This window comes from Eptesicus fuscus, chromosome 16 (assembly GCF_027574615.1).
Source record: "Eptesicus fuscus isolate TK198812 chromosome 16, DD_ASM_mEF_20220401, whole genome shotgun sequence".
Taxonomy (NCBI): Eukaryota; Metazoa; Chordata; class Mammalia; order Chiroptera; family Vespertilionidae; genus Eptesicus; species Eptesicus fuscus.
In genome coordinates this window covers 20145872-20211549 of record NC_072488.1, presented here as the reverse complement: position 1 = coordinate 20211549, position 65678 = coordinate 20145872, and the positions used below count along the sequence as shown (strand labels likewise).

The window sequence follows — 65678 nt, the reverse complement described above, 5'->3', positions numbered from 1 at the left end:
GCCGTGTTAGAGAGCTCATCTGCATATGCGTCTATCCGGAGGTGCAGGCCTGGTGGCCTTTACTATCTGTTCTGTTATGTTCTTCTTTGACTTCTGCGTGTTCATTAGTTTTCTTTAATTAGATGCCATGGAACGCTTTTTCTCATTTAAGTGTCAACACTCATTCACATCTACACTAATTTCACTTCAGAGATACGCCCAGGAGCCTTGGAAACATAGGTGGGGTGTAAGAGAGGACACTTTGGGACATCAACAGCGAAGAAACACCTGGGGGAATTTGTCTGGAGTTAGATCTTTTGTGCCTTTGGGAGGCACAAGGTCTTAGATTACATTCCTAAATTGGCCTTCAACCACATGTACATTAGATCATCAGGAAAATCTCTAGCACTTAACTGTAAATGAAAACACCATGTAATTTTAGAAGCTCTTTCTGCAGTTCTGGGTCCTCTTTCAAATAAAGAAAAAAGTAAGTAAGTAAGTAAGTAAATAAATAAATAAATAAATAATAAATAAATAAATAAATATTGATTTTTAGAGAGAGAGGAAGGGAGAGAGATAGAGATAGAAACATCGATGAGAGAAAAACATCATCTATTGGCTGCCTTCTAGGGATTGAGTCCCCAACCTGGGCACGTGCCCTGACTGGGAATTGAACTGGTAACCTCTTGGTTCATGGATTGACACTCAACCACTAAGCCATGCTGGCCTGGTTGGGTCCATTTCTTTAGCCTAAATGGAATTCTTTAAGAAAGAGCAATTTCTCTGAACTTATTTTCTCAGTATTCTTTCATATCCTTCCTTTTCTTCTTTTCCACCCTCTTCTTATACAGAAACCATAAATATATTTTCCTTGAACCTACTTGCTTAGGTACTTGACAGCTTGACTCAGTTCCCAGGAAGAAGTGCTTTCGATTCATGTGTGCCTAAATCACTTGCTTTAAAATATCACATTTTTCAAGAATATGCCACTTGGGTTCAAGTGAAAACAGGAATATTTCATGCAGTTTGATAAAACTAAAATTCTCTTTGGGAGAAAGGAAAAAATCTTGCCACTGTAGAACATTGTTCTACAATATAAGGAACTGAACAGTCTCAGAGTCAGAACATGTCAGAAGGTGAAGTTCTAAACACAGGCCACAAACGTATCGAGATGTATGTGATCGGACCAGGTTCACGGTTCATCCCGTTCACTGAAGGTGACCTAAAATAAGGAGAGGAAACGAAAACCTTAAAGGCAGAGACATATTTCCTTGTTGTATACCCCAAGAGTTTCAAGGACAGATTATGAACTTAAATCTTGACAAGGTGGTTAGTGCACAAAGGGGACATAAATGACTCATTCTCAATGATTCAGTCTCATTCTCTTTTTAAAAAATTTAAACAGCATGTAATTTCCAAGGTTCAAATTATGTGACCAGTTTTTCCATGACATGTATTCAGAAATTCCTCAGCAGTTAAAAGTGTCCTGGAGGAAGACTATGATAGTAATCTGCTGGTATTTTTATATTGAGATACCTTTTTCTAAAATAGCTAGAATTTCTTTATGAATAATTATTCTCAAGGTTTTCTAACAGGGGATCTTTAGCCCCCTTCTCCGGTCTAGATGAAAAGAGGCCCATAAATGCACTTAGAGTGAGTATGACGTCTGAATCACCAGGACAAGACGCACAATTCAGTGGAAAGAACTAAATTTAGGCGGGGCGGGGGAGAGAAAGAGGCAGGCATATGACACATAGTGAGACAAGAACATTTTTGCCAAAAACAGAAAGATTGAAAAGATGCCAAGAGGCCTGAGGCCCATTGGACATCATAGTAGATAAATCTGTCATGATGTAGTTTTTATCTTCACCCTTTCAGGCCTAGGTACTAGAGACTCAGAAATGAGTACATCCTGACTGATAGGTACACAATAATTAAATTCACTTGAGACTTGTATATAAACCAAAAGGCCAGTTTATGAAATTTCCATCATGAGTGTGATAGCCACGGAGGTTCAAGAGAGAACCTGCCCAAACACCTTTGGGATCTGCCACAGCATTTGAGCCAAGGCTATGCTCTTAACCTAGCAGTCCCCGCCAATTACTGAGCACAGCACTGAGCAGGGATCCTGTGGCCTGGCAATTTCTACCCAACGCAGACTCTTCTATGGGCAAATGTACTAGAACTCCCTTGAGTTTGGCAAATTGCACCACAGTCTAAGGCTCTTTCCTACCCAGTGTTCCTTCTTTTTCCCTCTCCTGTCACAAGTGTGAGACCTACATTGCAGACTGAAGTCCCTCCCCACTGTCTCCTGTTCTCGTTCTCCTCTATCTCATATAGATTTATTGTGGGTGATGTCTATATTACTTCTAACTCTTTCTTGGCATCTGCTGCCCAGAGGACTTGAGTGTCTCAAGGAGCCATCCCCTTTCTGTAATGAAAATGTTATAGCTGTATGGCATTGTACTTATCTTGCTATCAAGGTATTAGAAGAGCTCAATCAATAATTGGAAATCTGTTGAGTGTAGCAATAAAATGTGGTTGGTTGTTTCTTTGAACTCTATCCTGCAATAGTTCTGATGTTTTCAGTTCTTTCGAATTTACCGTGCACTTTCTTCACTCTTCCCCAACCTTGACCTGGCTTGGTTCTATTCACACTTCAGGATCAGGAACAGATCAGTATCTGTCTTTCTAAGAAGCGTTCTCTGGCCTGATCTCACCTATGATGGGTTGTTTCAGAAGGGTTGTACATTTATCCTTTTTGTACCAATTACACTATATTATCTGAAAATTACATGGCTACTTATCTCACTAGACTACTATCTTGTGAGCAGGAACTGTATCTTATATGTCTATGTATCCCCAGTACTATGCTCTGTATCTCGTATTAATTAATGTTTAATAAATGAATGATGTGGGAGGCTTATGATTTTGGAATGACAGCAGAATAAGATAACTTGAAAACCCTCCCATGACAAACACCTACAAGTGCTATCTGAAACATAAGAAACATTCTTTAAGATCCATAGCTAAGCTTACAAGGAAGGAGGGGAATTCCCAAACATCTGAAATGAAGACAGCACTGAAAACCAGACAACTGTGTTCTGCTAATGTTACAGCAGGCCTAGGAGGTTAGTGAGAGGTGGAGGGTAGCAATCCTGGTAAGCTAGGGTTGGGCTCCAATGTCCATGCAGAAACCGGAGATGAGGGCTTGCCAATGTGGAATGAAGAAGTGGGATTGAGTTGGGACTTTTGGAGGGCTATTCTATTTTAGTGAAAATTCTGCTGAAAAAAATAAATTCCCAGCAGCACTGAGAGATGAGAATAAAATTTATCTTTCTCTGTCAGGCTCCAGATAGAAACAAACAAAAATTTTCTATAAGTTTAAAACCCAGGACTGTACTTCCTTGGTTTAGTCTCAAATTTGTATTGCCCCAGAATTTCCAGATCTACAAACTAACAGAAACTAATTTCATACTCAATATAGCCCTAGGGCCATGGTCGGCAAACTGCGGCTTGCGAGCCACATGCGGCTTTTTGGCCCCTTGAGTGTGGCTCTTCCACAAAATACCATGGCCTGGGCGAGTCTATTTTGAAGAAGTGGCATTAGAGGAAGTTTAAAAAATTTGGCTCTCAAAAGAAATTTCAATCGTTGTACTGTTGATATTTGGCTCTGTTGACTAATGAGTTTGCCGACCACTGCCCTAGGGTATTTGTCAAGAATGCATGCAAAAACTGCCCTGGAAGGTCTCAGCCTCAACCTGAGTTACAGCTTTCCATGTATAAATCCACACTGTGATGTAAAATAACAAAATACACAAGAAAACAATATGCTGTGTGCTAGAGGCAGCGTAAGTATTCCCAAAATTTTGGCTGATAATATGAAAAGCTGAAAGAAAACACTTTTTTAAAAGTATTAAATACAGTAATGGAAGAATCAAATTCCTAAGGAAAGAATAAGACCCCATAAAAAATAATGGATAATAAAATCCTTGAATATGGCTACAATAAAATTTGGTAGTAGAACTTTAGCTAACGTTATGCATCATTAAAGAAAATATCAATGTTATAAAGAAATAAAAAGTCAGAAGCCTAAGAAAAAAATGAGACACTATGTAAAAAAATAAAAGGAAAGTTAAACAAATCACCAATATAATGCCTCAAAATAAAAAATATATAGGCATTGAAATTAAAAAACTAGAAGACAGATTAGTATCAAATTAAACACTGTAAGAGAGACTTAATAACTGGAAGACAGATCTGAGGAAATACAAAACGAGACGGAGAAATAAAGCACTGGAAAGTATTATAAAATGTTAAGAGGCATGGAAGAGAAATGAATAGTCCTAATTTACATCTAGAAGATGAGAGGTCATTTCAAGGAAGTAAAAGTTGGCCATGGGCTAGAATGGAAAAAGGTCACTTCGAATCATAGTGAGTCTCAAGACGAATATGATGAACCCACACCTAGACACTGTATAGTGAAACTGCAGAAAACAGATGCAAAGAGAAAATCTTAAGAGTAACCAAAAAAAGGGGGGGGAGGGTAAAATGCCTTAAAAAGCAGCAACAATTAGATTATTAGCCGACTTGTGTTTAAGAATAGAAACCAGAATAAAATCTTGATCGAATGAATTTTTAAAATAAGAGATTTATTTAGGCCAAAAATAACAAAGGGTTTATTTTGTATGCCCTTTACCATCACCTAGTTATGTCTTCCTGGAACAATTTTTATGTCCATTCAGTCTCAGTGGAGGAAAAAAAATTTATCCATTATTACTCTGTCATTGGCAGGAGGGCAAGTAAAGCTCCAGTACGTACATGTGATCCACCCAAGATCCAGGCCATAGTGAGGCCCAGTGAAATATTACTGCCCCATAGACAAGGGGGCAACGCCAGGCTATTTCTATAAAATTTTTATTCTCATGAAAACAGCCTATGAATTAAACTCTAATTCAAGTCCTAATGCTTGAGATTTATTGAGTGTCTAAATGAATCAGGTGAGGTCCTGTATTAAACACTTTACGTATATTATGTTGTTCTCTTTCTCCATTTGATAGCGATGGAGACTGAGGCTTAGTCTAGGGTCGGCTGGACTGGTCCAGGGCTGAAGAGCTAGCAAGTGCTGGAGACAGGATCTGACAGGACAAAGATGAAGTCTGGCTCCAGCTGCACGTTGGCTCTATACAGTTTCCTGTCCAATCCTATTAAGCTGTCAGGAGGAGTGATTACACACAGGAATGGCAAAGAGGTTATAACGGATGCCAACTCTGATCTATTTGTGGCTGTTTTGATAAAGATTCCAGTGCTCCATCCGGGCTCTGTGAAAACGAACGCTGTGATCATTTAGCAATGTCTGTCATTGGTGGGAAAGGGGCAGGGTGACGATATTCGCTACGCATTTGCCATGCCCAGAATAGTGAATTCTCAGGAGAGTTTCTATCTTTAATACTCGAGTTAGAATTATAAGAAGAAAAATAACATTGACAAACGCTGCCACTCCTGATTTACTTTTTAATGGAAAGACACCCATCTGTGATATAGAACTTAAAAATGGAATACAAGCTGCTAAATTGTTCTGAAGTCTGCAATGGTGCAGGTTAACCTCAAATAACATTTCTTCCATCATTCCATGGTTTTTAAATGATAAAGAAGCAATAACTCAGCAGCAGCCGAGACAAAATGAAGTGATATGCTTTAAATATATATATATGCCTCATAACTGTCAACCCACTGCCAGGAGTTTCATGAGTCAAGCACCCACATGAATCAATCCTGGTCTCCCACTGACCCAGGGAAATACAGGAAAATCACATCTAAATATATCCAATCTCTTCTCATAACTAGACCAGCAATCGCCGCGGTCCCAGCCATCTTCTCTCTCACCAAGTCTCTCATCTGGGTGACTAATATTCCCTACCTGTTCTCATGGCTTCTACCTTTATCCCTGCAGATTTTAGCACAGATGTTAGAATGACTCTTCACAACATAACTCAGATGCTGTCACTCTCACTCCTCTGCTAAATATCATCCCATGACATCCCTATTACTCCAAGTAAAAGCCCAAAGCCCATACAGTGGCCTGTGAGGCTGCCTCTGAGACGCCCTCCTTCCTCCTATGGCGTCTCTCCACTGCCCCCGCCCCTCCACGTCAATCACACTGGCCGTTTGCTATTCTGTAAACATGCGAGGCTGGCTCTGGCTCAGAGCTTTTGTGCTTGGGGTTCCCCCTGTGTCTGGGATGTTCTCCCCCAGGTCATTCCTTCACCCCCTATCTCATCTTTGCTCCGATGTCCTTTACTCAATGAGGATTTTCTATTTAAAACTGCAACTCCTCACCTTCTATCTTATCTTCCCTTCCCTGCCCCCCCTTTTTTTTTAGGTTTTTCTCTGAATCACTTATAATCATCCTACTTTTTGTCTGACTTGCCCCTTCTGTCTGCTCCACTAAACTGTAAACTTCCTGAGGACAGGGACGTTTCCATCTTGTTCTCCGCTTTATACCCAGTGTCTAGAATTGTGGCTGCCACATAGAAGGCACTTCATAAGTGAAGGAATGAGTTAAGCACCCACACTCATACTAGTAAGTTCCGTTTTCTGAAAAACAGAAAAAGAAAGCAAAAGCAAATGTTCCAAACATGTTTTTATAGTGGATCCAGGACTCAGAAAGATGACTAAATGCAACCTATTACTCTATTTCTTGATAAAGATGCCAGTTTCTAAAAGCCTTAGTCCCTAAGACTCCACACTAAAGCTCTCAGGCCGCAATGACCACGAGCGCACATTCTGTCCCATTACTCTACGCGGAGTCTAGGGACATGCGGCATCAGCTGGAACTTGTCGGAAATCAGATCTTGGTTCTCACGTCAGAACTGATGGATCATACTGTGCATTTGAACACCACCACCCTAGGTGGTGTGAAGAATATCCTGTACCAAGAGTTTCCAGCAAAGGGCTCTGAGGTCTTATCAGTGGAAGCATAGCCAGTCTTTGGAAACCCAGATGTTGCTTTTTCCTAGAAAACAGAGGAAAGGAAGAAAGAAAGGGAGGGAGGGAAGGAGGGAGGGAAAGTTGACACCTAGACAACTAAGTCCACATCAGTAACATGTGAAATCGCCTAAGTCAAAAAAATTATTTTTCCTCACTATCCCACGCTGCTGTTAGTTAGCACCCTGCCAGCATGCACCACAATTAGCATGGGCCGTGCACAGGAAAGGTGGGCCTGGGCTCAAGTTGCAGGCCCTTAAATACACCCCGTTTTCTGCTTTGGAGCCCAGATGACTCATGTATTTAGACGGGTAGGAATACAAGCCTTGACTCCCTCAGGGATGTTTTGAGTTTCAGATGGGATCACATTTGTGAAAGTCCTCTGGAAAGATAACAGCGCTGCATAAAATGAGGTATTATTTAAGCATTCGTATTTACTTGCCATTTCCTAACACATGCCTGGTTCATGTTTAGGGAGATGGAGTCACGCCATTTCCCGATTCACATTTGAGAACCAACTGTTGTTTGTTCTTCCGCTAGAAGTTGCAGCAGCTAAGGTAGGACGCCTTCCAGTTACATGGTTTTGCTTCTCATTATTTTGCACAGCACCCACTCAGCAGGTTTTCCCTTGCCACTCACAGAATTGTAAGAAATAACTATCCTTCCTTCCTGAATCCCTAAAACTGTTAGGTCCAAGCTCTCCCCAGAGTTCTCACCCGCTTCCTGTGCTTCCGCCACCAGATCTCTAGTGAATCTTACATCACTTTGAGGAGCAAAATAGCCCTATCATCACCAAGAAGGAAACAGCTGTCACCCATGGATGAACAAGCAAGCTACACCCTGAGGTTGCATATGTCTGTCTATACCTAGGAGCATGTTTCCCTGATCTGAGCACTGTCCACCACCTGTTTCCTGGTAACTGAACTCCTGCCTGTGAGGGTTTACCCACAGTCAGTTCCACGGCCCCCCAGACCCCCGAGGTGTGATCTTTGCCTATAGGTTGCATCATCAGTCAGAGCCAAGGTGCCTGGGCCTAGTCTCTTCTGGGTCACTAGCTCCCAAGACCTAGTACTGAGACCAGCACGCTGGTTGTTCTCATGAAACAGTGCACTCTGCTCTTGCTACGTCCAGGTGCTATTGTTACCTACAGCCCACTGCTGTTCTATAGGCAGATTAACAGTTCCCAAGCTGGGCTCATTTTTTAAAAATACACATATACTTAAGAATAATAAATATACAGAAAATTACATGAGTCATAAGTAGCTCAATCAGTATTCAGAATGAACACATCTGTGTAACGCCCATTCAGATGAAATTAAACATTTCCAGCATCTCATAAGTCCCTCTTCCAGTTATCAAAACCCCTAAGGTAAACACTTGCTCCTCCCAGGCATTATCTACCTCCCCAAAGCAATGATTTCCATAACAGTTGACACTGTAGATTAGTATTGCCTGCTTTTGAACTATGTATATGGAATCATACAATAGGTAGTCTTTTCTGCCTACCTTCTTTACTCAACATGGTGTTTATAAGATTCATCCATGTTGTTGTGTGCCATTTCTTTTTTATTATTACAAAGTATTCCACTGTTGATGGACATTTGATTTCCAGTTTTGCTCTATTACAAAGAGTATTCCAATAAACATCCTTGTGCATATCTTTGGTGAACATGACATAGACATTTCCTATTGAGTATCTAACTAGAACTAAAATAACTGATTGGGGTGTGCATACCTTCATCTTTAGCAGATGTGCAGTTTTCCAGAGGCATTGTGCCAATTTAAGCTTCTATCAACAGTGTGTGAGAATTCCAATTATCCTACATCTTCACAAGCATCTTGTATTATCTATCTTTTTCATTTTAGCCATCCTGCTTACCCTGATTTATGTAACTCCACCTCACCCCCACTGGTGAATGATCATTTCCAGCGCTTTTTCATATGTTTATTGGCATCTTGGGTATTTGTTTCTGTGAGTGCCTGTTCAAGTCTTTTGCCTATTTTTCTATTTATGAATCATTTTCTTATCAACATGTGGGAGTTTTCTGTGTGTTCCAAATATTTGTATTTGTAGTTAATTAAAAAATCTCCCCCTACTCTGTATTTGCCTTTTCACTCTCTAAATAGTGTCTATTGATAAAGAGAAGTTCCTAAATTTAATAGGGTACAGAAATCAAATTCTTCTCTTACGATTAGTGCTTTTTTTGTGTTCTATAAGAAGCCTAGAAATTGACAGTCTCTCTTTGATGGGTGTAAAATTGCTCCCACATTGGCATTTGTTGATATGAAAGTCTCTCAAAATAGTCAATCTTTTTGTCGCTTGAATTACTAATTTCTCAGGTTTTCCTTGAAATTTTTTACTATTCTCAAAGCTTAGCCTAGAGCTGGCCTAGACCTTCAAGTTATTCACATACAGAAAATATACTGTGTTCACATACTACTGATATATACTAGTCATCTTTATGTTTTCCCATAAATGTAGGAGATTTATTGACATTGGCTTGAGAAACTCAATCCCAGAAGATCCCCCAGTGAATGAAACAAAGAATTCATTATCCCTAACCAAAGACATTTAAGAGTAAATGGTTTACACTTCTTCTCCTGAATCAGATATAAATAGCTTAAATCACCCTACTCAGGGAGATAGACAACAAAAATCCAATTAATGCCATTTGTGCCAACCACACCCAAGAACAGATGAAGTCAAGAGAATAAATCTCATTTGGCACATCAGCATTAAGCTGATGAATATTCTAATGAGATCCTCCCCTAAGACCTTCCCTAAACTCCCAGACTTTAAAACCCTCGAGATGAAGGACCCAGCCTGTGCTCTCCCCTCCCTCCTGGGAGCACACCCTTGCCTTTGCCTTCCCCCGCTTCCTCCCCACAGGTGCATTACCTTTGCCTTTCTCTCTCCTAAGTTCCAAGGGCCCATCTTTTGCTTCTACAACTTGTTTCCTGGGCCTACGCAGCACAGCTGGCTCACTTCTTCTACCTCTGTAACTTTCTAAATCAACTTCCTCTCATAATTTGAAGAAAAAAAAATTCTTTAAAATATATCTACCTTATTTAGAAATCAATTTGGTAAATAAAAACAAAAAGTGTTGTGTTTAATTGCATTGCCTTATAAATAAAATAGTTGATTAATATGAGACTGTTAGGATCATTAAACCGCAGAGATCATTTAGGGTCATTTCATTTAATAAAGAAGGTCCTATTCACAACAAAGTCCTGTTATTACATATCTTTTATAGATGAGAAATTTGAAGCACAACTGTAAGAAATTAGATAATACATAAAAGATCATAGCATAGTGCCTGTCACATAATAAGCCATCAATAAATCTTAGCTATTGTTGTTGATACAAGTCCTTCATTTCACAGTTGTAAAAAAAAAAAAAAAATGAGGCCTACAGAGATGAAGCACCTCATCTCTACTCACATGACTTTCTAATTGCAGAATTAAAACTAAACCTTTTACCGTCATATTCTCAGCAAGGGACCCTTTCCATTAAACTACACACTCCCTCAGAATTACCTACCTAATATACTTCCAGAGGCTATGGATTCATAAACATTTAATAATGAGCTGGGGTATGACTTCCTATTTTCATTTTTATCTTTCTACAAGTTATAATACTGTGCTTCTAATGATTTCATCTTTTTTTGTCATGGAAACAACACTATTTTTCAATTAAGATCATTTTCCCCCAAATATGAATGCATCTTCCCCTCCAATATAGCATCTTGAGTGTTTCTTGGGTAACACACTATCCCCAAAATGTGGCAACATACAAGAAGAACCTAAAGCAATTTAGGCTACGATTACTTGAGTGGTTCTTCTGATCTCATTGGACTCGCTCACACATTGGTGTTCAACTACAGATCAGCTACACAGCTCTGCTTCTGGGGGTTGACTGGATAACTGCTGGGGTGCTGGAGGACCTAGCCATGTGTCTCATTAACCCGCAGGCACCCTGGGCTGATTCACATGGTGGCTCCAAGAGAGCAAATGAAGTGTGCGAAAGGAAATCCTTGGGGCCAAGGCTCAGAAACAGCCAACTATTTTTGCTTCATGCTGTTGTCCAAAGCAAGTCACAACTTGTTGGAGGAGGTCATCAAAAGACCTAACTGCGAGTGGGCCCATCAGTGGGACCGGCAAGCAGAGGCCCATCACCCTGTCCATTTTCCTCAGAATGTAGTCAAATATTAAATGATATGGGAAGGTAGCCACAGTAAGGTCCAAAAGATTACATATAATATTATTTTTCTCTATTTGAATGTTTTGGTATAACTATTTTCTAAAGCTATTACTATTAGAATTTTTGCTTTTGCAATCAGAGGGATAAATGCCCTTTGACAATAAATGTGTCAGTCTTTTCACCTGCTGCAAATGTAGCATTTTAAAATGTCACTCTGGATCTACCTTCTGCAATGTGGCATTATCACAGAACTTAAAAATCTCATGTAGAACTGTGAAGCACTGTTTGATCTTAAAGCTCTACAATGAGTCATGAATCTGTGCTTGCCAGTCACTTGCTGTTTTAATACTCCAATAACTGGTATAGGCAGCACAGTTTATTTGGAATAGAAGTCATAAAACGTTAATAGGTCCAGCTTTGCCACGTTCTGCTTAAATGACTTAGAAAATGAAACAACAGAAAAAAAGATGGTGATTTTCTGCATTCGTCAAATGAAGGTATAACTGACTTCAAACTCCTACAGAGAAAAACACTGGCCAGGTCTAATTCAACTTTGTGTCCTCAACCTCAACTAGGGATATGTTATATGTGCTCAATCAACACAGTACTTGCCTATTTCATGGAGGAATTTTGGAGAACCCTGAAAGTTATATGGAATATTCTGATAACTGTACCACCATTCTGCAATCAGGTGTTCTGTAAGGAGGGAAGATAAACCAGACACTTCTAGGTACCATATCATATCCTCTCATACTCACCTATCCCCAGAGCATTTGGCCACTTGTTCCAACCTCATTGGCTGCAGTCGCTACCAATTCCGTGAGAAGTCTGACCAACCTCACATGGACACAACCCAAAAACATCCCCTCCAAGGTTTCCTGTTGATGTGGAAGAGTGCAACTCTATAGAATCCAATTGGAAACCACTCATATGCAACCCAAAAGCGCATAAGAATTAACACATGGGGTGAAATTCTGACCAGTGGATAGTCTTCTCCTTTTCTTTCCAGACTATCCTGAGAAACAGTCATCTATGGACTGGGTATCACTTGATACCAGTTTGGTAGTTCACCATCATGTTAGGTGTTTCTACCTTCCTTGCTCCCCCTTTCCCTCTTTCCTGCTTCCTGGGACTTCAGGTGCTCTCAGGGAGGCCCTACAAGGCAGTGGTTAAGGAAATCCTAGTGGGCAGAAGTTGTGAGCAGTATGGTTTATCATTTATTTTGTACAGAGAGAAAGATGGCCTGAAGTATAGATATACAAGGAATCCTGGGCAATGGTGAATGGATTGGCTGGTTGGCCATGGTCCCAGAAAGAAGAGATTAGAAGACGGGGGAGAAAAAGGTTTGTGAGGGAGATATAATGAGGGACATATGAGCAAGGCAAAAAGTGCGCAAATTTTATGCCCCATGTCCTCTGGAGATCAGTCACCAGAGAAGAGACTCTCAAAACCCAAATGGATAGGAGTGACTTGTCCTGGGGATGTCAGCCAGGCTGTCATCTCAACGGCCTCAAGCTGACACAATGGGGCCATGAACAGAGTGATCATGGGCAGGATTGGAGGCTGTGCAAAGATCCCACAATCTCGGTAGACAACGCCTTTTGAACTTTTGTTCCTTCCACCTCTCACAAAGGGCAAAAGCATTCTATCAATGTGACAATTTACTTTATTAAACAGACAGCTGGAAAGCTATATTGCAAATACTTCGATATTCAATCTATAGGGAGAGAACCTCAAATGTCCCAGTTACTATACAGTGTGCACTGCAAAGCAAGGCGGAATTTCCCCCTGCATTTCCTGCTTCCACAGTCAATTCCAAAGGAATGACTAAAACACAGGAAAACAAGCCTTTGTCCCCCATCGCTGGTGAGTAATGATCACTTCAGTCATGAAGGAGCCTGCTCCGATAAGGAAACGCACTGACAGGAAAATGTGATGTTCCATATTCATGCATCCGCGCTCTTGCAAATGCTTTCTTGGCACCATCATATTGTATGTGATTAATTTTCCACTAGATTTACCAAGGAATAAAAATCCTTCTTTATAAAAGTTTGACTTTTATTTTCTGAGTAACTCCTGTTACCAAATGCTGAAATTATGCCTTAGATTTTAGCAAAGGGGGGAAAAAGTTACCTTCATCAGCTGGACATTTTTCATTGTACATTATCTTTTCAACATAACTACATGCTTTATCACATTTATTTAGCAAATCATTTATTGGACATGCATTATAATATACTGAGTCTTCAGGCCTACTGTAGTCTTCCTCACCTTCCACACAGAAAATACAGAGTAAATCTCAGGATGCCAGTTTTGCAGCCCACGACACATAGGGCAGGCTACCAGAGACCCACAGAGCACAATTCTAAGTGTGGAAGTGGGAGAGCTCTCTAGGAGAATGACAGGCACTGAGCTGGGCTTTTTGTCTGTTCTCAGAACACAGAATTATCCCTCTTTTCTGAATTTGAATTGGGGTCATGAAAAAATGATGAAGAACCAGGAAGAAATCTATATATAATAGGTGTTATGCATATATATCAAGAGGCACTATACTTAGTAGAGTTTTGTAGACAGTAAGGGCTGTAGAACAAAGACAAAACAAAAACAGAACTTCTTCTCACATCTCTCCTAACCCACTCTGCCTTCTCACACACACACACACATAAACCCAAGATTTGATTCATTACTTATAAGATGGGGCCTAAGAATCTGTATTTTTAAAGCTCCCAAATGATATTGATAATCCAGCTAGGGGACCACCTCGCTAAGTGACTTTTAAGTCCCTTCTAGGACTTTGGTTCATAGGAAACGTGACCTGTGCCCTCCAGGAGCTTGACATATAATTAGAAAGTTAAGACAGAACAGGGCAAAATAAGGTATTATATGAGCAACATGAACCATATGAGTATCGTCAATAAAAGTTCTAAGAATGTAAAGGTTCAGAAGCTCACCTCTGAAGGAGGATGGCCCTGATATAAGTCTCTGAGAATTTTTAGAATGTGCAACAGCAGGAGGGACAGAGGCCATTCTTGGAGAGAGACAGGAGAAGAGGACTAGACTGGGCACAGCAGGCCCAGGGACACATGCAGGCCATATAGCTATGAGCAGTGTCAGCTTGGTCTTGACTCAATAACTCTCCCTTCTGGGGAGTCTTCACCAAGGTTTGCCTACTTTAAGATGTCCTGCAGGGAAAAGAAGAGAGCACTGCTGAGTACTCAGCCAACTGCATTGATGTAGTCAGCCTGATATACCTTTCAAGGCCAAACTTAAATCCAGCCTCTTCCCTAAAGCCTTCTCAGACCAACCCAAACTTATCATCTTTTCCTCCTCTAACTCAGCTAACGACAAATAAAAGCACCTAATCCTGAAAAGGTTAGTTGCTTGCCCAATGTCACATAGGTAGAAGAGCCGAGAGAAGTAGACAGCCAATGTCTCCATTACTTCACCTTCTTTTCTTGAAGGGACATGGCATTGGTTCTGAATGTCTAAACCCATGTTCTTTAATTTTCATTATCACCCTCACAATTATGCTAAGTAAAATAAGTCAGACGGAAAGACAAATACCATATGGTTTCACTTATATGTGAAATCTAAAAAATCAAACAAAAAAAACAAAACAGACTCATAGAAAGAGACCAAAGGGATGGTTACCGAAAGGGTTGGGGGATGAGTGAAAAAGGTGAAAAGGAATCTATATATATAAAAGCCTAATATGCAAAGTGTCCTCTCAGGAGTTCAACCAACCAGGAGTTCGATCTCTCGCTATGACATGTGCTGACCACCAGGGGGTGGCGCAGAAAGAAGGAAGGCCCCGACCAGCAGCCCGGGAAGGGAGGCCCCATGCAGCAGCCGGCAGACACTAGGGACCCTACCCATGCATGAATTTCATGCACTGAGCCTCTAGTATAGTCAACAATACTGTTAAGTTCACAGTGACAGGTGATTACTAGAATTAGTGTAGTGATCACATTGTAAGGTATAAAAATGTCAAATCACTATATTGTACATCTGAACCAAATATAGCCAATATAAGATTGTATAACAACTATACTTAAAGTTTTAAATGGGGTGGCATGCTTTATGAGATGAGGAATAGAATTTTAAATAAGCAAAACTATTTCTTTCTCAAAAAAAAAAAAAAAGAACAAACACTCTTATATAGCTTGTCCTAGATACTCACCCACTACAGCCCAAAGGTTGTATAGGAACCTCTATGGGAAGCACAGTGGACAAAGGGCTCAGGAAGGAAGGTTACACACATAGGAAGTCATTCCTAAGCACTGGAAATCACATGGTCAACTCTGAGTTGGACAAATGCACCCCAATCCAGCTCCTTCTCCATAGCCAAGCAGGGGAGACTTGAAAGGGCAAGGACTTTATCTTTCTGTCTATGTAAGCGGCATGAGGACAGCAGCCCCAGGTACCACACAGGGCCAAGTGAGGACAAGCAGGATGACATCTGTGACAAGGACTCAATTCCTTGAGATGTATTAAGTGAGCAATCAACTCCTGTGGTGGTTATGATTGCAGTTTGAAGGAAAGGGAAGGTAATTCACCTTGGAAACTTTCCAGCATGCCTTCAATTTGCAAGTGGAAAAATGAAGCAGGAATTGAGGTAGAAAGGTAAGGCAGAAAGGATGAATCCCCAATGGCACACCGTTCTTTTGATACCTGAGGTACCATCCCCAAAACCCACAGGCACAGAACATCAAACATTCCCTTTAGGACACAGATTGCCAATAACAGCAGACCCAACTACCACCACGTGGTGTCTCCTGTCACATCAGATCGTTTCATCAGATCATTTTCTATATTGTAAATTTAGCGGTAGTCCACATTTCACACAGCATTCCCTAAGACTTGTTAGTCTTTGGTGCCATTCCAATGCCAACACTACCCTCTAGTGGCTGGAACAGGGAGCTGGACTGACAGCTGAATTTGTCTGCTTAGTTTTTCTTACCAGGTTGACAGCAGCACTCTATCAAAAGCAACCTCACAAAATAATTGTATTTCTTTTTACTAAATACTAATCCATTCTATGGTATTGTGGACTGACACGTTAACACAACAGTTATTAGATAGGTTAACTGTTATGCCTATACTTAAGCCTCACTCTGAGTAATATCTAAGTTTATTTTTTAAAATTCAAGATGATTTATGATAGGATTTTGTTTCAATAATAATATTCCTTGTAAATTTGGAATGTGATTTGACTTACCGAAACAATTTCTTTGTCCACAACTCCAGGAATATTCCTATGGTGTAAGATAAGGATATAAATTTTCATTGCCAGATAGACCCGCCTCTCGCCCAAGCCGCAGAACTTTGCACAGGTACTCGCTCCCCCTCAGGGAATTTGGCGCGCGAGCTCACAGGAGAGAATCAGCTCCCTGTTGGGGAAATCTGTCAGTGCGCACAGAGGGCTCCCCTTCGGAGAATTTGGGGGAATTTGGCTTGCGGGTCACAGCTCTCCCTTCAGGGAATCTTAGTGCTTGCACAGAGGGGCTCCGGTAGAGTGCACAGAGCCAGCTCACCTTCAGGAAATCAAGAGTGTGCGCCCTAGCCGGTTTGGCTCAGTAGAGAGAGCACACACAGGTCGCAGCTCCACTTCAGGGAATTTGGCACGCCGGACACAGCTGCCTGGGATCCCTGACTCACAGCGCATTCACACTAAGAGCCAGCGACCCCAATTGTTGGTGCATGCACACATAGGGACCCTGAGTCTCAACGAGAAACCGCACAAGGCAACAGAGACTCTGACACTCTAGTCTTGGTGCAGACACAGGGAAACTCTGACTCCTGGCACATGCTAAGGATCTCATTTTCGGCACATACCAACAGTGTGGTGCAGACAGGGCCCCTGAATCTAAGTGTGCACACGAGACCACACGGATCACTGGGGACACTGACCCTGAGCAAGTCTGGTTCCCACCAACCAAAGGCAGCCACACGTCCTAGTGTCAGAGCACTTCAGTGAAACTCGGGTGGAGCGAAGTCCCCACAGCACACGGCCCAGGTCCACGCAAACGGAAGCTTGAGCTTTCTGGTGATAGCCAGAATGGGGAAACGAAATAACTCACAGAGGAAAGAAAATGTGGAGTCGCCAAGAAAGGAAATCAGTGAAACTGAAGCTTGCAACATGACCGAAAAGGAGTTTAGAGTAATGGTCGTGGAATTTATACATCAGATGGATGAGAAAATAAACAACTTATGCAAGAATCAGGAGGAAATGAAAAGTGATATAGCTACAATCAAAAACACCATGGAAAGTTTCAACAGTAGACTACAAGAAGCAGAGGACCGAATTAGTGAGTTAGAAGATCAGGTACAGAAACAAGCTCAATCTCAACAGCAATTGGAGAAAAAAATTAAAAAGCAGGAGGAAAGCCTAAGGGAGCTTCGGGACAACATGAAACGAAGTAACATGCGTATAATAGGGCTGCCAGAAGGACAAGAAGAGCAGCAGGGATTAGAAAATCTATTTGAAGAAATAATGACAGAAAACTTCCCGGATTTGGGAAAGATAAAAGTTATGCAAGTACAGAGAGTCCCAAGCAGGATCAACCCCAAAAGACCCACACCAAGACATGTCATAATTTCAATGGCAAATATAAATGATAAAGAGAGAATCTTAAAGGCGGCAAGAGAGAGACAGAGAGTTACCTACAAAGGAACACCCATCAGATTGTCAAATGATTACTCAACAGAAACACAACAAGCTAGAAGTGAATGGACGGAGGTATACAAAGTGTTGCAAAGCAAAGGACTGAATCCAAGAATACTATATTCAGCAAGACTATCAATCAAAATTGAAGGGGAAATCAGGAGCTTTGCAGATAAAAAAAGGCTTAAGGAGTTTATCACCACCAAACCAGCAATGCAAGAATTGCTAAAGGGAATACTGTAAAAAGAAGAAATAAACAGGTAAGAAGGAATATAGACACAAAAATAGATATGACCACAAACAAATACCTTTCAGTAATATCTTTAAATGTAAATGGACTAAATGCTCCAATCAAAAGATATCGAGTAGCTGAATGGATAAAAAAACACGACCCATATATATGCTGTCTACAAGAGACCCACCTCAGAACAAGAGACTCACACAGATTGAAAGTGAAGGGATGGAAAAATATCTTTCAGGCAAATGGAAATGAAAAAAAAGCTGGGGTAGCAATACTTATATCTGACAAAATAGACCTCAAAGTAAATGCCATAACAAGAGATAAAGAAGGCCACTTCATAATACTAAAGGGAGAAATCCAACAAGAAGAAATAATTCTGGTAAACATATACGCTCCCAATATAGGAGCACCCAAATACATAAAAAAACTCCTGGAAGATTTCAAGGGAGAGATTAATAGCAATACAATCATAGTAGGAGACTTTAATACCCCACTATCACCACTGGACAAATCCTCTAAACAAAAAATCAGCAAAGAAACAGCAATCCTAAATGAATCACTAGACCAGATGGAATTAATTGACATCTTTAGAACATTTCACCCCAAAGCCACAGAATATACATTCTTCTCAAGTGCACATGGGTCATTTTCAAAGATAGACCATATGCTGGGTCACAGGCAAAGTCTCTTCAAATTCAAGAAGATAGAAATTATATCAAGCGTCTTCTCAGATCACAGTGGCATAAAACTGGAAATCAACTACAATAAATACAATCCAAAGAAATCAAACACTTGGAGACTAAACAGCATGCTATTAAACCATGACTGGGTCACCAGAGAGATCAAGGAAGAAATAAAAAACATCATGGCAACAAATGACAATGAAAACACAACAATCCAAAATCTATGGGACACAGTGAAAGCAGTCTTGAGAGGGAAGTTCATAGCTCTACAAGCCTATTGCAAAAAACAAGAATCAATGGTAATAAATTACTTAACCATACAACTCAAAGAGCTAGAAAAAGAGCAGCAAGAAAAGCCCAGTGTAACCAGAAGGAAGGAAATAACAAAGATCAGAGCGGAGATAAATGACATAGAGACCAAAGAAACAATACAAAAGATCAACAAAACCAAGAGCTGGTTCTTTGAAAGGATAAACAAGATTGATGGACCTCTAGCCAGGCTCACCAAGAAGCAAAGAGAGAGGACCCAAATAAACAAAATCAGAAATGAAAGAGGTGAAATAACAACAGACCCCGCTGAGATACAAAGGATTGTTACAAAATACTACGAACAACTCTATTCCAACAAACTGGACAACCTGGAGGAAATGGACATATTCCTAGAAAAATATAACCTTCCAAAAATCAATCAAGAAGAATCTAAAGAGCTCAATAGGCCAATAACTATGGACGAAATTGAAGCAGTCATCAAGAAGCTTCCGGCAAACAAAAGCCCGGGGCCTGATGGCTTCACAGGAGAGTTTTACCAAACATTCAAGGAAGAACTAATACCTATCCTCCTCAGACTATTCCAAAAAATTCAAGAGGAAGGAACACTTCCAAGCTCCTTCTATGAAGCCAGCATCACCCTAATACCAAAACCAGATAAAGACAACACAATGAAAGAGAATTACAGACCAATATCCCTCATGAACATAGATGCCAAAATCCTCAACAAAATTCTAGCAAATCGGCTCCAGCAGTACATCAGAAAGATCATACACCATGACCAAGTAGGATTTATCCCAGGAATGCAAGGATGGTATAATATCCGCAAATCAATAAACGTGATACATCACATAAACAAATTGAGAGATAAAAATCACATAGTCATATCAATTGATGCAGAAAAAGCATTTGACAAAATCCAACACCCTTTCTTGATAAAAACTCTCAACAAGGTGGGAATAGAAGGCTCATACCTCAACATAATAAAAGCTATATATGATAAACCCACAGCAAACATCATACTCAATGGACAAAAACTAAAAACATTTCACCTAAGAACAGGAACAAGACAGGGATGCCCACTCTCACCACTCCTGTTTGACATAGTACTGGAAGTATTAGCCATTGCAATTAGACAAGAAGAAGAAATAAAAGGCATCCAAATTGGAAAAGAACAAGTAAAGCTGTCTTTATATGCAGACGACATGATATTGTACATAAAAAATCCGAAAGACTCCGTCAAAAAACTAATAGACTTAATAAATGAATTTGGCAATGTAGCAGGATACAAAATTAACGCCAAGAAATCTATGGCCTTTCTATACACCAATAGTGAACTTACAGACAGAGAGACTAAAAAGGCAATTCCATTTACCATCGCACCAAAAAAATTAAGATACCTAGGAATAAACTTAACTAAGGAGGTAAAAGACCTATACTCGGAAAACTACAGGACACTGAAAAAAGAGATAGAGGAAGACGTAAACAGATGGAAGAACATACCATGTTCATGGATTGGTAGAATCAACATCATTAAAATGTCCATACTACCCAAAGCAATCTATAGATTCAATGCACTCCCCATTAAAATACCAATGGCATATTTCACCGACCTTGAAAGAACTCTCCAAAAATTCATCTGGAATAAAAAAAGACCCCGAATAGCCACAGCAATCCTGAGAAAGAAGAATAAAGTAGGAGGGATCTCAATACCAGATTTCAAGCTGTATTACAAAGCCACTGTTCTCAAAACAGCCTGGTACTGGCACAAGAACAGACATATAGATCAGTGGAACAGAATAGAGAATCCAGATATTGACCCAAACCACTATGCTCAATTAATATTTGACAAAGGAGGCATGAACATACAATGGAGTCAAGACAGTCTCTTCAATAAATGGTGTTGGGAAAATTGGACAGATACATGCAAAAAAATGAAGCTTGATCACCAACTTACGCCATACACAAAAATAAACTCAAAATGGATACAGGACTTAAACATAAGACGGGAAACCATAAAAATACTAGAGCAATCCACAGGCAGCAAAATCTCAGACATATGCCAAAAGAAATTCTTCACTGACACTGCCCCTAGGGCAATGGAAGCTAAAGAGAAAATTAACAAATGGGACTACATCAAAATAAAAAGCTTTTTCACAGCAAAAGAAACCATTAACAAAACAACAAGAAGGCCTACTGCATGGGAGAACATATTTGCAAATGGCATCACTGATAAAGGTTTGATCTCCAACATCTACATGCAGCTTATACAACTTAATAAAAGGAAGATAAATGATCCAATAAAGAAATGGGCAACAGACCTAAATAGAAGCTTTTCAAAAGAAGACAGAAGGAAGGCCAAGAGACACATGAAAACATGCTCAACGTCACTAATTATCCGAGAGATGCAAATCAAAACAACAATGCGGTACCATCTCACACCTGTCAGAATGGCTATCATCAACAAATCAACGAACGACAAGTGTTGGCGAGGATGCGAAGAAAAAGGAACCCTCATGCACTGCTGGTGGGAATGCAGACTGGTGCAGCCACTGTGGAGAACAGTATGGAGCTTCCTCAAAAAACTGAAAATGGAACTCCCATTTGACCCAGTAATCCCACTCCTGGGAATATATCCGAAGAAACTAGAAACACCAATCAGTAAGGATATATGCACCCCTATGTTCATAGCAGCACAATTCACCATAGCTAAGATTTGGAAACAGCCTAGGTGCCCGTCAGCAGATGACTGGATCAGAAAACTGTGGTACATCTACACAATGGAATACTATGCTGCCATAAAAAATAAGGAATTCTCATCATTTGCAGCAACCTGGATGGAATTGGAGAACATTATGTTAAGTGAAATAAGTCAGTCAATGAAAGAAAAATACCACATGATCTCACTCATTTATGGGTAATAAAGAACATTATAAACTTGAACAAAAAGATAGATACAGAGACAGTAAAGCATCAAACAGACTGTCAAATTACAGGGGGAAAGTTAGGGAGAGGTGGGGGAGATAAGAGATCAATCAAAGGACTTGTATGCATGCATATAAGCATAACCAATGGATGCAAAACTCTGGGGGGTGAGGGCATATATGGGAGGGGGGTGGGAGGAGGTAATGGTAAAATATGTACACATATAATACCTTAATAAAAAAAATAAAAAATAAATAAATAAAAAATAAAAATAAAAATAAAAATAATATAAATTTTCATTGCCATTTAAAGATGAAAAGATAATGCTGCCTCTCCTCAGTGGGCAAGAATATTGAATTGAGTAGAGTAAAGGAACAGGTTTTGGAGGATCTCAGATGCAAGTTTAGATCCAGCCCTGCTACTGGTTAAGGATCCTGGTTAAAGTCACTCAGTTTGAGGATGGCTTGGTTACCTCATCTATGAAAATGGGAATAAAAATAATGCCCGTCTCACAAACATAGTGGGGAAACATGGATGTGCAATTCCTGGCATGTAGTAGGTACTCAATAAGTTATATTATTACTAGTAGGTATAAGCTTGTACTAGGTTACAGATGCCCAAGAAACCCAAACACCAGGTGAAATGTCATTTGGAAGAACTACGAAAAATAGAAGACAAGTGCAGCCTTTCCTTTGCAATTTAATTACCAAGATAAGATCATAGAATCATTAACTCCAGCTGCTGTATCTTTTACGAATTCTTTGAAATAACATTCACCGTATGCTAACCACTGGATGGAATGGTTCATTTAATCCTATAAGTACCCTCTACAAGGAAATGAGAGACGGAAGGCCAAGATCACACAGCTTATATGTGGTCCAACGGGCACTTGAATGCAGGCACCTAAACTCCAGCTGCACCCTGCTGACACTATGCTGTGCCACTGCCTAAGCCCAGCCGTGTGCAGGGGCACGCCGACTAGGGAGTTATGACTAGGGATTGATGCCTTCACTGACGGGTTACTCTTAAGACTGAAGCTCAGGCTGGCCAGATTTTAGAGGACAGAGAAATGAGTTATTGCCCAAGAGTCAAAATATTCCCAATTAAAAACTCTTCCTACCCACTCACATTTCCTTTGCTTGACATGCATGAACCAGAAAAGTGAATGAGCAAAATGTCCACATTTGTTCAGTGCTTTACAGTATGTGGTTTCTTCAAACTGCTGAAGACTATTTTCGTCCTCACAATGAGGACCCGGAAAAACATTATCCCCCATTGAAGGTTAAGTGGATCACCCAAGATTACATATCTAGGAAATGGCAGAGCTATGACCCTAAACCCCATTGTTTGCTGCCAGGCCTGTTCTTCCTCTAGAACAGTGGTTCTCAACCTTCCTAATGCCGCGACCCTTTAATACAGTTCCTCATGTTGTGGTGACCCCCAACCATAAAACTATTTTCATTGCTACTTCATAACTGTAATTTTGCTACTGTTATGAATCGTAATGTAAATATCTGTGTTTTCCAATGGTCTTAGGCGACCCCTGTGAAAGGGGTCGCGACCCACAGGTTGAGAACTGCTGTCAGGTGTCGCCTAAGACCATCGGAAAACACAGATATTTACATTACGATTCATAACAGTAGCAAAATTACAGTTATGAAATAGCAACGAAAATAGTTTTATGGTTGGGGGTCACCACAACATGAGGAACTGTATTAAAGGGTCACAGCATTAGGAAGGTTGAGAACCACTGTTCTAGAAGGTCTCTAGATAAGGTCTCTAAGTGGGAGATCTCAAAGCCTACTTTTCAACAGTACCTCCGATTCAAAATCCAGCCTTCCTTAGGGGGACAGGGGAAACCAGTTTGAGACTGATCAGGCCAGAGTCCCATATTCTCAAGAAGCCACTACTGCTGTTGCCTGTTCCTAGGTTGGCTATGGCTCTGCCAAGCCAGCGAAGAGATGAGAACAAGGGTAGACTGTCAATCCTCCTATTGATCTGTAAATCTATCGGCGCCAATAGACACATCCTCACTGGTGACTTTCTGGGTCAGTAGCTTCAGGTGCATGTGGAGGACACATTACATTTTGCCTTAACAACCAGCGGACAATGGAATTGGTTCTGTGTATTGATATTTTGAAAACTTCCAATATAATCTGAAGATGCAGAGGCTGTTCCCAAAATTGCCAAATAAGACTTCCAGTGGCTCATTATATCCTCAGGCCCACATCTGTATTTGCTAGCTATACAATACTGTATCTATTATATCCCAATACCTCATCTTTAGAATATATTTTAGGTGTTAAGCTAGAACGGCCCAATCCCTTGAAATCACTATCCTCCACCCAAAAGGAAAAAAAACAAAACAAAAAAACCTACCCACTGTTCATGTTTATAATCCTCACTCACAATGAAACACTACTGATTGTTTTTATTGAAGCAGGAAAAAAAACCCTCCAAAAATAAAATTGGCTGCCTATCCCCTGCTATGCATGATGTCTTGTGGAGGGACAGGAATCTTTAGTGGCTTAAAGTCACCCTCAAGCATATGGGATAACCAAGACTAAGCTTTCCAAAGTTGTCAGGCAAATTATCTTGTCCCCTACTAAAAGAAAAACAAGTCCCTACAGATATGTGCAGCTGCAAACAATTACTCATCTCCATTAAGCACTCACTTAAAAGGCTAATTCCAAAGACCTTGCTGCCTACACCTGTGTGAAGCAAGTAAACAAGTATTAAGAGGAAAGGACAGCATCTACATTTTTTAAAAAAACAACAACAAAAAAATACACCTGTCTATAAAACCATGTAAGTGGTCATTTGCACATACCAATATTAACTAATCAAGGCATCAATAACAGTTCTCATTTCTAAGTGGCCTGGGTTACTCCCAAAATAAATATTTTATTCCTTCTGTTGCTAAATATTGTCAATCTCCTATAGGAATACAAGTCCCATACTACATTTTTTTAAATGGTGTCAAATTAATGATTTGAAAGAGACTTTAGGGACCAATAGTAGCCTCCTACTTCCACCGAGGGACAGAAGAATGCATGCTTAAGATTTCATGAAGCAACCAAATATCGGTACAGAACATGAAAGCGTTATGAAATACTACCACTACCAGGCGTGACCTAAGTTCCAGACAGTGTGCTGGGAACATTTCATAGGTTGTTTTGATTTTCACCACAAAATATGATGCTATTAGTAACATTTTTGAAGTTTAGGGAAGTGATTTGTCTATCATCACACAACTTTAAGTGGCCAAACAGGCAGTGAAATCATCTTACTCCCAAGAGAGCCTTAACCACTTCCTGGTCTATTTCAGGAGCTGAGCATGTAGCAGAGTCGCTAAGTTGGCTGCAAGCTGGAATCACCTTAAGAGCTGGAGATTGTTTTTTGAATGTAATATCTGGATTCAACCCTCAAGGAATTTAATAGCTTTCAAGTGTGCCCTGTACTTTGAGATTTTTCCTAAAACTTCACAGGTAGCTCGCATGGGCAGCCAAGCCTGTGAACCACTGGTGTAATAGGACCAGGAAGCCTTCTGCACCTCTTTTCTCTTCCTCTTGGGTGCTAGAAATGGGAGCAGTTTAGCATAGGACTTAAAAGGGATCAATTCAGGGGACATTTGGATCCAATCTGAGGTGTCACTTGCTAGTTTTATAATTTGGGCCAAATTAACCTCTCCAAACTTTAGTTGTCTCACCTGTAAAATGGAAACTCCAAGACCATTCAGGATGATTATGTTAAACTAGAGGCCCGGTGCACAAATTCGTGCAGGGGTCGGGCCAGCTGGAGGGAGGGGCTGCGTGCAGTTGGCCAGCCAGCCCCGCCCCTGGTCAAACTCCCGGTTGAGGGGACAATTTGCAAATTAGCCTTTTATTATATAGGATAATAGAAGAGGTTAGCAGGGTGCCTGACAGGCAGGAAGTTTGCTGAAAACGTCACTATTATTTGTCCTGTTATCATCATCTTTGAAATATTGCATCTTACTGGTTTTAGTGATTTCATTAAATATAAATATGAAATGAAGCATAAAATAACATCAGTAATGGTGATGACTATTCTGGAGTCACCCATTAGTTTGTGAAATAGATTCACGTATCTCCTCATTTAATAGACACCACATCGCTGGGATATGTTGCTCCATATTATAAGTGAAAATGAAGTTCAGGAATACCAAGTATCTTTCCTAATTCACACAGTTTTCAAGTGGCAGAACCAGAATGTGAATTGACCAACAATATAGTTCAGGTTCAAGTCAAGTAACACTCCAGACAAACACAAGACTGCTATTTTTTCCAAAACAGAGCAAAAGGCATATGAGTTTTTCTTCAAAGCAGACTCCTCACTCTAAACAATTTCAGAAGTGAGCTTTTGAACTACCCTTGGAGCTAGTTTTTTCAATACACGAGAAACTCGCTCTCGTCTAGTTGTTCCTTGTTTTGTGCACTAGAAAGTATTACCCAGTTTGACCAGCCACTCGATTCACTGTGCTTACTTTAAAATAATATTTCTCTGGGTACAAATTTGATTTCAGGGAACGGACAATAGAGAGTTTCCATCAATGAGCATTTCAACAGGATTTGCCCCAGATTGTGCAGGTAATTTCAGAAAATGAATTTTGAAGATGATGAAACTGTAACAGCATCCTATAAAAAATGACTGAAAAAGGTTGAACCTCTTTGGATGTACAAGGTATAATTTGTTTTAAATTCAAATTTCCTCATTGTATTGCAGCAACTTAGAAATAGCTCTAGATACACACAAGAAGGCACAAGGAAGACCTCCGAAAATTTCCAGTGGCTTGGATCATTACTGGGGGGGAAATCAAATGTTTTTACTTTGGATCCCATTCAATTCAAAGGCCCCCAAATCTTTTCCTCAATTGGGAGTAATTTTCCCCCCGATGTACACAGATGAAGTCACCTGACTTTATTTTTCTTTGACTTTATAGAAATGGCCTCTATAAGGATACTTTGGAGGTTTACTGATTCTCACAATAATTTCTTTCTTTATATTTTAATAGTTCTTCCTAAAGATATATAACTACAGCATACTCAGTATCAATCCTATAATCTTTATGAAGTTAAAAAGTGTCCTAATAAAAAACAGCTTGAAAACTAATCTCAGAAAATTGGCCCTAGAGAAATATGTATGAAATACATGAAAAAGAAAAATTAAAAACCAATATTGGCAGCAAATGGAAATTAGGTTCAAAGGCTGAAAAAGCTATTAAGTCATCGCCATGAATGAAACAAGTTAAAGCAGAATTGGGTAGATAGGGTAAGGGGTGGAAGGAGGAGGAATAGTGGAGCTAGCTGAAACAACCAAAAATGTGTTTTGCAGGAAACAGGATGGCAGAAAAACAGGGTGGATAGCAGAAAAACAGGGTGTTTTGAAACAAGGATGCTTTTCTTGCAAGTGAAAGAAAACAATGTTGCATAAAGGCCAGGAACCAATCAGAGAGCAGCACAGATAGACAAAGAGCAGGCTTTTTAGCAGATATAAGGGGAAGAGCAGAATGCATCCCGGACAACCCATTTGAATCTCCTCCCTGAGCAGGGAGCCTGTGTTTGTTTGCAATAAACTCCTGCATCGATTGAACGCCTCTGGTCTGCGGCCTCATAATTCGATTCCATGAGACAAGACCCCAGGAAAAATGCCTGCTCACCAGTTCCAGCATCAGTGAACATGCTCTTTCCCAGGCTTGTTGCTAGCAGTTGCTTCAAAGACACAAGAAAGGATGCTAGAGGTGATCCAGTCCAATTCCCCAGCCCTTCCCTAAGTGAAACAAACTAAGGCGAAGAGATTAAAATGCTTGCCGACAGGCTCTTAAGGAGCAGAATGGGAAACTAGTATTGAAGAAACTTGTCTTCTGACTCTGTCATTGACCCATGACAATGTTTGAATTGCTTTAGACATTAGGAGTAGAGAATAGCTGAACTCTTTTAGGTTTAAAGGATTTTAAAAATAGGATCCTAATTAGGTATAAGGATGAGGGGCAAAAAAAATACTAAATTAGAGTCCAAGAAAAGTTAGACTGTTGAAATGAAACCTATAGAGTCCAGGGGCTAGAAAAATCAATGGGTTTGATTGCAAACGGTTTATAAAGACACTTGGAGATCAACTAACCTTTACTTACTTTACAAATAAGGAATCAACATGCACAGGAAATGACATAAGTAAAAAAATAACTATTAATAGTTAGCATACATTGACTTGTGCTCTGGGTCGAACACTTTCCTAAGTCACTGATGTGCACATTCTCATTTTTATCACAACAGCCTCAGCAAATAGGTTCTATTCGCATTTGTGTTTGTAAAATGAGGAAACTGAACAAGAGTGTCAGTGAAATAGGGTGGGAGACGGCCTTCTGTCTAAATTGGCCCCCAATGATCGCTGCCTTCTGGTATTCCCTCTTACTAATGACTGAGCTCTAACAAAAGTGATTCTGATTCGGTGACACAACACTAACTTCTGCCTTGCTGCACTCTCCAGTTCTTAAAGCTTGCTCGTTCCAGTGAAGCCAGATGCCATGGCACGTGCTGCCCCACAGAGAGTCCCACATGGCATGAAACTGAAGGTGGCTTCCAGCCAAGAGCCAGCAATAAATTGAGGCCCTAAACCCAACAGCTTGCAGGCAACTGCGTCCTACTAAGAACCACGAGAGTGAGCTTAGGAGCTGATCTACCTTCAGTTGTGTCTTGAGATGAGCACACCCCAGGCCAACACTGACTGCAGCTGGTGAGAGCCTCTCAGACCGAGGATCCAGCCAAGCTGCACCAGGACTCCTGACTCATGCAAACTGTGGAACAACAAGTACTGTTTTAAGCCACTAAGGTTTGGATAATTTGTTATGCAGCAATTGATAAATAATTCATCTAGTAAATTGAAATCTCAGCATTTAAGCTCAAGGGTATCTGACATCAAACTCTACTTTCTTACCTTACACAAGGATAGCCTTTGGCAGATCATAGGCATGATACTGTAGGTTAATTTTACATCTTCATTAATTTGTCATTTTTTGAATAGCCTTCTGGAATGAGTGAAGTTCAAGAACTGAGGTTCCACTGTAATCCTGAAGTAATCACTCGGGTGGCCAAGAGTGCTCGATGGGCCTGGAACTGCTGTGACATCAAGAAACAGTCCTACCTCATACAGTATTCTGGACCCAGCAGAGACGCTAGTGTCACGGACAGAGGGAGGGACAGAATCTTCCATGTCCCCTGCAGGAAACATGTGTCAGTGAAATAGGGTGGGAGACAGTGAAATAGGGTGGGAGACAGCCTCTGTCTAAATTGGCCCCCAGTGATTACTGTCTATATTAACTGAGCCTCTTACTGGGTGTCAGGAACTCTCCTAGATTGTATGATATGAAGATGAAGACAACAAGGTTTCTGAACTTATCCAGTTCATGTTCTATTAGGGAAGAAAGACATGCAAGTAAAATAAACATTTGATTTTGAGTGGTAATTTTGAAATTATAGATATTTGTTTTCATGACTACATATGCAGTTCTGGCCTTTCCAGATTTTATGTAGACATCCACTGAATGTCTTTCTGCTTTATTAGTTGCTTGTTATTTTTATTTTTGTTTTTTTCAGTACAGGAATTAACCCTAATTTACACACACACAATGTTATTTAGCATAAAAACAATTATTTATTCCTATCTTTTCACTCAACCTAAGCACACTGATATTTTAAATAATGCTTCCTGAAGTTAATACAAAGTAGATAAAAGATGGGGTATTACAAAAGACACCTATGGGGAAAGCGAAGAAAGAATGTGAGATATTGAGAAGCGAAATACAAAATAGAAAATAAGGGCATTTTTAGGGGGGAAAGCTAACGGTGATATTAAAATTGACAGAAAAGAGCCGATAGGGTCTTCTTTCCCAGGACTGGTTCTGAGGGGGAGGCAGCAGGCGTGCACACCCCCTCCCCATTGCATGAGGGTCAGGGAAGGGTCCCTTCTTAGATGTTCGAGGAGCCTGCTGAGTGCTGTCCACACCCAACCACGCACTCTCCTGCTGCAGACTGCCTGCCCAACACTAGAGGTTGGATGAACCCCAAAGGTGTTTCATGCAGGGGACATGGGAGAGTCTGTCCCTGCCTCCATCCGTGACACCAGCATCTCTGCTGGGTGCCGAGTATTGTGTGAGGTAGGACTGTTTCTTGACATCACAGCAGTTCCAGGCCCATCGAGCACTCTTGGCCACCAGAGTGATTACTTTCAGAATTACAGTGGAACCCCAGTTCTTGAACTTAACTCATTCCAGAAGGCTATTTAAGAAATGATTTGTAAGAAAACCAAATCATTTTACATTAGAAATAATGTAAATTGAATTAATCCATTCCAGACCCACAAATGATTTCCTGTTTTAACCATATCTAATGTACTGTTTAATCTATAAATAAACACTTCTTTACTTAAATTTATCGAACCACTGTCTACTAGCCTTAAATGAATCACTTGTTCCAGGGGAGTCTTTCAGGAGGTCATCATGCAGCATCTTCACTTTTTCACATACCATTGCCTCCAAAATGCTGTCTAACTGCCTTTAGTTTATCCAAAACAATTTTTCTGCCTCTCCCATTTCCTGTGATTGGTGTTTCATGAGCACTTTCATACCCTTAGCACCATCAGCACTCATGATGGCCTATGTTTGAAAATTGGGCTAATTGTCAATTTGCCAGCAACAAAAGCATAAAAACCACTAAAATATCCACAACACAATTTCCTGAGATATTAATAGCACACAGTTTAGTGTCACACATTCTCTTTTTTGTTTGTTGCCTGAGAGATGCTTTTGTCATGCTGAGGTATCTGCATGAAAGAGTTGTTGGGTCAACTTGGTCCAGAACCAAACTGTTCAAGGTAGGAGACATTTGAGAACCAAGGTTTGACTGTATGTTTACTGCAGACATGAGTGAGATCAGGACAAAATTCATCTAAAAGGTCTGCTACTGGTTTCCGCCACGTCCTTCAGTTTGCACACTAAGGAACTACAGAACTGAGTGTGAATACTGTTTGTGAGATTCTTCAGACTGACACGTATGTTCAATTTATAGGTGTGGAGAAGTTCTGCTTCTCTTTCCTATTAGCAAAAACTTGCTTAGAAAATTGTGCAGAAATCCTGAAACTCTTAGATGATTTCTGGGTCAACATGGAGGGAGTCAGGGAGAAGCTGGAATCCATTCTGCTAGATGACTTTGTGCCACTCATGTCCAGGCCTGACTCCCCGTCTTGTGAATTTTGAGAAGCTCGTATCTTATTTGGACAACGTTCATCTGAGCAGGTTCCCAGAGCTTACGCTGTACAAGGCTATGCGGTCTTGGCTGCGGCATGATAGATGCTGGGGACATACCAATACCATTATTCAGAACATCAGTGACCCCATCCGGTGTTTTTTGAGAAGGTTAAGACATCAGAACTTTATACTCTTGACAGCTGTGCTATGAAGTTGACAAAGCATTGAATTATTTTCAAAATGTTCACCAGCAGCCTTTGTTGGACATGAAATCAATCCACATCCACTCTGCCAAACCCCAAACATCAGTATTTGAGGAATGATTAGACATAGCATGCTTAAGAGTAAAATATTTATCTTAAAGAAACCAAGAGTCTTATGGGAACCAGAAGGCCCCCAAGTACCTCTGTGCCTGGACTGCCTTGCCGTTATCAATAACTTCACGTTCTTATTAGGCAAGAAAGAACTGGGCCCAGATGGCAAATTCCATGCTATTTCCCAAGTGTTCAGGTAGGACCTGAGAAAATTCATGGCTCCAGATGGCAGACATGCCTGTACCATGTTCAGAACTTGCAGTTGGTGTTACTGGGAAGTTTATTTATGCTGTAGCAGGCAGGACCAGAGATGAGACATCACCAATGATAAATGGGCATTTTTTGGGCCTTATCCCATTAATCAATATGGACATGAGAGGACAGTGCTCAATAATAAGTTGTATATCACCAGTGGAATCACATCATTGTCCACCTTCAAACAAGTGTGGGTTTTTGGCCCCAGTAAAGAAGGGACCATAGAACAACGGACCAGAATAACTGGAGTTGTTACCAACTGCTGGGAGAGTAAAAAAAAAATGAATTACGTAAGATGCTTTCAGAAGATGGTTTCTTACAATGGTCAGCTTTACATCTTCGGTGGTGTCTGTGTGATCTCCAGGTCCTCTTTTTGAATCTCAGGGGTGCCCTTCTGCAGAAGTGTACAAGCCAGAGACTAGTCAGTGGACCATCTTGGCATCCATGCCAATTGGTAGAAGTGGCCACGGTGTATCTGTGCTGGACAAACAGATAACGGTTCTTGGAGGCCTTTGCTACAATTGTCGTTACAGCAATTCCATTCTTACTTTTGATCCGAAGGAAAACAATTGGAAGGAAGTAGAGTACCCATGGATGCCCTGCAAGCTGGGTGGTTTACAAGTGTGCAACCTGCCTTTTCCAGAATATATACTGGACGAGGTCAGATGCTGCAACGAATGACATCCTTCTCGCTTCAAAGCCAAACAAAAATTTGTGACAGATTAGTTAATTAAAAACAAAGAAAACCTTACCAGTTTTACTATCGAAGCCATTGGTCTAATAGCATAAAAACTTTTCATTCTGTGCTAGCATCCTTTTTATTTTTAGTGGCCTCAAGTTAGTTCTAAGCACTAGCTCTTGAAACTACTTCCTGAAGCAGTTTAATAGAATGGTCCACTTATCTGGGAGGCTGATTTTATGCTTTAAACATTTCTCTCGGTTGCCAGTGTAGGAGTCCTGCATCTTCTAAGAGAAGACCTGTTAAGTGTCACTTGATGTAATTTCAGTTCTCCAATCTCGATCTGAAATCTTTTTGAACATGTTTTCCAGTGTATTTCAGTCCATTAGACCTTTTAGTTTTATTGTTTTAAGTTTAAAACTCTTGAACTTTTGCCTGGCTTTTTGCTGAAAATGCAAAAATATAAATTTTCTACCAAGTTAACTTTTTTTTTTAATTGCTTTCAGAGAGAGAAAGAGAGAAGAAGAGAGGAATAGAAACACCAATGATGAGAGAGAATAATTCATCCACTGAGTCCTGCACGTCCCCTACTGGGGATGGAGCCCACAAACTGGGCATGTGCCCTGACTGGGAATTGAACCATGTGCCCGACCACTGAGCCACACCAGATGGGCCAAAGTGAACTCTTTATATGCATAACATTATTTCTAAGTGCCTTCTCTTATCTGCATTGTATTAGTGAGAGCGTGTCCATAGATGCATACATCTCATGAATATATGTCAGTCCTTTTATGCGTGGTTAGGATTCTACAGTTTTAAGCTAGTGCACTTGCACACAGGTTTGCCATACTTGTTGGATTTTAGATGTAACGTCCATATATTAAATTATATATTAACATTTTTAGCAAGTTAAAATAACTGGAGTCCTCACTTGGTGCCCATCTTCAGTCCATACTGTTTCAATAATATTTGAACTTCTTATATTCCTCAAACATGTATGTATTTATGAAAACTAATATTCTGTATTTTATTTTCAAAGTGAACATTAGTGTACCTTATCTATGTATGTCTTCTTTTTTAACATGTTCTTCTTTGCAGTCTGTTTAACATTACCCTATTTATAGCAGTGTGTAAGCACTTTTAAGGGGAATTTTGGTAATACCGAACTCCTAAATAAAGGCCCCTTAAAAGTAAGTGGTACTTCCATTCTTTACATTCAATAAGGCTGCTGCATCTGTTATTGAATGAAAAGTAGCAAGTTGTGGAAAATCTGAGCTCAGTTTTGACTTTAAAGTAAGGAATAGAATTATAATCTTATTGCTCATATCTATTTGTTTATTTAGTACAAAAAAATCTTAGTGGCACTGGGGATGTAAGCCCTCAGCTTTTGTTTTATTTACTGAAAGCTACTAGCATGAAGGACAGTAACCTCAAAGTTGAGAATGGATGGAGAATAACTGTTTAAAAGCATCTGCAGTAAGTGTTTTAGGATTAGCCACACCTTTCAACTCAAAGGAAAAACACAGTTGACAAAGTTAAGCAAGAAGAACCGGGGAATGACTCATTCACATTGCTGTAAGGCTGGTACAATATTCGCAAATCAATAAATGTGATACATCACAAATAAAAGGAAGGATAAAAATCACATGATCTTATCAATAGACACAGAAAAAGCACTCAACAAAATCCAGCACCGATTTAAGATAAAAACTCTCAGCAAAGTGGGAATATAGGGATCACACCTCAACATAATAAAGGCCATATATGACAAACCCACAATCAACATCATGCTCAATAGGCAAAACCAAAAGTGTTTCCCTTAAGATCAGGAACAACACAGGGATGTCTGCTTTCACTATTCTTTTTCAACAAAGTACTAGAAGTCCTAGCCACAGCAATCAGACAGGAAGAAGCAATGAAAGGCATCCAAATTGGAAAGGAGGAAGTAAAACTGTCATTATTTGCACATGACATAATATAGTATATACAAAACCCTAAAGTCTCCACAAAAAAATACTATATCTAATAAATGAATTTGGCAAGGTTGCAGGATACAAAATCACTATCTAGAAATCGATTACATTTTTATACACCAATAATGAATTATCAGAAAGAAACTAAGAAAACAACCCCATTTACTATTGCAACAACAACAAAATAAGGTACCTAGCAATAAATTTAACCAAGCAGGTAAAAGACCTGTATTTGGAAATCTATAGGACATTTAAAAAAAAGAAATTAAGGAAGATACAAATAAGTGGAAGCATATATAGTGTTCATGGATTAGAAGAATTAATATAATTAAAATGTCCATACTACCCAAAGCCATCTTTAGATTCAATGCAATTCCTATTAAAATAGCAATGGCATATTTCACAGATCTAGAAAAAATATTCCAAAAATTTACCTGGAACCAAAAAAGACCCTGAATACCCTCAGCAATCTTAAGAAAGAAGAACAAAGATGGAGGGATCACAATACTGAATATCAAACTATACTACAAAGCAACTGTAATCAAAACAGCCTGGTACTAGCACAAGAATAGGCATGTAGATCAATGGAACAAAACTGAAAGCCTAGAAATCAACCCATGCCTTTATGGTCAATTAATATTTGACAAAGGAGGCAAGAACATACAATGGAGTAAAGACAGTCTCTTCAATAAATGGTGTTGGGAAAATTGGACAGGTACACACAAGAAATTAAACTAGATTGCCAACTTATACCACACACAAGAATAAACTCAAAATAGATAAAAGTCTTAAATGTAAGTCTCGAAACCTTAAAAATCCTAGAAGAAGACATAGGGAGTAAAATCTCAGACACTTCTCATAGCAATATTTTTGCTGATATATTTCCTAGGGCAAGAGAAACAAAGGAAAAAATAAACAAATTGGACTACATTAAACTGAAAAGCTTGTGCACAGCATAAGAAACCATCAACAAAATGAAAAGGGAATCCACTATATGGGAGAACGTATTTGCCAATGAAAAAAAAATCTAATAAAGTGTTAATATCCAAAATATATAAAGAACTGATACAACTCAACACCAGGAAAACAATCCAATTTAAAAATGGGCAACTACCTGAAAAGACACTTCTCCATAGAGATCATACAGAGGCCAATAGACATGAAAAAAATGCTGAACATCACTGATCTCAGACAAGCAAATTAAAAGCAAAATGAGGTATCACCTCACACCTGTCAGAATGACTCGTCAATAAAACAACAAGTGCTGGTGAGGATATGGAGAAAATGGAACCCTGATGCACTATCTGTGGGAATGCTGACTTGGTGGAGCCACTATGGAAAACAGTATGGCGCTTCCTCAAAAAATTAAAAAAGGAAACTGCCTTTTGACCCAGCAATCCCACTTCTGAGAATATATCCTAAGAATCCTAAAACACCATTCAGAAAGAATATATATCCCTATGTTCATAGCAATGTTATTTACAATAGCCAAGATCCGGAACCAGCCCAAATGCACATTGGTAGATGAGTGGATAAAAAAGCAATGTTACATTTACACAATGGAATAGTACCAGCTGTAAAAAAGAAGGAACTCTTACCCTTTGTGAGAGCATGGACGGACCTGGAGAGTATTGTGCTAAGCGAAATAAACCAGTCAGAGAACGACAAATACCATGTGATCTCACTTATATGTGGAATCTAATGAACAAAATAAACTAACAGACAAAATGGAACTGAGACATGGATACATGGAACAAACTGACATCAGCTGGAGGGGCAGAGGACTGGATAAAAGAAGGTGAAGAGATTAGCCAGAGAACATATATACATGGCCCATGGGGCACAGGCAACAGAGTGGTGAAGGCGGTTGGATGGAGGTGGGCTAAGGGAGGGGGGAGAATGGGGACATCTGTAAAACTGTCAAGAATAAATAAATAGTGTTTATGAAGAAAAGTAAATAAAATATTTTTCAACTTTTAAAAAAAGGAGCTGACAGAATTATTGATTGCTTGCTATAGCAAACCATGTGCTGACTTTATTTTCCTGTTTTCATCATTTGGTACAATTGAGGAGAGTTTGCATGAAAGTGATAATCCACAGCTTATTTGAAAATGTGTCTGACAATTAGCAGATGTCAGAAAGGATAATGACGGCACTGAATGTTGACTTCGGGTTCTTAATGGTTTTCAGGAGAATTTGTCTGTTTGGTTGATGAGACTGACAGACTGTGAAGTGAAAGTAGTGACAGAATAACAATGATGTTTTTCCTCAAGCTGTTTGATAAAGAGCTGAAGTTGAATATATTGATTTTTCATGAATTTACATTTTAATAAATATTTCTTTCTGCTTTGGAGAGGAAAATAAAAGACTACTTAAGCTATCTTTTCAAAATTATTAGTTTTCCTTTACTATTTGCCTTTACACATTTATTTTTATTAACTGCACTAATGTCGTATGTTCCATTCTACAAGTTACATTTTTTAATAGGAGTTCACAAAGCAATGGTTTTTTAAAAAAATTTCTCTGATGCAAAAGCAGCTCACACTAAATTAGCCATTCCCTAGTCATTCCTGCCAGACCATCTGCGTAGCATGTAAATACCTTCTCAAGGGAATTAGCCACCAAAAACATGAAGACTCCATTTGAATTTCTTAGTGTCCACCTTAGCTTGGACTGCTCTAACAAAATACCACAGATGTGGCTTAAGCTACAGACGTTTATTTTCCCCAAGCTGGAGGACAGCAGTTCAAGATCAGGGTCTAGAACTAGAATCAGAAGTGACGTTAAGTCCCAGCTACACTCTTCACTACATTTGGTGAGTGTTGTATGTGCCTTGAGTCGTCTCTGATTCCTGGCAACCCTATGGATGATGTCCTCATCGGCCCTGTTCAGCTCCTGTAGACTCATGTCTACCGCTTCTTTTATGGAGTCAGTCCATCTTAGGTTTGTCTTCCATTTTTCCTGCTGCCTTCTATTTTCCCCCAGCATTATTGTATTTTCGGAAGAATCCTAAATTTGGTATCTTGGGCTAAATTTGGGTACATTGATTTTAGTGCTCTGCCTTTCTCCCTTACTAAGCATTCCCATCTAGCTCACAGGGATCCCTACCAAGAAGGGAATAAAATGACATTTCTCATATATAAGTGTTCAATAAATTGTAAAGAATTATACAGATATGAGATGATATTAGGTGAGCAAAGAATTGTTGGCTGGCCTTAAAAAGGGGCTGCAATATTTCACGGCCAGCTCGCGCCATTTTGTGTACTAAGTAGAAGAAATAATTTCCTAAATGACAGTCTCCTGGCTTGAAACATTCAAATAATTCCGCTAACTAAAAATTTTGCTGACTTCTTACAGGAAGTACCAGATTTTTTCAATCTGCAAATACATATCACAGGGTCAAAAAATGTTAACTCACACAATTCAGATGTGCAAGTTAGACAAATTATTATGAAATTAAGAAACTCATTTGCCTATAGGTCAAGCATGTTCTGGAATCAACACTTTATTTGTAAAAAGAGAGAGAGAGAGAGAGAGAGAGAGAGAGAGAGAGAGAGAGAGAGAGAACATATTTTACCTTCATTTTTGAACTCCTGTGCCATTTTTTTCAGCAGGTTATAAACAGAAAACAAAAGAGAGGGTTACTATTTATCAATTTTTCCTTAAACCACAATAAGTATCAGGAGCTTTTGTGCACAGAATTTTAGCAACTCTCCTGAGTGCCGCTTTGATTAAATTAAATTCTGACACTTTAAACAATGGTAGGGATAAAATGCACGGTTGAATCTGGTTAATGATCATAGTCAGCCTTCCACAGGAAATGGAAAGAAATGAAATGAAGCTATACTGTAACATGGAAGGTAAAATTGAAAGGACAATGAGAGCTAAGCAATGGGGAAAAAAAACTTGGTTATATAACTAAGAATGTCTTAAAGGAATTCAGTGTCCTTAGACCAAAACCACACTTCTGTTCTTCCTCCCAAGCCACGCCAAGTCTAAGCGGGTGAAAGAGGTCTTTGTGGAAAAGAATAGGCATATGCCAAAAAATTCTATAACATCAGAAGATGATAAAGGTGACATTGCCATTCCTATTGAAAATGGCAGAATAGATGGCAATGTTCTAGAACAATTATTCTATTTCCTGTAACAGAGACCATGCAAATAACAAATGACAAAATATGAAAGAGCCAAGGTGGAGTGCATTGTCAATAGCAAAAGTAGAAAATGAAAGAACAGGCCCTAACCAGTTTGGCTCAGTGGATAGAGCGTCGGCCTGCAGACTGAAGGGTTTGATTCCGGTCAAGGGCATGTACCTTGTTTGCGGGTACAAACCCAATAGGGGATGTGCAGGAGGCAGCTGATCAATGTTCTCTCTCATCGATGTTTCTAACTCTCTATCCCTCTCCCTTCCTCTATGTAAAAAAATCAATAAAATATATTTTTTAAAAAAAATAAAATGGAAGAACAGGAACACATCACCCTACATTCTGTCCCTTTCTCTCCCAGAGTAGGATTCATAGATGAGACCTTGACCCTCTCTCACCTGTGAATCACACATTCAATAAACAGCCCATGAACTCTTGGATCAAACCTCAGCATTTAGGTCAAAGGGAATTTTCTTCCTCCACCAACTCCTTAAGGCCCACAGCAGCTTCCTAGTGAAATGGAGATATGAACAAGGTAATGGGTTCCCAAAGCCCTTTACCTCATGACCTGAATCTTTATTTCCGTTTATCATTCAGCTCATTAAACCCGCTCCTCTATATCTTCCAAGCAAATTAGTTTTTCTGCAGCTTTTTGATCATTTCACTCTTGCCTCCAGGGTTCTCCCAGTGCACTGCTTGCCCTGAAATTACATTCTCATTCTGGCCCAATGCCAGACAGCCATCCCCTGCCCCAGCCCACCATGGACCTCCATCACACCCTAACCCTGGGAAGGCCCATGGGGTTGAATAAAAAAAGCACACTGTATTTGGGGGACACGTGACCTGCCAGCCTGAGGCTTTCATCGTGGCACTCTCTCTCCATTTCAGAAATGTATGGGGAAGCTGTCTTGTGGAGAAGGTAGAGACTCTCAGGAGGGCAGCAAAGATGACAGGATATCACCAACTTTGAGTGATCTTGATAAATGTATTTCTTCTTGAGGTTTTTTCCTATCAGAGTGGAAAGTGTAATATTTAACCAAGACCCAGCTTTATTAATGTTTATGTCTATCTCAGGGAGGTACTAAAACCTTTAAGGAATAGCAGTCTGAAGCTCTCTGATATTGGCTGACACACTCAAATCCAGTGGGAACCCATTCATTAGTCACTGATGCCAGTGACACTCTTCAGAAACTAGCTCGCTTTGAACCAAGTTAACTACCCAGGGAAATGGCCTGTCCTCTCCTGCCCAGTAAAAATCATATTAATCTGTTTTTCATTGATTCCGATTTGTTTTCAAGTAGTTTTCTTTTTGTAATCTCTTTCAAATTGTGTCACAGAAGAATTTGAATGATACCAAATGCAATTAGATTTGGCAAAAGGTTAAGAATGCCTCAGAAATAGTTTGATTATTCAAGGGCAACAATGTAGAGAATTGATTGCAATTCTCCTGCTGTTCCCTCTTCCACATACACTGATCCTATGACTGGCCCATTGGAGACTATTCTAGAAGCAGAAAAAGAAGGGGATAGATGGGACTGACACAAAGTGGGCATCTGCATTTTCTCCTATATAACAGAGCTCTCTTTGAAAGAAGGAGCTAATATCACCTATCTTAGAAGGTTGATAGGAGACTAAATTATTTCACATACATTAAACCATCTAAAACACAGTGAATGCTTAAGAAATTCTCATTCCCCCAGCTCCTTCTTATAGCCTCAATCTCCCCTCTTCTATCTCCCAGTTTTATAAGTGATGAGCATGCATCCCAACAGGATAAACTTAGTACAACCAGATGTATAACCTTGTTATGATCCACATTTCTCTCTTGCCACAATTTTATAACCCACTGGAAAAATTGTTTTAAATAAAAATCTACCCTTAGCCTATCTATTCCCTTTATGTCACTCCCTTTTCTATATAACCTCACATGTAGGAAACAAAATGTACTTTATAATATGCTTTCAAATATGATTTTCTTCCTCACATCTCCCTATGGGCTCAGATCCCAGAAAAAGTCTTCATACCTCATAAACATCAGCAACTTTATTAAGAGTTTAGTCCTAGCTAGTCTTTCTCTGTCCCAAAAGGTCTGGCTGTCGAAAGTTGTGTGTGTTTTTTTCCCTCCAAAATGTTTTAAAGCAGATTGACAATGGAAAAACAAATAAAACTCCACAAGCAGGCTGTAAATCATATCACTGACTAAGGCACTGTGTGTATGACTGGCCACACTTGATAAAGATACAACTTTAAGAAATGACTGCATGTGACAACAAAATGCCAGCTATGTGACATGATGCAGGTGCAAGCTAACACTACGGTGGTCATCATTTTGTAAAATACTATATCAGATCAACAGGTTGTACTGCTATGTCAATTTTTATCTCATAGCTGGAAAAATAAATAACCCATAGGACTCAACAGAGACAATAGAATGCTTGAAATTACTTTAAGACAACAAAATTCATTTTCTAAGTTGTATGAGATTATGACTTACATAATCTTTTTCTTTCATATTTTTATATTACTTTGAAATCCCTGAGTACTTCTATAACTACTCACCAAATCATTCCCACACTCTCAGGCTTCCAGCACATCCTCACATCCTTCTAACAATACAATTGAATGCTATCCTGTTGATGTCTGGAGAGGATGCCAGTCCCTGGAGGACAGCTGCCATGCACAGAAGGCATTTTGGCTCCTATCTCAGGGCCTTGCACATAATGGATGCTCTCAATAAATATTTAAAATCAGTTGAACCATATCTTATTCATCTCTAGAATATCAAAGAGAGCCTAAAATATTACCAGGTATCTATGCCAGACTTCATATGTCCTTGATCACTTCATATATCCTTGGTCATTTTACTTAATGGATGAATTGTTAACTTCCTTAAGGCAAGCATGGCACTTACATAGAAGACATTGTACAATGAAGCATTCCCTGCATATCCAATGAAGTGAGAATTAAATTGAACCTCCCATATAATGAACAATTGGTGGGGCTGAACAATTCAGCACTCTTAAGGGAAATGGGTAACTGATGTTAATTCTTACAGTAGAGAGATCAAGGAAGAATTCATTTGAAGTGTGGAAGTGACACTTTCCTCACTTTCATAAAGAAAGTTTTCATTATATACTAGAGGCCTGGTGCACGGATTCGTGCACTGGTGGGATCCCTCAGCGTGGCCTGCAGGGTTCGGGCTGAAACCAACAATCCAACCCCACTTGCTGATTCTGCCTGCCGTTCCTGCTCATCTTGGTCCCGCTGTGCATGCCACGGCTGCCACTACGTAGGCTTGCTACCATTCCGCTGCAGTCTCTGGGCTGCAGCAGCCAGCCATGAGCCCTGCATCTGGCACCTGTAGGTCAGCTGAGTGACACTCCTGCTATGGGAGCACACTGACCACCAGGGGGAAGCTCCTGCATTGAGCATCTGCCCCCAGGTGGTCAGTGCACTTCATAGCGACCGGTTGACTGGTAGAACAGTCAACCAGTCAAACAGTCGCTTATATATGTAGGTTCTACCTAGTTGTAAAAAGCTTTAATTTTGTGATGATTGCACTATATAAGACTAAGCAATATGGGGCTTCACCAGCAGCATAAAAAAAAAAAAAACATGACCTAAATTTAGAGTGGAAATTACCTCTATTTTAGATCAGTGATTCCCAACTGGGGGCAATTTTGCCCCCAAGACATGTGGTGATATCTGGAGACATTTTAGATGATCACAACTTGAGGTGGGGAGGTAGTTTACAACTGGCATACAGGGGGAAGAGACCAGGATGCTGCCAAACACCTTACAATGCACAAGGAAGTCCTGCATAACAAAGGTTTCTCCGCCCCGAATGTCCACCGTGCTGAGGCTGACAAACCCTGCTCTACTTGCTGCTTGAACACGTGACTTTTCTTCCTCTCTAGCTTGTCAGTGTTGTAAGAACCCAAGATGATACTTTAAGAGTATGATAAACAGTAATTACCTATATAAATATGTTGTTAGTAGTAAAGCATATGTAAGAAAGCATAAAAGTCGAGTTGCTGTGTCTTAGGTAGCCTCAGTCAGCTCACCTCAAAACAAGCAGCCCCCAGAGGCCAGGCCAACAACACAGTGGCAAGCACAGCTCTCAAGCAAGAGGGCCAGGTCTTCCTAGGATCCCAGGTCCACCTCAGAGAGGGCCTTAACCCCCAAGACCATTCTAGAACAAATGCAGTCCCTCACAAGGCATCTAGGAGATGCCTGGGAGAAACACCAGGGAAGGGTGTCCAGTCCCTCCACTGTTGGCCGCCATGAGATACCAATGCAGTGGTCAGCCTAGAGCCAACGACTAAAACCTGCTTTCCTTCCATTCAGTGGAGTTTCTTAAATACAGAAGCATTATTTACAGACTGAAAATAACCTGTCAGAAGGCATTGTACCAACACATGTTGACTCAATCCCTGGCATGAGGGCCTGGAAATTAGAGATTAGTGACAAATCCAGATGAAACTCCTATGAAAACAAGGGCAAAGCAGCTCGGAAAAGTAGTTAGTATCAAAATATAAGGTCAGTTCTTTTTCAGCTGCTGACAACTCTAGTAAAAATTAGTCCATAAATATTTTTTCCTTCTGGTGAAATCCTTGAAGAGGAAGGGAAATTCATGTTCTTTAACTGTCTTCACAAATCATAAACTTATTTGATGGAAAATAGAAACTGCTTAGGTACACCTGAAAGTTCAAAACATGTTTAATTTATTGCAAATCCTTGAAATTTAGGACACTTACTGGCATTCCCCTAAAGCCAATAAACTGAACATGAAATTCTAAGATTTTTCTTTGAGGTTTGGCACTAGCATTCGTTCAGTCAGCCTACACTAATAATCTCCTATAATTTAATAACACCCAGAGTAAATCTCTACAGTTAGACTTGTAAAACAGATTAAAATGAGGGGAGGACCTAAGAAGATATGTGGATTCAAAACTTAATGAACTTAACATGGGAATGAACAAAGGAAAGTAATAAATCGTAGGGGTGTGTCACTTTAAATAAGTCATCTTCGGTGGGAAGTCCAGAGTTAAAGCACACTTTCCTAATAAGGATGGATGGCCATAAATTAAGGCATGAGGATAGAATTTTCCAAATCACAAGAAACTGAAAATGATAGGGATTGTAGTATGCTACTATGGGCTTTGGGCTGCTATTTTCCTTTCAGAAAACTTGGTATTAAGAGATCTAAAGTAAAAAAATGTTAATTCTTCCTGCCTTCTGTGCCTGAAAACACAGTAAATCCTAACTTTATTGAAATGTGCTTATTTCTTTCTCCTTAAGTAACCCCTGGATTAGGAGCTGTAAGAAAGATCAACTGTTAACGGGTTCTTCTCAAGCACCCACATACAAAGCATTTTGTTGAGGGCTCTCAAGCATATTGAATGTGAACTATAATTGAAAAATTAAAATATTTCAAAAAGTAATTACAGGGTGAGAAAAAATACACAAGCATAAGATCCCACAAAGTTTTTATTTTATTGGAATGTTTACATTTTTTTCAGCTTTATTGGGGAAATAAAGAACATGGATGATAATACAAGAAATTAATAAAAGTTTGATATACCTTCATAAAATAATATAAAGCAGAATATAATTACTTACTCTGTAAGTAGGATAAACTGAGTGTTATGAAAATAGAAAGTCAGAGAAATAACTGTGAACAGAAAAGACCTGAGAAAACATCTGTAAAGGGGGGGAAGGAAGGGGAAGGACTCAGTTTTTCTTTCCTGCGATGGAAAAAACTCGGTTCTTCCCTACTGTTTCTCCTGTGAATCTCCTTTACTACTTATTCTAAAACACTGTATCCTGGTCACCCAATGTGTGGTAGATTTTCCCCCACACCAAGCCATTCTGTGTGGCACCAGCTGGGTACCCTACAATTTAACTAAATTCTGACACTATCCACCCAGATAGCATCAGATCCTGCAGATTAAGAGCTCAATCCCACCAAATACAGACTTCAGTTATCATCTGTGCAACTGGTTACAGATTGAAAGTTCTGATGACCCCTCCTTTGGGTTTGGTTAATTTGCTAGAACAGCTCATAGAACTTTGGAGCTTTATGGCAAGAACTGGTTGCAGAGACCGATATATATATTTTTTCTATTATCTTACAGCATCACAGAGAGAGGAGTCAGAATCATGTTTTCAAAAATGAATAGGATGTGATAAGCAGAATAAAAGGGGGAGGTATGTTATTATGCCAATCAAAGTGCAAAGGTGAAAAACCCAGGGGACAGAGGGTTAAACACCTCGACTGGACCAGAGGGTGAAGTTGAGCCACTGGAGGGAGATTGAAAATGAGCATGTTGTAAAGGACCTAGAAGGTGCATTTCAATTTGGACTTTTCCTTGCTGAAAAGGAGAAAGGGAGAGAGAGAGGGAGGGCAGGAGGAACTATTCTTTGATGCCCAGTCCTGACAGGCCAATGCCAAAATTAAAATGATATTTTTAACAAGAGTTATTTAATAGTAAAATATAGTACATCAGAAAAGAGAAAGCCAAGAGATAGATGGACGAAAGCCAAACTGGAACAACTTCTGGATCTTTCCAAAGTTCATTTTCTTCAGCTATCTAAAGCTATGTATAAGGTTTACTAAGAATGGTGTAATGTCAATTTGAAGTCACCTACTAAAAGATAGTTCACATAAACATAACGGCCAATTATTTAAGTATTTTTCTGCATACCAACCAATACTGTTAAAAATAACCCTTCTTTGGTGGATTCTACCACTCCACAGTTAAAATATTGCTCAATGACAAGCAAGGACAAGAGGCTATCACAAAGACTTGATAAGATTGTGTAATTTTATAATAGCTAAATGACAGGAATATTGTTCAAATAATGAAATTCAATAGTTCTTCTGGTTCCTACACATCTGGAACATTGTGCTAAATTCCAGGGATCATATTTTAAAAAGACATTGGTTAATATATCAAAATTGTCTCGAGAGAACCAACCAAGTTGGTAAAGAATCTGGGTGTAAAGGAAATCAGAGAACAATGGGATGAATGTAAGCAAGTCAGACAACTACAGATAATCATCTGAGAATAGCCTGGACGTCCTCAGGTCATGGTGAGCTTTCCATCACCAGAAGTACTCAATGAAAAGCCAAATTACAGTTTGTCAAGGAGACTATTAGAGCGCACTTTAAAAAAAATATTTTTTAATTTCTTTTCAGAGAGGAAGGAAGAGGGGGAGGGAGAGAGAAATGTCAATGATGAGAGAGAATCATTGATTGGCTGCCTCCTGCACACCCTCTACTGGGAATTGAGAGCCTGCAACCCAGGCATGTGCCCTGACTGGGAATGGAACTTTGACTTCCTGGTCCATGGGTTGACACCCATCCACTGAGCCGCACTGGCCTGGGTAGAGTGCTTCTTAAAGCTGCTATCAGCAATCCATGCTGTCACACTTTCAGCACCTAGTATAATCAGGCTAAGGGAAAATATAATTCGCTTTGTCTGAACTGCTCTCAAAATGTTAATGTAACATTGGACTTCTGTCATTCTATGACCTCATTTATTCAGCCCTTAACCCGCAGATGCTATTGTTCCTTCTTTCCATTCAGACCCAAACCTTTCCACCTTTGGAAGGGTCATCAGGTTCACCACTGTGCTGATCCAGATGCCGGCAGCAACACCAGTCCAAGTGCCCCTGCTCCCAGTTCACACCTTTTCAGATAGGGTGAGATTACACAGGTGCAGAATTTAGGGGCTGCCTTTACCACCATGTGGCTGATTCTCTGTTAACCCCATTTTGTCAGATGGGTTGAAGGCACTTTCTATCCAATCAGGCCCTTAGGTGTTCTGACACTGAGGTTAAAAGCAGTTACACTTTCTTGCTTAGAAATCACTCATTTACAGCCCTTGTGGTCACATCGCTAGTCCTGTGAGCACTGCATCAAGTACGAAAAGGAAATGTTAATATGACCCTCTCTTCCCAGATTCACCAAAGAAACAGGAATCTACCTTGTGGGAACACTCCTTTAAGCCCACTGCTGTTCATGCCGTGTGACCAACACTCCTGAAAGCATGTAACCAGCCCTTCATGCCTCGTCTCCCCCCATTTTAGACAAGCAATGCTTTCATTGTGCACTCCAATTTTCTATCACCCTCCTGCTGGGATCATAGCTCCTGCTCACTGTCAGACATAGGCGGTAAGCCGTGTGCCTGTGAAGAAATGATGCTCAGCCATCCACATCGGTGCATTATCTTTCCTTCAGGTTCTTTCACAGTTCTCTGATCATTTGCATCTACAAGTGAGTCAGCAAAGCCTAGCCCAGAGTCAGTGTCCACTCCTGCCAAGTCCCCTTGGTGACGCCCAGGGCTATGAGCATCATTTTCACTTGCCAGCTACCTTCAGGGTCTTCCCACCAGGGAATCTGCCACATGGCCATCTGCAGTCCCTCTTTTGCTGGCAGACAGAAGAGGTCTTATTGAAATGCTGTGCCTATGAGGATGCCAGGACTCTGTCGACAGTCAGCCCATCTCTGCAACGCTGCAGTGCCCCCACGTCCACTTGTTTCACAGACCCAGGTGGACCCTTCAAGGGAGCACACTGGGATACCTGCTTGTCGATTCCAATCTCCTTCCAAACGTAGAAGGAGCTCTGGTGGGCATTGACATGTCCTACTTTCGTGCACCTCTAAAACTTCACCCCGTTAGCAGGGCGGGTTTCCATTGCACCACACAGCCATATGGACCATATAGCCAGGCCACTAGCCACTGCCTGTGACTCAATAGCAACCCAAACATAGGGGCTTTTACCACTATTCAATTCTTCCATCGCCGTTACAATAACAGCATGCGGTTCAGCTCAAATGAGCTAATCAGTTTTTACCTTCTTCAGTCTTTCCATCTGCTTGTCTTAATACATCAGCTTCCCAAACAAGATGTTATCCATTCACTTTGGTACTGCCATCCACAAAGCAAACAGCTTTTTGTTGGTCAGTCAAGATCGGTTTACAGAGCACAGTCCAGGGCACTGTTCCAGAGTCATTCCTAGGGCAAGGGCCCCCTGCCTGCCTCTCCTGAATGTCTTCCTTGCATTCCTCAGGCACCGTGGTCCCATATAAACCATTTCCACTTTATTATGGACTCTTCTGGGCACTCCATCCTCATTAGATGTTTCAATTCTCTCATGTAAAGTCCCGGTAGTCACCCCTGAGAGGCACTCATAGGCTCCTGCCATAAGCCCCAGTCTATTTCCTCACAAAGGTAATACGGATGCAAGCATTTCACATAATATCTGTTTGAAGCATACCATTTCTTCTACCTTAATTCTATCAACTGTTGTGTACCCAACTGTAGCCTCTGTTTGGACTTAATGAGTTTGGGTTTCACAGTTCAAGGAAACCCCCTATCCTGCCCCAAGGAGTTTCCTCTGTTCCAATCACACCACTGGTTCCATTGGCAGCCAGCCTCCAACCTTGGGTGCTTTTCTCGTTAGCATAACAAGAGACACCTCAAAGTCGCAGCAGTATGATTTCCCCAAGAGACTGGTTGGTGAAGGCTCGAAAATGGTCCTGATGGAAAGATGGAAAATGACACAGAATACATGGGCCAAAAGCAAGATGAGAAATAGGAATGTTAATGGTCCTATGAAGGGAAGTAGATACCAATTTATAATTTTTAGCCAGTAGTCCCAGGAATTTGCAAAATATGATAGAGCAGTGGTTAAGCCCCCTATGCCACCTGCTGAGATAAAAAGGGTTATGAGGAGAGGGATTATCTGGACTGCCCTTTTGTATCGGATATGATGTGATACAGGGATAGGTAAAAACTGATTATTGGGGAGCTACCTCTACGCTGGGTGAGAGAGAGAGACTAGAGTACAGGTTCCCGTCCAGATGATCATTCCTGAGTAGAACTATGTTCATTCCTGTTTTAATTAGAACTCTCTCTCCTGCTAAGAAGGGATATAGAAAAAAAAAAAGAAAGAAAGAAAGAAAGAAAAGAAAAGAAAAAACCTAGCACATATCAAATCATTCATTACAGTCAGTGTTTAAGAGATTAGGTGGAGTTTGTATGGGATACTCAAGGCTGAGGAAACCTATTGAGTGACTTGGGAGGTGAAAGCTGGTCCTGAGGCAGCCACAGTGTCACTTATCAGGTTTTTCTGCTTTTCTGGGCCTGGAGCTGAAATACAGCTGAAGCCTAGAAGTTATCTTTAGGGAGGAAAAGGTCGGGAGGTCTAAACTGCCTCACTAGTGATATGAAAGGGAGGATAGGTCACCCTGGGAGAAGTGTTCTTGTTTTCCCACTTTTGCCCCTTGTAGGCATCAGAGCTTCCTGCCCTGCTGAGTTTCTGTAACTGGCCCATCGTCCTTGCTGGGGGTGTCTACAATCCCCCCTTGGGATTTTTGGCACTGAATTCTTTCAGGAAAAAAGGGGGCACAGGGTCTCTTCTGTAACTGCTTCCTACTGAAAGGGGGTGACATTTTCCTTCAGAGCCAAAAATCCTTGCTCTCTGTCAAAGGGACGATGAGGCCTGGGCACAAAAGGAGGTTGTGATGGTATCTAGGGGTGGTATTTCCTGAGCACAAGTAGGGCTTATAATCTGGTGGAGATAAACTATTTCATAAATTTTAATATTATTGGGATTACAATTTGACCTGATTGCATGAAACACAATGAGAATAGCAACTGATTATACTGACCTTTAAAAACCTGCTTTGCTGGAATCTCATGGTTAAGCTTTAATTGGCCCCACAGGGCAAAGAAGCTGAGTTACCTCATTGCCATCAGGTTTGCCTGCAGTGCCTGTATTCTTGGGTGAATTCCTCAAGTTCTTTTAAGAAGGCTAGGAAAGGGGAGAGAAGTTCCTAAATACCAAGCAGGAAGAACTGTTGAGACTTTCAATGCTAGTATCACAGACTGTGAATGAGCACTGGAAATAAAGTCTAGGCTCCAATCTAAGGACGTAAGCAACAGGAGAGAGCCTAGGCCAGATTGCTTTGGGTCACTGAAAAGTCAGAAACCCCAGTGACATAAGATGTGACATGACAAGAGTGGGGTTGTTAGAAATACTGGGCAAGCCCTAGCCAGTTTGGCTCGGTGGATAAAGCGTCGGCCTGCGGACTGAAGAGTCCCAGGTTCGATTCCGATCAGGGGCATGTACCTTGGTTGTGGGCTTGGTCCCCAGTGGAGGGTGTGCAGGAGGCAGATGATCAATGATTCTCTCTCATCACTGATGTTTCTCTCTCTCTTTCCCTCTCCCTTCCTCTCTGAAATCAATAAAAATATATATTTTTTAAAAATACTGGACTAGAAGGTTCTCTTCGGATGTCAGGGGTGAGTAGGTCTTGACTCACTGGGTCCCGTTGCCCAGGTGTCAACTGGGGACAGTCGTGTGGATGGGTAACTCATGTCCAGAGGGCAGGTTTAGCTTTCATTTCTGCATTGATGCATCTTGATGAAGGACTTAGTCTGCAAAACACTAAGATATAATACATTTTCCAACTAAACTTAAGTGTGGCTTTTATCCTAGTTAGCCAAGTGTACACTTTGAGTCTGGATTTTCACAATTCCTCAAGACATCAGAAGTGGTATCAATTGGGGAAACAAATATAAGTTAAAACCTGGCTCCAATTTATATTCACATATGATCTACTCCATTACCATAAAAAGGAAAAATGCCAAGTTATTTCACCTCACTAATCCTGAATTTCTTATTTATAATATAATGATAATACCTTCCTCATAGAATTAAGAGGAGTTAGATAATAATGGTTTAGCTAAATAACCAAGTAGTGAATCCCAAACAAAGATAGTTGCGATGACCACAAAAATGATGATAACAGTGATCTTTAGAGTTGCACTACTGCCAGTAGAACTCAGCTATTAACCGGTTTCTCTAGTTCATTATGCTCAGCACACTCTCAATGAGGCAGGGGTAGCCTGAAGAAGGTGCAGCAGCCAACCCAACCCACCATTCCCACATTGCTTTGATCTACTATCTCACCAGGTGGGGCTAAAAGCAATTCCACTAACTTTACCCTTTCTGTAACATATCTTACAAATATTTAAATAAAGCAAAAAGAACATTTCTCTCTCTTCCACAAAATTGACGATGTCAACTAGTTCTACCCTGTAAAGTCAGGACTTCATTACTGTTAAAAGGAAAAATGCCAAAGCCCTTTGGGAAACTGGCCAAACACTGAAAAGCCCTGTATATTTAAAACAGGCACATTTTCACCCAGCTGGTGTGGCTCAGTGGTTGAGCATCAACCCATGAACCAAAAGTTCACCAGTTCAATTCCCAGGTCAGGGCATATGCCTGGTTTGTGGGCTTGATCCCTAGTGGGAGGCATGCAGAAGGCATCCAACCAATCTCTCGCTCTCACTCTCGCGCTCTCTCTCTCTCTCTCTCTCTCATTGATGTTTCTCTCTCCATTCCTTTCTCTCTAAAATCAATTAAAACCTTTTTTTAAAAAAAAGCACATTTTGCTTCTGTGTCACACATTCTGCATCTATAATCTGGGCATCCTCTACAAATCCCTTTTCTTGGACAACAGAAACGTTTGGTTTATCAGCACCTATTGGTGAGGCCTAATGAAGCTGGCTCATCAACGGAAATGGGCAAATTCTCTCATTGTCTCCCAGCACCTTCCGAAAGTCCAGAAAAATGGAGCCTCCACCTTCAATACAGAAAGCCCTCATTTCTGTTTTTCCTTAGAAATGCTGCCTGAACTTCAGGCTCTCGATGCCACTGGAAGGACTTGCTCAGACCATTAGATGGAAGGCAATATTTCTCTGCATATTTTAATAGATCTGTATTTCTAATGCCTCCTCTATGGCCTTTCTTTGTCCTTCAGTATCACTGGCAAATTCTCAGAGGGCCTCTGGGCAGTACCCATGATTCAGGCAGTGCCTCTTGTCCTCATCCAAAGTTATTCTACCTTAGCAAATAAATAACCAATTATGGTTACTCTGGTCAAACTGAGCACCTCTTTACATCAGAGGAGAAACAGTTTTATTATTTTGGTCATAATCTGAAATATTCTTAGTGCATGCTTTTTTTAGTACTAAAAATGCCACAGAAGAATTGTTTTTTAAACAGCTTGATTCTATTAACCAATTTTTTTAAAAATCTGATTTCCTAACATCATCTATAAGTAGGTAGATTGGTCACCAGTAGAGCACTCAAATAACATTCACTGCACCCTTTTGAGTAATTTTAAGAAATATTAGAGGGCAAGGTGAATTATACATTCCAAAAAATGTAGACACAAAAGAAAACTAAGTTATATGGTTCCTGGATAGCATTCAGGATCCTTCTTCTTAATCATTGTGTTTGGCAGACAGGAGGCCCTCACAGGTGAAAATTCAAAAACAAAATCAGATTCTAATGGAAACTCATCATGTGTTCTCATGAGATAGCTAAACACAGAACACCTTCTTTTCCAGTAAATTAAAGAATCCTCGCATTCCATATTCACTTTATTAAAGTCATCTGTGTTGGAACTATAGGAGTATAAATTGCTAATATTCTCTCCTCTTTGGCATAGATAAAACAACTTCTAGAAGAAAAAGAGTATCTTCCAGATGACACTCTACCGAATGGATGAAGCCAGAATAACAGCATTTTCTTCAGTGATCATCAAGAAAATAAAATTTCCCAGGTTAAATCTTGTTAACCAATCGATCTGACAACAATAACGCCCCATCCTTCACCAACAGCTTGTTTCCCTGGAAGACATCTTATTTATGATATTAAGAAATGTTCTGTTGAAAATCAAATCCTGGTTATGAACCCTGTTTCTACTTCTCCCACTCCAACTTGACCTTTCTGCTTTCAAAAAACAAAGATGCATTTTTGATTTCTTAGGTTCTTATATCATCTTCACTTCAGCCTTAGAGTCACTATCCTTTTAGGGAACTTCTGATTAAAATGTTGGCTGGAATCTGAAGGAAACCAAAGTCCTGGGAGATCAAACAAGGCTTACTCTATTGTGGAGATCGGCTCCAGTGTTTGGACAAGTTCAAGCCTCGGACTAATGAGAGGGCACAGTCTTCTCATGGCCACGTGCAAGTCCCAGGTTGGAGGGCAGAGACCTCCCAGCACAATGATAGCCAACAGCTGTAGTTGTAAGCTTGAACCTATGGTCTGAACATGTGACCCCACATGCCTGAGTGATGAGGGCTTGATAGAGTTTGGGTGCATGTATTGAGTAGGATCAAAACCTACGAAAATGTTGTCAACAGTTACCCATCCACACCCTTACTTTGCCTCGTAGAATCTGGCTATAAAATAAAGACACAGCTTGTAGTCTGTGGCTCTGTCGCTAGCTCTCCATCAGAGAGGACAGCATCCCACCCAGACCCAGCTTTCATTCTCTTGTCTGTCTTTTCTCAATCCTTCACCGCCCCCTCTCCGGCTCACCGAACCTGGCTGAGCTGGTGCGACGTATAAGGCACCCTGGGGTTGAGTATGCCATGGCTTGCCACACTCTATGCTGGGGAACCTCCACCCCACTCCCACCTCACTACCTTTAGAGCTCCGGAGACGAGAGGGGAGGGTGTAAGGTCAAGTAACCTACATAACCCGCTCCTCCTCTCCCCATTTCCCCTTCCCTCCACACGACATGCTTATAGCTTCCTTGTCAGCACATCCTTGCTTGTGCCATCCTCATGGAGCTTACGGACAAGAACTGCTACCAACAAAATGCAGTGTGGTAAGTAGAGCACAAGGATGGGTCACCTTAGCCCTTCAGGACCAGCTTTAAGAGGGACAACTTCTGTAGTTACACAGGGCCCCACGTGAAGGGCCTCGAGCTTGGTTTCATATGCCGTTTTTGCCAACTTGAAAGTCTTAATTTTTAAAAAGGGGGCCCTGCATTCATATTGCTCTGAACCCTGCAAGTTATAAGCTAGCCTTGGCCACACTTGTCACCCAGGGCCCTTCTTCTCAAAGTTCTCTTTCCCTGAAGCAGGTTCCAATGCCTCAGCATGCTGCCCTTTTTCCTTTAGTGCCACCATAGCATTTTTTATTCCTTGGGCTTGTCACCCCCCTAAACTGGCTACAGAATGATGCTTAATGCATTGTTCCTCTGCTTCTTAAGAGGACACCAATGATATACTTTTTCATTTGATAGTCTAAGGAGAAACAGAATAAACATAGAGATGTTATAAAGTTGCTACCAAAGCAAATGACAGACTACTCATATTCCTATTTTATGAGTAGAAGTGGAGTGAAATAAACCCACCCCCAGCAGGCCTGGAGAGCTAAGCAGGGAAGAATAAAAACTCCTTGATGATTGGCTTTTCTGTAGCTCACCAAACTAGATGACATCCAGTTCTCTGAGTCCCTAACTCCCAAGGAAGGAAACCCTTTAAAGCATTTTCCCAGAGGGCAAGACTCCATGAAGACTCAGGAGCAAGCAAGTTAGAATATAAGCCTTCTGCTCTGTGAGATTTGGGGTGCTCCTACAAGACCCATTTTGAAGAGAAATCTGGCACTTAAAGTGGCGAACTTTGCAAAGGTCACACAGCTAACAAATGGAGACCCCAAATTCAATCAACTGACTCTGGAACCTCCACTCTTGACCTCTATCCTACACCACCTTCCACGACTCTAGGCTTCTAGTGCAGTTCTTTTTTGCCTCCCCACTCTTCCCCCTGGACAATCTTTAGCTGCTGTGTAAATAAGTGGATGCAATAGAACCAGGGGCTCTACCCGCAAACCGTACTCACCCGTGAATTTCTAGTCCCAAAAGCAAATGTGCACTTTGGGGGAGAGGTGGAGGCAGAGCCGCGCCTACCTGCCTGGGGAGAGGGTTGGGGCGACAGGTCTGCACCTTGGGATGGGGGACAGATAAAGGCACACCCTTTCAACTACCCAGGGGGAGGTTTTTATAGAAAATAGGGGCTTTAGAGAGAGGACAGGGTGTGAGGTCACAGCACAGGAGAAGCCAAACTAAAGGACTGGAGACATTGCAGCAATAATTACCAAGAAGAGAGAGAAGCAATTTTCAGCAGCTGCCATGAACTGCTGAAAGTAATTTTTAGGAAGCCTTCCTATAGATTGCTGCATAAAATACTTATACTACCCTTCTAAAGAAACTTGTGATTAAAAAACACACAAAGACATTATTCTTCAAGTCTTCTGGAGTTAGACTGCTGTTTCCTTGATGCAATATCAACATGGGGCAATACTGGGCCACATGGGACTCTAGGATTTATTTACGTTGCAAAGAGAACAAATCAACACTTTACCACCATTTCCACTTCTTTGGAGATAACTAGAAGCCTCTACTGCAGGTAGAAACCAGGGAAAGTGCTGTGGTCAGACCCCACCCGACAGAGATGCTGCCATCACCTTCGGCCTTCTTTTCTTCCCCATTCTGAAACAGTTCCACTCTCTAACACCAGGAAGCAATATGGAAACTAAAGACAACTACTTCCTAAAGGGCATTAGTTCTGTTATCCTGCAGCCCAGGTTACAATACCAGCCCATTCTCCGTGAGCACCAGAAACTGTGGCTCTGAGTACTTTGTTCTATATAAGTATGTCCTGGACTCATTTATAATCTTACACAATAAAAGTATAGAGTTTCTAGCACATAAGACAGGGTAGTAGGAGATGGATTCTAATCCTGGCACCCTAGAATCAAACTCCCAGAAGCCTGTCCAATTCAGATCCCAATTTTTTCCCTGTTACCTTACAATTAAGAAATTATTTTCTACTGAGTGGGGTTAAGTGGATGGCTGCTCACAGCTGGAGGCAATGGTCCTGGGCCTGCTAGTGAGAGGGATGGGAAGCACACACAGAGAAGCAAACAAAATCAGCAACTGATTGAGGATTGTTACCCTCTGGTAATAACTTGAAACTTTCTTTCCTGTTTCCTATTGGAAACTTTACATTAATATTAATAATATAATCCTCACAATGGCTACTGGAAATAGGCAGTATTCTCATTTTATAGGTAAGGAGACTGAAGCTAAATGTAATTAAGTGCTTTATCCAGCCAATAAGTAGCAAATCACTGCTCTTAACCTGGTTTTCTGAATAAATTTAACTGCTTATGACACAGTTTGTTCCCAAACTTGGGGTATGCATGAAAATCACAGAACTTCGTTAAAAATACAGATTCCCAAGGGTGGCACCGTGGGATCTGTTTCTGAGAAGCCCCCAGCTGCAGTTAGTCTTGGGGCCCACCTGCGGGAATGACTGCCGAGTTGACCTTCCCCCACAGCTGTCCCGAGAGCTTGAAGTGGACTGAGTGTTCACAGTTGCCCCTTAATTACCCAGACTTGGTCTGACCAAGTTGGTCAGGCTCCTCTCCTCCCCACGGGCCGTGAACTTGGACTCCCCCAAGTCTGAGCAAGCCCTGAAACACAGAGCATCTTCCTTACCAGCTCACGTCAGGATGGGCCGGCTAGAGAGAACCATTTCCCATCAGACACCCATCCTGCTGTCTGTCCGTCCGCCCTCACTCCCTTGCCTGATTTCCCGTCAAACGTTTGCTAGTCTGGCTTCCTCTCCCGATGAAGGAAAAGCCTTTTCCTGTTTGGTTTGGAGAGGTGTGTGGACCCGAGTGCTCTCCCTGCTGTGGTCATCTTTCTGAACAGAGTTTCTCCTTGCCTAAGTCCAGCTTTGTTTTTATTCGGCAATGTCCTCAGCCACTGACTGAGCCTCAGGTACCACAGAAGAAAGAATCTGCTGCAACATTTTGGGTTCTGTTGTGTACGCAGCAAACCGGCTGGGGAGTTGAACCCATTAAGAGCCATGGGTGCCATCCCAGGTGGTGGGTGTTTGCTGGAGCTCACTGTGGACCTTTCTGGTCTCAGCTTCAAGGCTCATTCCTGGCATCTGAACATCAGGCCTAGGGGGACCCTAACACTGAAAGGCTTTCCGGGTCTCCAGTTTTTCCTCTAAGCTCACAGAAGGTAAGAGTGCCCACCATGGACTATTTCTCCAGAGAGGCACCCAGCTCGACTGCGTCCTCCAGAAATGTGCACAGTCGTCAAGGCCCCTCTGGTCAAAGATCTCGAAAAGGGACGGCTTTCCTCCATGGAGCCACCTCGCTTGGCTTCTGTGACTACAAGGTCGAGGCGCACACGCTTCATAAACTATGACTAAGCAGAATCTAAACAGCCCTATGCGACTCTCCAACCCTCCGCCTTAAAGCTGAACCCTTGGCTCAGGTTCCGCATGGCCAAGGCCAGGAAATCACCCAGGCTCTTCAGATGCAGATTTTATGGGTAGAAGAAAGTGCCAAAGAATGAAATTAAAAGAGCTTGCCTTTTTTTTTTTTTTTTAATGCAAAATCCCTTCCCAAAAGAATTAGAAAGCATTAGGCTGTTTCCAGTCTCAGGCTTAAAGTGATTTCATTTGATGGCTTTTTCTATTAATAATCATACAAGTATGCCTATGACACAATTCTTTGATGGTGCCAACTAAGTCTTTCAAGCAACAGAATAGACATATTTATCCTTTTCTTAAGAATGATGACTCACAGGAAATGCTGTGTCCGCAGCGCTGCCAGCACGCTTCTGAAGAAACTCTTCGGTAGAGGTTCTGGGTAGGTAACATTTTGCTTTTCCTGCTCCCCTAGGACAGTGGTCGGCAAACTGCGGCTCGAAAGCCGCGGTTTGTCACTCTGTTGACTAATGAGTTTGCCGACCACTGGACTAGACTCTCAATTCCAATAATTACAGGCTGTTGTTGTTCCTTGTGATTAAGCCCCGACATTCCGAAATGAGAGGCGACCAACAGGTTAATAAGTAGCAGCGTGCATTCGGAGGAAAAACCGAGAGTGGAAATACCTGGGCTTAAACTCCCAGCTCACCACCTCAGCAAGGCGAGTGTGGTTTCAGGCAAGTCACTTAACCGATTCCATCTCAGTTTCTCGATCTATAAAAGCCGGCACAAATAACATACAACCCAGCCTAGCTCATTGGGTTGAGAACAGGAGGCAATTTGAAAGCGCTTTAGAATAGTAGCGTGCTTTAGAAAGCAAAGCAATAGGCAAATAAATAAAAAGTGCCATCACTGGGACCTTCAAAATGGCCCCAAGGCTGTGTTCCCTTTGCTACTTCTCCAGAAAAGGAAACAATTCTTACCTTTGTGGTGTATCCCGGAGTTTTCAGGAACGCTTTTGTCAAAAAAGATTCATGTTAGCTGATATCAAACTGCATCGAGTATGCAAATCTTTGCGACACAATTCTCAGATAATATGTACCATAAATTTAAGCAGCAACACTCCACCTGTCTAAGGCTTTATTTGAACTCTTTCAAGCATTGAGCAATCAATTTACTACAGAACTCAGAACTGGTTGTATACATAAAGGAACAGATTTTATTTATTTATTTTTTATTTATTTATTTATTTATTTATTTATCTTTCTATTGGACCAGGAACTTGCAATGTTTTTCTAAACAATCCTTATCATCGTGTCTCCAATAGATTCTATTTCTCATGTGCAACCTACAGTGGAGAATAATTATGTTACCACCATTTTATAAGAAGGAAACAGAGGCCCAAAACAAGTCAATCACAAAAAGCTTTCAAGTATCTGGCAGGTTTCTCTAGTCCCGGGCCTCAACAGGAAATTAAAAGTCAAGTCTGTGCCTACCTTGTGACCTTTCCTTGTGTGGGGAGGGGTCTCCGCGGCCTGGAATTGGAAAGGAAGGTCTTGCGGAGGGCTGGAGTTCCACACTGAGGTTTCCAAAACACTGTGTCGCCCCATAAATTCCAAACGGAGCCGAGATGCAGTGTACCTGGGCCCCTGTCCTCAAAAATCACACTCATATCCAGTGGGGCTCAAAACGGGGCCTTGGCCCTGACCAGTTTGGCTCATGGGTAGAGCCTCGGCCTGCAGACTGAAGGGTCCCAGGTTCAATTCCGGTCAAGGGCACATGCCCGGGTTTCGGGCTCGATCCCCAGTCGGGGGTGTGCAGGAAGCAGCTGATCCATGATTCTCTCTCATCATTGATGTTTCTATTTCTCTCTCCTTCTCCCTTCCTCTCTGAAATCAATAAAAATATATTATTTTTTAAAAACAACAACAACAGTGCCTTGGAGCCAGCAACAGAAACAGCAGAGCGTGGGCCAAAGGGCCCAGACACACTAAATAGGCAACTCGAGGGGGCGGGGGGGACCCTCTGGGAGGGGCCCAGCAACCTGGGAGGGGCCCAGCAGGAAAGCAAGCCCTCCCGGAGACACTCTGAAGCTTGAGCACCTGTGCTCACTTCGCATTCTAGTAGAAGAAGCACAATAGCTCCGGTTTTCTGATGTTCCCGGTGGCTGAAGTGGTCCTGGATTCCATGCAAACTCCCTTCACATGCCACTTTTTATCATTTTTTAAGAGAAAATTAAAGTGATGTGTTCTGTAAAAATAGTAAAAAGAAAGTAAGCCCCACAGAATAAAGAGAAGACACCTGTGAGCCCACAGCCCAGAAATAACGACTGAAGACCACGGCCAACGGCAACTCTAGCTGGGGCTGGGGCTCACACACAGCACACGGGAGTTACGTAACACGGCGTAACTTGTCTGGCCCACTGATCCTGTTTTGTGAATATCTTCCAAACATATGCCCCAAATAGAATCAACTGTACATACTGTTTTAGAACCTGCTCTTTTCCCTGAAAAATATAATCATGAATACTTTGTGCATTTACTATTTCTGAACAATTATGCTATTTTTAATGGCAGCCGTGGACTTACCATAATTTAAGAAACCCTATCTTGTTTGATAATGTGCTTATTTATAGCTTGGAACCCTTATCAATATTATAACAAACAAATTACCGCTGTTTCTTTGTGCACACCTGTGGGTATTCCTTCGCCACATAGCCTAAGCAGAGACGTTAATAATAAGGTTTGCTCTTTGTGGTGTTGTAGCAAGCGCTAATCTCTAGGTTTTGGAATCTTCCTGAGGTTCCTAGTTATGCTTGCTTAATATGTTAGGCTTGCCGAAACCGGTTTGGCTCAGTGGATAGAGCGTCGGCCTGTAGACTGAAGGGTCCCAGGTTCGATTCCGGTCAAGGGCATGTACCTCGGTTGCGGGCACATCCCCAGTAGGGGGTGTGCAAGAGGCAGCTGATCGATGTGTCTCTCTCATCGATGTTTCTAGCTCTCTATCCCTCTCTCTTCCTCTCTGTAGAAAATCAATAAAAAATAATAAAATATGTTAGGCTTTGTCTATCGTTACTAATCACAGACGCATCTAGCTCCACAAACAATCAGTAAGAAAACACGTTTTGTCCCCATGCTGCCACGTTAAAGAGAATGGAAGTCCTGTGGCAGTTCTGTTTTTAATTTCTTCAGGACTTCCCATACAATTTTCGATAGCAGCAACACCATTTTATATTCTCACCAACCGTGCCCAAGGGTTCCAATTCCTCCACCTCCTTACCCATACTTGTTACCCAGCAATCCCTGTTCTGGCTATATATCCAAAAATCTGAAAGCAGGGTCTCGAAGGGTCATCTGCACACCCATGTTCATACCAGCACTGTTCACAACAGCCAAGAGGGGGAAGCAACCAGGAAGAAGGCCTTCAGGGATGTAAGCGGTGCCTGGGCTCCGAGGTGGACAGGAGATGAAGGGGCGGGGGTGGGGAGGGCGACGCCCAGATGGGGTGGGTTTCACTGCCCCTTCCCAGGTGCTCAGTCCCTGCCTCCTCTTTGATGCTAGATATTTGATAAAAGTAGACAAAGCCTTTTGTTCTTTAATCAGTGATATTTAAAATGCAAATACCCCCAGTGTTCAAATGATGATGCAAATCATTTGTGTCAAATCCTTTACTGAATGCAGGCTTTGATAACAGAACAATAAGAAAAGACTCGCTGAATGAAGGAAGAAAACAGAAAAGGAGAAAAAGTCTCTCTTTTGGGCCCACATTAGATTGTGTTCCTATTTTTGCCCTGATCACATAGGTTCTAGAATAATAAATCAACAACCAGAGATAGCAATTTACTCTCCTAGAGTGCCTTGTATCTACAAATGTCTAATATGTTGCTCAGAACAATCCTGGAAAGTAGACATAGTGGGTCTATATCCACTTATTCAGCAAATAATTACGAAGGACCTACTCTAGGCCAGACTTACGCCAGGTACCAGGGATAAAATGATGGGCAAAACCCACACAGACTGTCCTTAGGGACCTTGGAGCTAATTAAGGAGACAAGAGCTAACCAACTAATAACAAATAAATGTAGCATTATAGCTGTGATTAGAGGAATGGAGGTGATAACAAGAACTGACCTAGACAGAGAAACTTGAGCTGAAGGGAGAGTTCAGAGAGAGAGACAGGATGAGAGTTGTCCAGACAGAGGGACCTCACACAAGCAAGAGCCAGCAGGTGCATTCCAGAAACTCTAAGAAGGCCAGCGTGGCAGCAGACGGAGAGTGAGGGTGTGGAGGTGTGGAGAGAGTTGAGGGAGGTGGATGGGAGCTGGCTCATGCCGGGACTGGTCTGCAATGACATGGGCTTCTGCTAAGTCCATTGATTTTCTACTAAAAACAACTGATACTGATAAAATGTTTGAAGGGGATGATTCTGAGAAGTATCCATGATTGGAAACCATTTTCATGGACAATGGGATCATGTTCCCACCCACAAATATTTCAAACCCAACTGAACATCTACAGGGGGGAGCCACAGCCTGGCCACTTACCACAGCTGTACAATCAGAGGGCTTTGCACCCTGCTCAAGGTCCTTTTCCCTTCCTTCTCCCATCCAATCAAACATCTCTGCAGAGCCTACCACGTGTAAGGTTCTGTGCTGGGCACCACACAACAAGGATGTCTCAGGCTCAGACTCTGCTCTAGGACAGCAGCCATGCGGACAAAGAGCTGTAGAACAAGGTGGAGAGGAATGACTTCCTCTTGATTAAGGGAAAGGAAATAGTCACAGGATGAGTGACTTTCTTCAAGATTCTGCTCACTTGGGTTCCATTGTTTCCTGACACATTATAGCAGTGAGGTCAGAGGCCATGTTGAGTCATTCTGTTTTATGCAATCTCTCTTTTTCCTTTTGGACATATGCAAGCTTTATTCCTGTATTTTTGCAATTCAAAATTTGGCTCTGAGTCAGTTGATTTTAGGGGATTTTTCTGACAGTATATAGGGTTTTCAATCAGCCTATTTGAATCTTCAACTCAGCAGTTTTCGTCAAGTTTAAATATATTGTTAGTTATGCATTGGCTGATGTGGCGCAGTTGGTTGGGTATCATCTGGTGCGCCGAAAGTTTTGTTGGTTTGATTCCCAGTCAGGGCACATGCCCAGGCTGAGGGCTCGATCCTCAGTAGGGGGTGTACAGGAGGCAGCTGATCGATGTTTCTCTTTCGTGGATGTTTCTCTCTCCCTCCCTCCCTCTCCCTTCCTCTCTCTCTTTAAAAATCAATTTTTTTAAATCTTTATAAAAAATAAATAAAAATATATATTGTTAGTTATTGCTTCTATTTGTAATGTTCTGATACATCCTCAGGAATCTATAAAATGATTAAATTGGTTCTCTTGTCTCCACTATATAAATAGGCATGTGTGTATGTAATATCTGTACATAAACACATATATGTACACACAAACACACATGTGGATGTACAAGTATATATTATCTATTATGCATATGTATAGAATATCATCTTACCTTTCATCTTTATTATCTGTCTTTTTCTTCTGAATTCTGAGAGAGCTACTCTGTTTGCTTTCTATATTATTGATTTGATCTTCAATAATATCCATTCTTATTACTGCTTCTGATGAGAATTTAAATTCTACTTCATTTTTAATTTTTTCATCCTTTCTTATTACACCAGTTGCCCTGATTACATTTCTGGTTGTTCTCTCCTTCCAGTTTTCTGCTTTTGTTTCATAGATACCATGTCTTCTAGCCTTTTATTGAGGCAGCTAAACAGTTATTAAATTTTCCCTTGTGGTCCCTACAGTAAATAGTTTTAATAAGCCTGCTCTTCCTCTGAATTTTCAGAATGACGTATCTTCTCACTTATTTTACAGAAAGTTCTGTCTCATAGGAAACATATTCTTGTTGCTTATTTTATTTTATTTTTATTAAAACTCAAATGAGGAACCATCTATCCAAGCCTGCATTTGCCAAGAGACAAAGAGCTCGGGATGTCCTTGACCCAGTTCTCTGTTCCATTTGGTCCTTATTTAAAATCCCTTGTCAAACGGATGAACCTCTCTGCACAATTCAGACCCCTTGCCAGTCTTGAATGGACTTTCCTCAAGAACAGCTCTGCCAGGCTTCTGTGACATCGTCCCCAGTTCTGACAGGCTACTGCTCTGGTGTGTTGAACAGATGGGGTGAATAAAAAGCTCTCTCTGGGCCCACTTTCAGCCCGTTACTTGTGGGGTCAGACCTACAAGGATATCATGGATCCAGCAAATCCCCCCACCACCACCACCACTTCTGCCCACTGGAGGTCCCAATCTCTGAATGGAGGTGTTACCCTGAAAGTGAGAGAGGAGATTATATTGTGCTCACTTAAATTATTTACACATCAGCCATGCAGTAATGGAGATGGATGTGGAGTTCTCTAGTTAATACAAATCTTGCATTGCACATACAGGTAGCCCACATGGAATGGCACAAAGGGTACCTTCTACCTACTTTTAGGAAGGCAGTTTTAGCTCATTTCTAAGCCCAGGTGGGCTGGTGATTGTGTTTTTAACCCAGCTCTTCACCATGTAGTTGGTGGAAATTTCTCTCAAGTTCTGGCAATGGGTTAACTGTCAGTCATATTCCCCATATTTTTCAAAGTCTTCCAGAATACTTTATTTGGAAGCTGAGTAAGGTTATAGAGGGACCATTTAACCCCCACTCAACACATTCTTTATAGAGATTTCCTCTCCTTAGTGTCAAAATTCAACTTCAAGAATTACCTCCTAAGCTAAGAAGATATAGCAGGATAGGGAATATGAGGACTGGAAAAATTCAGTCCACTCCTCCTGACTCTGCACATTCTCATAATCTATTGAATAGAAAACCTATGATGAATGTATAAGGGCTGTAACCCTTCGGTGTTTATCCTGCCTGCCCTTGAGAAAGTGATTCCTGGAGCACCAGACTAGAATCCATGCCTAAAATCTTAGTTGTAATCAAACCAAAAATAAATACAAATATGAAAGTTGAACTAGGAGCTAAGATCTCGAGGCTCTGGACCCAGCTCTGTGCCCACCTGACTGTATGACTTCGGAAAAATCCCTTTACTCTGAGCCTTGGTGGCACTCATTTAAAAGGTTGCTGCTCTAAACCGGTGCTTCTCAATTAGGAGCGATGTTTGATAGAACTGTACCATATACATGGTGAGTGTGGGGGCAGATAAAGGATTGATAACCACCTAAATCTCTGCCCAAAGAGGCAGCCACATCTAAAATCCTATGGTTGCCCTAGCCAGTTTGGCTCACTGGATAGAGCGTCTGCCTGGGGACTGAAGGGTCCCAGGTTCGATTCCGGTCAAGGGCATGTACCTTGGTTGCGGGCATATCCCCAGTGGAGGGTGAGCAGGAGGCATCTGATCGATGCTTCTCTCTCATCGATGTTTCTAACTCTCTATCCCTCTCCCTCTCTGTAAAAAAAAAAAAAAAAATCAATAAAAATATATTTTAAAAATAAAATAAAATAAAATCCTATGGTTTTATGAAACCTGAATTTGGCAAATGAGAAGTAGAGTCCTCAGTGACATTTGGTCCTACATCCTGAAGACCCTTAACTTCCCTAAACTACCAGAAAATGCTCTTGCCGAGAATGCTGGAATGGCTTAGCCCAAGCTTACTTTAGGCCACTGGTGTATGCTTTCCAAAGAAGTAATGTTCCTTAGATTGACAAACCAGCTGTGCTGGATTCAAACAATGGCAAACAGTAAATGTAAAACCCATTAAAGCAAACCAGGCATAAAGTAGGTTAGTCAGATGTATATTGCACAAAATAGATAGTTTTATCTTTTTTTCTCCCTTTCCGGTGAGATGGGAAAGGGGAGAGAAAACCTAGAACTCTTGTATTCAACATAAAAAAAGGAAATGGCTCCCTCTAGTGGTGCCTTTACTGTGTCTCCTACTTCTACAAGTCACACACAGGGCCACCGCATAGGTTTGCACATTCACGTAGACTCTAATGTAAATGGCATTGTCTGGGTTATATATTGTACATCCTAGACAACCATACACAGCAACTCTTTTGTATACACACTAGAGGCCTGATGCATGAAATTCGAGCAAAAATAGGCCTTCCTTTCCCCAGCTGCTGGCACCAGCTTCCCTCTGGCACTTGGGACCCAGGCTGCGCGGAAGGACATCTGGAAAGATGTCCGGTCTAATTAGCATATTACCCTTTTATTATTATAGACTAGAGGCCCGATGCACGAAATTCGTGCACGTGGGGGTGTGTCCCTCAGCCCAGCCTGCACCCTCTCCAATCTGGGACTCCTCAAGGGATGTCTGACTGCCTGTTTAGGCCCAATCCTACCTGGCAGTCGGACATCCTTCTCACAATCCAGGACTGCTGGCTCCCAACTGCTTGCCTGCTTGCCCCTAACCACTTCTGCCTACCAGCCTGATCACCCCCTAACCACTCCCCTGACAGCCTGTTTGATGCCTCACTGCTCCCCTGAAAGCCTGATTGCCCCTAACTGCCCTCCCCTGCAGGCCTGGTCACCCCTAACTGCCCTCTCCTGAAGGCCTGGTCACCCCTAACTGCCCTCCCCTGCAGGCTTGATCGCCCCCAACTGCCCTCCCTTGCCGGCCTGGTCCCTCCCAACTGCCTTCCCCTGCTGGCCTGATCACCCACAACTGCCCTCCCTTGCAGACCTGGTCCCTCCCAACTGCCCTCCCCTGCTGGCCATCTTGTCGCGGCCATCTTGTGTCCACATGGGGGCAGCCATCTTTGACCACATGGGGGCAGCCATCTTGTGTGTTGGAGTGATGGTCAATTTGCATATTACTCTTTTATTAGATAGGATGTGAACATATGTATGTATACATTCAACATATACACATACCAAGCACATATATACACAAACACATATACATACAACAAATACACCCATACATAAACACTAATGCACACATAAAAATATAAGCACTTGCATCATACAGAGCATGCATAATATAT

General features: G+C 41.2%; 1 pseudogene; it reads left to right on the top strand.

The window, feature by feature from the left end:
• Positions 1 to 6746: 6746 nt before the first annotated feature.
• LOC103305663 (kelch-like protein 15) lies at positions 6747 to 32456 on the top strand (annotated as a pseudogene).
• Positions 32457 to 65678: the final 33222 nt, after the last annotated feature.